The sequence below is a fragment of the Pygocentrus nattereri genome, chromosome 8 (assembly GCF_015220715.1).
Source record: "Pygocentrus nattereri isolate fPygNat1 chromosome 8, fPygNat1.pri, whole genome shotgun sequence".
Taxonomy (NCBI): domain Eukaryota; kingdom Metazoa; phylum Chordata; class Actinopteri; order Characiformes; family Serrasalmidae; genus Pygocentrus; species Pygocentrus nattereri.
This window is the reverse complement of record NC_051218.1, coordinates 36,022,097-36,094,185: the sequence shown is the minus strand read 5'-3', so window position 1 is coordinate 36,094,185 and position 72,089 is coordinate 36,022,097. Positions and strand designations below refer to the sequence as shown.

Here is a 72,089-nt window from a genome sequence, read left to right as displayed (position 1 = left end):
CAGTTTTTTGTGTGTAAATACAGTAACTGGCCTTTTCTTTAAGTTAAAATCTATTTTTCAGTAAATGATGTTTATTTCTCACAGGAACAGAACACTGAGAACCTGCATTACGCTGCCATCCACATCAAAGAGAACAAAGCCAAAGGTGGGAGAGTGAAGAGAGAACAGCCTGAAGACGTTGTTTACTCTCACGTGAGAAGCTCCAATGCTGCTGCTCAGCGCTCACATCGCTAATTTCCTAAGATGATCATGAGTGAACGTTTGGACCTTTTCACACCAAATTAAGAATTCAAATTCAAATTAAGACGTGAGAACTCAGCAGATATGAGCTTCATTCACTGCAGTGTAGTAAAACATTGAGATTGACCAGCAATATATTATTAAATTAAGGCCTAAATATAGTCTTATGAAAAAGTTCTGGCTTTATGGATTTTCAAAGTGAGAATAAGAAGTAGAACATTTTCTATAGAGAATCACACGTCTCTCATTTTAAAGCACAGTTACTGTTCATTTGTTAAAATAAACACATTGAGGAAACAATATGTGATCTGTGCTAATATGAAGGTACATTTTATGTTTTTTTTAATTTATTTGGGGACCTCTCTGGTCTAATTATACACAGTTCGTACCGTTCACTGTGAAATGGTGAGTCTTTGTCTCCTATTCTCTCTGGTGGATTTATTAACTTATTTTCACTTTGGAAATCAACATTCAGGTGGATTGTGGGTAGGTTGAGGATGTGCTCATCCTTCAGAACCTGTAAAGAACTAAGACTTTATATGAATGGCTGATATTTGTGGGGCTGAATTCCAGTAAAGAGAATTGAATTGTGTAATAATGAATGTCTGTGTTTGAAATGAAAAACACTGCATTGAAGAAAAGCTACGTTAGATGAGAGTCAGTCAGGGTGGAAGCCACGTGTGTCCTTTGCAGGAGTAAGAATATTCAGAAGTATAAAAAAAGAGTATAAAAGTTGTAAAATGTCATGTTGCTGTTTCTGGTTTTAATATTATTTTAGTGTGTTTGAAGTATAATTGTATGCATTACTCTGTGTGTTCTGGTCAAATTCTATGTTTTGCTGATTAATTAGTTATGCATCTTCTACAGAGAACACACTTATGCCATTTCAGTACACAATTACTGTTAGTTTAATAATACATACATTGTGGCATCTAATGTATTTTATTTTATTTTTATAATATATTAAACTTTGGCAGCAAAGTCAATGAGATTTATCAATAGAAACATGTTAATTGAATATAAAATATGTGGAAGTCACCTTTAAGGTACAGGGAACTTTTCTTAACTGATATATTAACTTAGAGGATGACCAAAACACGTATTTATTATTAGTGATTTTCACATATCAGATTACAAAACATGCACTAATTTGCATCAAAATAAATAAAAAATAAATTAGTTATATTTACTTGATTTCAATGTCTAAGTAAATTATATATAATATTGGTTTGAATCATGAAATGTCAAAATTATATTCAAAATGTTCATAAAGACATGCACACCCTCCTCGTCTACAAACATATCATATAGTATGTTACATTTTGTTGGCTACCAGAAACTAGAAGTGGAGATCTACATTGGGCATTCCCAAAACAACTGGCTTTGTCTGTGGTGTCTCTGGCCATGGTGCTGAAACAGATGAATGTTGCTGTCCACGGTCCTGAAAACCACTGGCCTAATTTTTCAGAGCTGAATACATTCCCATCCTTTAGACTCCCCTTTAAAACCTTTTACTCTCTTTTAATCTCACTCTGTCTCTCCAGTGAGAGAAATATAAGTTTTGACATTGAGAATGTACTGCACATTTGGCTGACTGCATTGGTGTATAGCCACTAGAAATGTTTGGATGTGCATATGTGCTGAATCAGCAGTACAGGTGGAGTGACCTTAGTCTGGATAGAAAGTGAAAGGGTTAACTCTGCTCTAACTCTGCTCTAAGCAGACTTTGCAGCAAGCATAGCTACTGTCCTTGGCAGTTTGCACAAACAACTTGCTCCTCTTATCGGGACAACATTCTGTCCAGAACATTTGTTCTCTTTTGTAGGTAAGATTATCGTACACAGAGCAGAAGCCCCCCCCTCCCTTGGGCAGTTCCGGTGGTCTGTGAGTGTCAGCCTAGCATTTCATGACTGTTAGACAACTTATTTGGGTCCACCCTGTTTGCTTGTACGCAACAGGGCAGGACGTGTTTGTATAAAAGAAGGAGTGCCCTTCTTTCTTTGTGCAGAAGACTTAATAAACTCTTTGATTGATTAAGAGAGTAGTTCTGTCTTCCTGCACCGAGCACACTCGCTGCGACTGAGACTTTCCACAGGACAGGTGATCCACTCTCTGGTTCCTCTTCATAAACGGACCAAAAACGGCCGGTCCTTTTCAGAAAGTAGAGCACCTGAATCTGCAGGAGCTGCATGAGAAACATAATAGCATGCATCACCAGAGAAATTAACTCAGAAAGTGAAAAAAAAATAATTAAAATGCATGCTATGTACTTAAATGCCAAAGCCAATGCCAATGGGAAACCTATCTCTAATTAACCTCACCCCCTCAGGCCACCCACTAAAACCAAAAACATGCTATTCCATAGAGAGGGCAATAATAAAAGCAGTTATGCCCATCACCACAAGGGGGTGCTTCCCACACTTTGACTATTAAAGCATCAACAGTTAAAGCCTGAGGGTGGGAGGAGGAGCTACAGTCCACATGTTCCTCCTCTTGCTCAAAGTTTCAAGATACCCTTTTTAATGAGTGAGTTCATTTATTTTAAGGTGCACCCACTGCTGACAAAGAAGTGTGCTCATTCAGCCATGTAGTTTAAAGCCTTTCCAGAAGAGCAAAGGCCATTACTGCAGCAAAGGGAGGAGTGTCCCTTTAAAGACCTTATGAACACCCTTGATTTCAGAAGAAATGAGGTCTCTGACACACACACACACACACACACACACACACACACACACACACACATATATATATATATATATATATATATATATATATATACACAGTATTTACTCATCCATCCAAATCTTTGAATTCAGGTGTTTCAATCACTTCCATGGCCACAGGTGTATAAAACCAAGCACCTAGTCCTGCAGACTGCTTCTACAAACATTAGTGAAAGAATGGGTCGCTCTCAGGAGCTCAGTGAATTCCAGCATGGTACCATGATAGGATGCCACCTGTGCAACAATTCCAGACATGAAATTTCCTCACTACTAAATATTCTACAGCCCACTGTCAGTGGTATTATATCAAAGTGGAATGGATTGTGAACAACAGCAATTCAGCCACAAAGTGGTAGGCCAAGCAAAATGACAGTGCAGGGTCAATGAATGTTGAAGCACATAGTGCGCAGAGGTCACCAACTTTCTGCAGAGTCAATCACTACACACCTCCAAACTTCATGTGGCCTTCAGATTAGCTCAAGAATGGCACAGAGAGCTTCATGGAATGAGTTTCCAAGGTTGAGTAGCTGCATCCAAGCCTGACATCACCAAGCACCAAGTGTCGCATGCAGTGGTGTAAAGCACTGCTATTGGACTCTAGGGCAGTGGAGACATGTTCTCTGGAGTGTCAAATCACAGTTCAGGGATGACCCCTTCCTGTTCCAAGGGAACTCTTAATGCTTCAGCAGTCCAAGAGATTTTGGACAATTTCATGCTCCAAACTTTGTTGGAACAGTTTGGGGATATCCCCTTCCTTTTCCAACATGACTGCACACCAGTGCACAAAGCAAGGTCCATAAAGACATGGATGAGTGAGTTTGGTGTGGAAGAACTTGACTGGCCTGTACAGAGTCCTGACCTCAACCTGATAGAACACCTTTGGGATGAATTAGAGCGGAGACTGTGAGCCAGGCCTTCTCATCTAACATCAGTGCCTGACCTCATAAATGTGCTTCTGGAAGAATGGTCAAAAATTCCCATGAACACACTCTTAAACCTTGTGGAAAGCCTTCCCAAAAGAGTTGAAGCTGTTATAGCTGCAAAGGGTGGGCATATTAAACCCTGTGGATTAAGAATAGGATATCACTCAATTTCGTGTGTGAAGGCAGATGAGCGGATATTTTTGGCAATATAGCATATATGTATGTATGTAAAGGTATTAGGTCACACATCAATCATTAAATGTATGTGTTGTATTTGGTCCTATTGCCACAGGTATATAAAATCAAGCCCCTAACCCTGCAGTTTGTTTACAAACATTTGTGAATAAGCGAATCATTCTAAAGAGCTCCCTGAATTCCACCATGGTGCTGTTATAGGATGCCACCATTGCAAAAAGTCAGTTCCTGAAAACGACGAACTGAATGTTATGATTATGGATTTAGAATGGGCTTCATAAAAGCTCCTGTAGCTGCAATGTGTAGGTGTCCCAATATCTTTGTCAATAACATATTTATACGTAGATTTACAGTATACCCACATTTTTCTTATGGTATGAAGAAGTCTTGGGCCATCACATTTATTTAAAAATAGCACTTTTAAAAATTACAATAGTAGAATAAAAAATAAATTTTTCTTGCAGATTGTTTAATATTTTACTTCAGCTCGGAGTAGTTCTAAGATTTCATAAATTTCATTAGTACCACACCAGATCAGCACACTGTGCATTTTATTCCGTTTTATTATCATTTTAATGCAGCAGCTTCTCTCTCACTCGGTACAGAAGTCAGTTTGTCAGACACTCTGGAAAATTCACACAGAATGTGAGCAGTGCAGAAGTACCAATGTGGTTTTTTAATAAGGGCAGAATGTGAGATCTCACACCGTGTCGTCCTCTGCTGACTGTGAGCTTTTAGATTTCACACCTGATTACACACCAGAGACGCTTAAGGTGGAAAGAGAACAGAGCAAAAGAAAGACGTTAATCAACCTGTGTGTGTATGTTTGTGTGCGTGTGTGTGCGTGTGTGCGTGTGTGTGTATGTGTGTGTGTGTGTGTGTGTGTGTGTGTGTGTGTGTGTGCGCATGCGCGTGTGTGTGTCTGTGTGTAGTGTTCTGCTCAGTGACAGCTGGGACAGGCTCAAGCACCCCCTGAAAGGTATTGTAAATAAGAGGCTGAGATAAGGAGTGTGTGTTTGTGTGTTTTTTGAGCAACAAGCATTCTAATATATTCAAGAAACATTGTAAATGCTTCATGCCTTCATGCTTGAGAGTAAAAGGAACATGCAGGAAAAAGGCCCCGTCCTTCAAGAACTAAGGTGGATTGAAGCTTACCAAAAAAAGCATCAGTAAATAGCAAACTGTTTCAGAACAATGTTTCTCAAAATGCATTTACAAGTATTTTATGCCATACAGCCTGCATAATATCATCAAAAAGATTCAGAAATTCTACAGAAGTATGTATGTAAAAAAAAAAAAAAAAAAAAAAGAATGCCCATGACCTTTGACCCCTTGACTGCCTCAAAAACGAATATGGATCTGTGATGGATATCACCACGTGGGCTCAGGTTTACTTGATAAACTTTTGTCAATAAACAATGTTCATCACTGCATCCATAAATGCAAGTTCAGGCTGTCCTATGCACAGTGGCCATGTATGTGGACGATGTTCAGAATCTTTAACAGGCCATGTTTTTGATACACTGTACTGTTCTTGCAATATATGATATCATATTTGATGTTGCAGTGAGGAGAAACAAATATAGACATTTAGTTTTTCTGATTTAGTGTACATATCCACCTCCTTATTCCAGTGAACATATCCATCTTCTTATTTCAGTGAACATAACCACCTTCTTATTTTAGTGAACATATCCATCTTCTTATTTCAGTGAACATAACCACCTTCTTATTTCAGTGAACATATCCATCTTCTTGTTTCAGTGAACATATCCACCTTCTTATTTCAGTGAACATATCCACTTTCTTATTTCAGTGAACATATCCACCTTCTTATTTTAGTGAACATATCCACCTTCTTATTTCAGTGAACATATCCACCTTCTTATTTCAGTGAACATATCCACCTTCTTATTTCAGTGAACATATCCACTTTCCTATTTCAGTTCAGTTTAAGAAGTAAAATGGATCATATTAGTATCACATCAGCATTTTATTGCAACATCACTTTTCACATTATGTTAAAGGAAAATATTTGCATGACTAATATTACTTCTAGTATATGAACTGAGAAAAAGTTATAAAGTACATCGTATAATTTTTACTTTTGCTGAAGTGAAATTTTAATGGTGAAAATCTGCTGGAGCTATGATTTCTCTTCATTTACAATTGTGTACACAGTATTAATAAACTGGAACTTTATGCTGTATGCAGATGTTTAATATTTGCATGTTGTGTCTGAAAATAACCGGCGCATGTCCTGTGACAAACAGCTATAGTTGAGCATCCTGTGGAAAGTTTGACGAGTCGCGGGGGGGGGGGGGGGGGGGGGGGGGGGTTTCTGAGAAACCTTATCAGAAGTGGTCAAAGTGGTCTGCAGAGACAGCAGTGCAGTAGGTGAAGGAGTGAGGCGTAGAGGAGAAGAGCAGAGCTGCAAAAACCACCAACGGCCTAAACAGCATCTACAAGCAGAGGCATCCACTGACACGTCAAAGAGTTCTAAAATATTCACAAACACATGACCAGACATTCTACATGCAGTACATCCAGATCAAAATATATCAGCACATGCTTTACCCTAGAAATTCAGTTCTGAAAATATTAGCATGTGTTTCTGTAATTTAAAAAAATAACTATAATCAAAAGGTCACTCAATATTGTCATCAACAAACACATTGCGCTTATCGTGGATGCTGTGCAGTGTGGATATTTAATGTGTATGTACTTGCATTGAACTCAAATTTAGCACAATATTACAGTTGAATGTTAAACACTAACAAATTCATGTACAACTACACTGTGTGCCAGATTTATTCAAATTTAGCTGCCGAAACTCAGCTACTTGATTCAAAGAGAAAATTTTCCCTATAAGATCTTAGCGTTTAAAGGAGGAGGCTGCTAAAAGATGTGCAGTTTGGAAAATCATGACCAAACATCATGACCATCTTTATATGACCAAAGGCATGTTGTTACTTGATCATAACACCTACATGAGCCTTTTGGACATCTCATTCCAAAACCAAGGACATTAATTTCCAGAAGATTAGAGTCTGTCTGTGGGAATTTGTGCCCATTCTGTCAAAAGTGCATTTGTGAGTTCTGATGTTGGGCGAGAAGGCCTGACTGGTGATTCCGACATTCCTACTCATTCTAAATGTGTTTAGTGGGGTTGAGATCAGGGCTCTAAGCAGGCCACTGGTGTTTCTCCACATCAAAATAATTGAAATCTGTGTTTTTTGCCCGTCCCATACCCTAAAATATAGCCTCCATCAAACTTTACTATTGGCACTACTTTCTGGTAGGTAGTGTTCTCCTGAAATCCACGAGGACAAGATGTATATTTACCTATATTAAAAGTTTAATGAGTCACTAAAACTTTACAGCAGGTTAAGATGTAAAAACTGTTGATAAGGGACTTTTTTAGCTTACACTATTAATGTTTACAAGCTTATATTGCTGACTATTTTCATCAAATACAGAGGAAAATGTTACAATGACTCAAATTCAGAAAATGGGGACAGTACAGTATGACAACCTTATAAAGCCTCAGCAAGCAATATCAAGGCATCAGGTAATTAATACTTTTAATAATTAATCAATAACCAGGGACAATTAAACTTTTCCTAGAGCACATCTAATGATTTTCTAAAGACTTCTCAGTTGTTTTTTTACTGGCTGATAATTACCACTTTGTTAAGCACACAGTAGGGAGAATTTTGCATTTTAATTTGTATATTTTTATCACAGTAATGGAGTTACTTATTGCAGCTACTGGCTTGATAAAGTTTAATAAGGCCGTAACAATGAACACCTAAAATATTTTTATTTCAAATATTAACCACATACTTAATATACAAAATTATAATTCATTATAAATTTAATCAGTTATTTTTGACCAGATTCTGCAAGCATACAGTATGTCATGTGCACCAGAAGACCTCAATGAATGTACATCTGTAAACCTTGCTTTAGGCTGGTGTGTGTGAGGCCCATGGGGCAAGTCAAACCCCTGACACAGTGTATTATTTAAATAAATTGCTTAATCATCCATTATTCAGTGCTGGCAGTGATGCCTGTAGAATGATTTTTTATTCAATTATATTTATTTAAAGCTGAAATATCAGATCTAATAACCAACAGCTTAATAGTTTGTTAATGACTGTAATAGTTATGTAATAATTATGTTACGGATGCATTAATCAATGCACCATTTTAATTTTTAAACAAATATCACTATTAAATGAAAGTGACATTAAAGTTTAGGTATAATTCACACGTCTGATTAGACGGGGGATGATACTGTCATCACTCCAGGGCTTCTTATTTTACTTTTCTCTCCTAAAACTGTAGGTTATGAAAAGCTACCATGATACACTTTCGCCGTCATAAAGTGAATGGAGTGAATGTTTAAAACTCATTTAAGCTGCACAATCGGGCCTTAAGACCACTGTAATACCTTTGAGGGTGCATTTCAACAAACATGTACCTGTACTGTATCTTACAGTGTACTGACACCTAGTGGAGATTTACAGTACTTTTAAATATGCCAACATTTTGGATTTGAAAGTGTCACTGCTGTGCTGAGAATGACCCACCACCCCATGATATCTGGTCCAATGATAAACGAGGAAAATGACTAATGATAAATGAGAACTACTGAACATCTACAATTGAACATCTACAAAGTGGATAAATAAATGAGTTGTGGAAGTTTTTTTTTCTTTTTTTTTGTAATTAAGTGGACCAGTGTCTTTATATTCTACATGGTCAACTGTACATTTAGTTTTATTTACACTGTGTCTCTGGTTTTGGTCTTGAAGCAGAACTGTATTGCTCTCCTTGGTGATGCAAACCATAGACTACTCTGGAGAACAGATTTTTTTATTTATTTCTCTTATTAAATGAAAATGATTCTATTATTAATAAAATTCATAATTAATAAAAGTCTAATTAATAAAATTCTATTAGTCTCTGTTGCTTATTCTTAATCTTTCTTTTACAGATCAACAATCTGTAACATTTAGTGTTACAGTGTACAAACAGTTTGAAAAAACTTTTCAGTGTTTTCAGTGAATAAAATGTAAAAAAGGGTAACATTAGAAATGAAGAAGACAGGGAGAAAGAGCAGGAGCTGTGAAAGCACAGCACTGAGCAGACTGACCTGCCACTAATAAAGAGGAAAAATCTCTTTATTTCAAGAAAACATAGACAAATTAATCTTCATTTATTCTAATCATTTGTTCCAATGGGTGTTTACAGAAGCAGTAAAAACTTTTCTCCTGTTATGATGAACTATGATTTGAACTATTAGGATCTTTCTGTTTATTCTCTGTGCCTCTGTTGAACTCACTCACACGTCATGGGTTGGTTCTGTGTTTTCGAGGCAGCCTCCGGTGCAGCCCCTCATTTGCATGGGAGTTTACTAAGAAAGAAAGCTGAGGGCTCCAGTGAAGCGTTTCAGGCACAGTTACAGCTGACAGTGTGGTTTAACTGCTGGTTGGAGGACTTTAGGCATGGAAAACTTCATGGATTGTTATACATCTGTGTTTAATTTGTTTCCCTAAAACTAGGAGTAGTGTTGGTTGCTAATTAGACAGATAGACAGCTAGCTAACAAACAAACTTTGCTTTGATTCTGATCTTTTATGGTCTGGACAGAGAAATACAATGAAAGCTTTTTTGCTTTTTTAATGACATTTTTCTTGCATAAACTCTCAAACATGCCATCAAGCTCCAAAGTGTTGCTTGGTGACTTTTCACAGCTGTGGTGTTGAGGGAGGTTCCTATTGGTTGGACCATCTCTATTGTGAAGGTGGGGCTGCTACCTCACTTCCAACTGTGGATACTGAATGGCTGGATTGTGGTGACAGTGAATCAGCTGTGACTGGACAGGGCCTTTAGATCTAGATATGACAGCAGGAGCATTTCTTTGAGGACCAGTTCTGATCAGCTGACATCAAGGATGTTTGTGTTGTGGGCTTGGACCTCCTGTTACAATTGGGTTCTACACTTCACTGGGCTGGGTAAAGGAAATACATCTGAACAGCACTTTGATCTGCCTTGGCTTCTCCACAGATGTCAGAGGTTGAGCAATCAACTACAGTCAGAGTGGTTCCTCCTGTTTTGACTACATAGTTGTTCACAGTGGAGGGGAACATACTAGAACTACAGCAAGCCATGCCTGGAGGCCAAGAAGGATTATGTGGTGTTTAGCTGTAATGGATGAATACTCTAGGGAGCCAGTGTGCTGAAGATCCTGAGTGTGGAGGAGGAGCTATGAAGAGCTACACTCACCTTTTATGCTGGTCCCTCATGGATGATGTTCTGGACTGTTCTGAGAGTTTCTGTGTGGATTGCTGGGATGGATCACACTCAGAAGCATGGGAGACTATGTACTGCTGATGTGGAGGATGTAGTTTTAAATGTAAGAACTCATCGAAATTGTTGGAGTTTACTCCAGTAAGCAACTGGAGAATCAGAGAGTCCACCAGTTCAGGGTAGATATTATGTTTTAGTAGTCCAGCTTTAATGAAATTCAGTTTAATTCAGTTCTCAGCTTCTGCGTTCTACTTTATTATTCTAATAGTTTAGATCAGTAACACTCACTAGATGTAGAATGAGTCTGGAAAAAATGCAAAGAAAGCAACATAAATAGCAAAAATAAATGTATAGCATACAAATATTATTACTCATCATGATGGGCAAATGCAGCAAAAACAATTGAGTGTCACATACAAACACATATTTACCATAAATAGTGGGGTCCAGAAAATTGAGCTCATGTTAAACATCTGGATTTTTAAAAATTTTATTTTAAACATAGAAATAAACCAAACATGTAAGTGAGCAAGTAAAATAGACATACTCTACATGACCTGAAGCTAATTTTTGACATTTAACATATAAATATTATGTAGAGATCAAGGTCTTTAATTTATTTATTTATTTATTTATTTATTTATTGCTGCTGTTAAAAAAAATGCAAAGAGATATGAAATGTGACCTTTAACAAAATTGCTGAACGTCCTGCTGACTGCAGAGTGAATAAAAACAGAGAAAACCCCTGATGTTTTGAAGATATTTGTATTGTGTTGTTTGTTCGTCCAGTTTCTGTAGCTGCACTCTGTGTCTAAAGAAAGCTGCTACGTGTCCTGTGACAGATAGAGATGAGCTTCCTGTGGAAACTTTGATGGTGAGAGAGGGGCTATTTTTCTGAGAAACCTGGTCAGGGGTGATCAAAGCGATCTGCAGAGATAAAGCAGTGAAACTTCAGCAGTGCAGTAGGTGGAGGAGTGAGACGTAGAGGACAACAAAAAGCTGTGAAAACCACTAACGACCTAAACAGCACCTACAAGCAGAGGCATCCACTGACACGTCAAAGAGCTTCACAAACAAGCACAAACATTTACTCTATGATTCTGAAGTTTGGAACTACTTTTTACTTCTTATTATATACTATAATACCAGAAACTTATGTAGAATACTAACAAACTAGAAATATAAATTATTATTATGGTATTAAAATTACCCAACGCAGTTCAATAACATGACTTAAAGCAGTTAGGAAAATGATTAAATATTCCATATATTCAAAATATATTAATAAATATATATAATAATTACAAAAAGTTGCACTTTCAGAAATGGGCTGAATGGTCAGAAAGACGCAGGTCATTTGATTCTTATGACACATTATTTGCAGTTTGTGTTTGTTTGAATTCACTATTTCATTGTGTGATTCGGTCACCTTAGAGGCGAGAGAGAGAGAAAGAAGGGAAGTGGGTGGAGAACAAAAGGACTGAGAGGACAATATCATTGGTAATTGTCACACAGTGATGAAGGAGGAGCCTCAGTGAGGAGAAGAGCAAATCCCGCCCACAATGTCCCCAACATTTGTATACATCATGACTGAGATACTCTGTCATCAAAACATTCTTTTAAAGCCTGGACTCATGGTTACTTAGTCACATGTTTGTACAGGTTACAGCTCACAGAACAACCTTTAGCAAGTGAAAGCAAAAAGCAAAAGAACAAAAAAGAGAAATGACAATGTGTTTGAAGAGATAATGGTAAATACTACTGAGTAAAAAACTCACTGGTCCCTCTTTGAAGAAGAAGATTGATTGACTCAGCTGGAATTGTTTGGCTTTGAACTCTGCAGTTAGACACTTCAAAGATCCAGCTTTGAGATTTGCATTTGAATGACTCACTGTCAGCTCTGGTTTCAGTAACCAGTCAGCTCAGTCACAAGTTATACTTTATTAATCCTACAAATGGGGAAATTCCACTTACGCATTTAACCCATCCGTGAAGTGAAACATCACATACACACTAGTGAATAGATACACACACTAGGGGGCAGTGAGCACACTTGCCCGGAGCGGTGGGCAGCCCTATCCATGGCACCCGGGGAGCAATTGTGAGTTAGGTGTCTTGCTCAAGGACACCTCAGTCATGTGCTGTCGGCCCTGGGGATTGAACCAGCAACCTTCCGGTCCCAGGGCCAGTTCCCTAACCTCCAGCCCACAACTGCCCCAAGAACATTAAACCCATCTGATCATATCAAAAGTCTTAGACACCCAGTTCAGTAAACAGAACAGGAATCAGAGTCTGATCTGAATGTATGTCTGACTGGAATAAATCACTTCAGAGCACACATCGTCCTGAGGCCATCTTCTCTTCTTCTTCCCTCTTTTAGTATCTGTCTCAGAGAAGGTGGAGTAATACAGCTCCATAGCATCACGTTCCTGTAATGAAATGAACATTTTATATATTCTTTTTAAGATTCTTTTGACTAAGATTATGCAGCTAAAGTCTGTGGAGCTGGTTTGCTGTAGCCAAGAACATGAAAAAACAAGCCCTACTGGGGCTTGAACACCTGCCCCTTTAGTTTCAGAGTGTAAGAGTGCCCTGTTGGTTCATATGTAGCAGTTCAGGCTCCATGAGCATCATTGCTCATGGGGCCCTCTATGGTGCAGTAAGAGCCCCTTCTAGATTTCACCTGACACCTATAACATCTGTAAGAAAGCAGCACTTTGCATTATGTGGTCATGACCAAACAACTAGCCATAACTGGTTGCTGTTTATTTCGTGTACCAAGTTGTTATTGTAAAATATTTGGGATTTTCACAAGAGTCACTGCAGAAACAGAGCTTACGGCTATCAGAGTGCGTGGATGGTAACATTATAGCTTAGCAAGTTGGAGCTCATTACTCTTAACTCTTATAACATTATTATAATGTTTTTTTCTTGAAAAATCAATTTGCTGTGAAAAAAGTTATTGTTTCATTCATGTTGTCATTTTTTTCCTTGATTCCCTGCCACCCCAAAGGGTCTTTTCATAGGCCTGACCAAAACATTACTAATGACCATCTTCTTCCATTTTCAAATCTGCTCCAGTAGGTGGGCACTCAAGAGGTCCTCCCTGAATCCAACAAACTACAGGCCGCCTTCACTTGTGCTGACATCAGGAACGTCTTGTCCTGACAGCAGGGATGGAAAATACTAAAGTCATGGTGACTGGGTTACTAGACGAAAAGGGAAACAGGCACATTTGGCTATTTGAGTAAATTGGTTTATTAATTTTACATGAAATAGTGCATAAGTTGCAGCAGAGGAGGGGGTCTGGCCATGCTGTGCAGTGCAGTTATAGCCACACCCTCACCAAGCTGAAGCAGTGCAGATGAGCTCGGGGAGCTTCATAGGTTTCAGTTGTATTTTGGATGATTTGTACTTTATTTAAAAAAAATTAAAAAATAAAAATGTTTAATCTTTGCACAATTAGAAAGATAAGAAGAAAAGAAGAAAATAGTAAGAAGAAATAAAAACATGTCTTACTGCTGTGGGGGTTATGATAATGTCACACTATGCAGGCCAAGTTTACCCTTGTGTTTAATTGTGTTTGAGTCGTAGAAACAATTTAAGTGTTTGCTGAACAGCAATCATTCTAGTCAGCCTTGCTAGCCCGATTGACACCAAGTATGATCAACATGTACCCAGCATTAAAGCTAATAACTGCTAAAATAACTGTTAATTATATATGTTAAAGGGCCTGTATCACAGAAAAGCAAAAAACATTTCTTGTTATGAAATATTACTGGCTGTTGTCTTTTGTGTTTAAGATCTTTTAAGTGTCTGTGGTGTTTGTAAGTTGTTACCACTATTAGCTCTCTTTGCAGGTTGCTCTGGGTAAGACCACATTCTAAATAAATAATGAAAATAAATAAATAAATAAATGAATGAATAAATAAATAAATAAATAAATAAATAAATAAATAAATGTAAATTTATTAAACTGACTATTACACTTCCAAAATAGAAATGTTGGTCTTTGTTTCAGAATGTTTAGTCAGTATGCTTTGGTAAACAGTTTTCCTGGCAGCATCTACACGTCTAACGCCAGAGACTAATGCTTTTACTGTGTCTGTGTGTTGGCATCATTCTTTAAAACAGTAAAGTATTCCCTTTATTAGTATTATTATTATTATTATTATTATTATTATTGTTGTTGTTGTTGTTATTATTAGTATTAGTATTAGTATTAGTATTAATTAGTTAATTAATTATTTTTTTCTTGCTTTCAGGAAAACACAACTCCATAAAATCCCTTTCAATTTCTTAGAACAGGTGTTTGGTATGACTTCCTAAAAGAACAATGATGGCATACCTGGTCTTGTAGCTTGCCTGGTCTTGAGAGATCGTGTGTGTCAGGGTGAGATTTACTGCCTTGAAATGCACAGAGAAACAGAAGATCAGAGTCACTGAAAAAAAGAGGGAAAATATGTGGATTCCTCAATTAACTCACCTCGGCAGTGTTTACAGATTTTCCACTTCATACAGAAGCAGCACAGTGTGACGTTCCAGACAGCAAACAAACCCAGAGCCAGTCCCATCACAAGTAGAGCTGAATGGTGAGGCACAGACTGAGCTAGAAAGGAGAGATCAGACCATAAATACATACGGTTTTAGTAGCTTCTCCTGTTGTTTAAGCTTTGTTTCCTGTGAAACTATGAGAAGTGAAGTGGAGGAGAACAAAGACATTTCCTTACTAAAAACTGTGTGGCACATACATCACTGTTAGAGTCCAAGATCATCCATGTGTTTAATATCCAATGAAAATTGACAGTTAATTATCTTCATTTTTATGTAATTTTATAATTATTCAACATCAAAGGGTTAGTGTTCGTAGTCTTGGTTGTTAAGAGTTACATTTTTTTTTTCCGTGGCATTAATTTTTTTGTTGTTGTTTTGTTTTCCCACTTATTTTTCTTTGACTATTTACTAAACCATTATTTTGATTATTAATGAGGGGCAGTGCTGTATTAGTACAGTACACAGTAATGTGTGGTTTAATGCACTCTCTAATAATTTCTGAGTACATAAATGGCACAGCCATCTAGAAGTAAGTAATGCTACGATAAACGTCTCTGCATTGTGTGCACAAATTAAATATGTTAATTCTTTTTAGCACCTGCCTGTTTCCACAGTTGATCCACTGCCCCAAATGATCTTCCCACAAGCAGCCACAGCGCAGTAGTAAGTTCCAGTGTGGTGCTGGTAGAGGATGTCCTTAGAGAACTCATATAGAGAGCAGCTTGTAGAAGAGCTGATCTCACACTGACGGCTGTTGCTGTTCTGATGAGTGTAAATGATTTCAGGAAAGGATTGTCCTGCAGCAGCTCTGAACCAGAGCACTCGGAGATCTGCTGCTCTGAGTGACCGTGCACTGCAGAGTGACCAACTCTCCTGGAGAAACTGACTGCCATACTGGAGTTTGGAGCACTGAGATGTTTGAGTGAGGATGATCTGGTCAGAATAATACAGTTATTAGACAGCGTCCATTGTACATATTGAGGTGCAAAGTTCTACTGGTATAAAGTAGTATAAAAGTTCATAATCAATGGATATTCACAGTCCGTGTTTTTAAAAGATTTTAAATATTTTACATTACGAACCAATCAAACTAAGCCTAAAACATCTAGGAATACAATAATAGACATGACAGATTGAAATGATTTACTTATTTCTTCAGTTTTTGTGCATTATTTGTACATAATTTGGATAGGAATTTAATACAGTTAACAATGTCATGAAATGTCATTTTCATGTTAATAGATACAGTGTGGCTACACTGATTAAACCCTTTAATGGCCAGGACCTGCCAGTAGGCCCTGATTTGTTTTAAACACCTCTATAACTTCAAAATAACAGTGATTTTGTACTGTAGTCCATGTTGTCACTGAATAATAAGGCTCAAAATAATTTTATGGTGGAAAAATTCAGATGAATAATTACCTGTAATAGCTAAGAATGTTCCAGTGGAAAACTTGATCATCTTCATCACAGATATCCCACAGTAGTACATCGCTTCGTCGTCTTTTGTGGGGTGTGGTATAGTCAGACTAACGCTGTTCTCCACTCTCTCCAGTTTGAAGCTTGAGTTTTTGAAATGTGATGAAAATACTGCTTCCATAAATGCCCCCTTGATGCCCACCTCCTGAGGCATTTGTCCCACTGGCTGTTTGTACCAAAACACGTCTTCAGTACTCTGACGGTCAGCCAGTGTGCACTGAAGGGTAACGGCTTCACCAGGCTTAGCAGAGACATACGACTGTTTCTGGTAAATATCCACAGTTTCTGCAGCGTCTATAAAAGAATTATTGACCAGTCAGTTTTAAACAAAACTATTAGTGGCTTATAACAGAAACTGTTAAGGTTATTACATAACATTAAAACTATAGAGCAATAAAACTTACATATTTCACAGACAGACAACATAAGAATCCAGGCTGAAACCGTCCTCATGACTGAAATGACTGACACTTTGAGTAACATGTTTAAAAGGAAGTGATTGACAGACTAGGCTGCTTTTGCCTGATAAGCTTACAACATTCTCACCTCATTGGCTGACACAGGTCATGGGTAACAGCAAGAGTCTTTTATGTGTATTTCTCCTTTTTCCTTTTGTTACATAGTTTGACCACCAGAAGCCCCCCTGGCTTCCTTTCTAATCTTGCTGTCTATCCCTGGTCGAGAGTTCTTGCTGTTAATTGTTCATTTTAACAGTTGAAAACACTTTTCTTGACTTTTTTTTTTAAGTTTAAATTATTTATTTATTTTTTTAATTTCTAAATCTGAGATTATTTTAAAAATAGGTTATGCTGTTTTTTTTTTTAATAGAGTGAAATTAGAATAGTGTGAATTAGCATGTAAAACTGTAAAACTTGAATTGAGTGTTAAACATATCAAATGATGTTAAATATTAAAAAAGGTATTTCCTGTAGTAATGTATATATTATAAGCCATATATATATATATATATATATATATATATATATATATATATATATATATATATATATATATATATTATTTTATAATACCATAATTATCTCGCATTCATTGGTGGTTTATTATAATTTCTTGTTGTTGTGTTTCTTCTCTGGGTTGTAAGATTGAAGACTTACTGTAAACCAAGTCACTTTAATGTTTGTAGATCATGTTGTCATGATTTAAAATGCAATATTGCCATATGAATTTGTGCCATTAAGGAATTTTATTCTACTTTTATTTTTAAGGAATTTTTTTGATAAAAAAATCCTTGAGTTATCATTAATAAAAAGGTTTGCAGCAATTAATAATTTAGAAATGATTAAAATAGAGTATAGAGTCATTTTTTACTGGCCCAGGCAGCCTCAGGTAGGAAAGTTAGGCCTAATGTTTTCAGATGATAGGTGTTCGTGCCAGGCCCTGCTTAGAATGTCTTAGGAGATAAGCTGACATTTACATGTAAGAAATACGGCCTGTTCACTAAAAGCAAGCTAGCTTTTAGTGAGGAGATAGATAAGCAGTGAGCAAAGGCAGGTCGTAACTCTTAAATAATGAAAAAAAAAAACCTTATGGAGAAGTTGTAAAAATGGTCCTTGTCAGACAAAGCATAGAGGTGTCGAAAAGTAAATTTAACATAGTGAACATAATGATAGCCAATGGCAACCCTAGAATGGCCAGAGAGGAGGAGTGAAGAAAATACCCCAGGGAGGAGCAATGACCATATTAAAAAAAAAAAACAATATAAAAATGAATGTATTGTGATGAATCTTTGTATTTTTTGCAATCCGGATGCCAACTTGTCACCTGAAACTTAATAAAAGCCTTTTTCTTCAAAACGGCTAAAATTAGTTTTTTCATCTTCTTCATTCTTGTAAAAAAACTTTTAAACTTTTTTGGCAGTATTAATTTTTATACTTTGCAAGAACATTTTTAATCTTTTGAATTAATAATGTTTTTATATTAGAAAACAGATTAAATTAAAATTAGAATATTAATTAAAAAACAAATTAGGTGTAACATAACACTATGTCTGAGACCCAGGGTGGAGGCTGGACTACTCTGGATCTCGACAATTTGTATGTGCTTTCATATACAAACAATGCAAGGAACCATTTACTTTCAATATAACAGATCATTTTTAATGAGAAAATATCTAGTGCAGTTGACAGTTATTGTCCCTTCAGTGCTGCTCAGATATAAATAACTTCTATAACCCTGAAGTCTGAATGGTGCTGTTCAAACAACATGACTCTAGATGTTCCTAAAACCAACGAATGGTGAAACTTGATAGTCCACTGGATGCTCAGCCTGTCCTTAAATAACATTCAGCCTCTCTGAATTTCCTCCAAAAGTGATGGTCAAAACAATAAACAAACAAAAAAGCCGCTGGCTGGGTGACAAAATGCAATTAGGCCACTGACTTAAAGTAACTTTCATGTCACGCTTATGTCTGTCTTTATAAACCTGTTGTAACGGTGGGGAGCGATGATGAGGTGGACGCATATGCTGAGATAACCAAGCTTTATTACAGGCAGATCCAAAATTAGGGTTGAAACGGTCCAGGGTCAGAGAGCCAACATGGAGAGCAGGAGGGACAGACACAACGAAACAACCACAGAATTCCAAACAATACACACCTCAGTCATCAAACTAATCAACACTATCATACTATCAACTATCAACGCTAGGAGGGTGAAGGCTAGCACAGGCTTCGTCCCAAGACCTGTGAAGCCAGACACAACATCTTTTCGAGCTGCCGCTCACGGAAAGTCAATGAACAGCCGAACAGTCTTGGAGGAAAGTGCGAACCTCCAGATCTGTTATGTCAGCTAACAGACACCTGTGCTGACCATCATCCTGTTGAGTGTTGGGGGTAGAAGGGAGGAGGAGCATCCTATCCACCCAGAGAGAGCGAGGCCAATTGTGCTCTCTTGGACTCCTGGCTACAGATGGCTGTAGCATCACCTGTAGCATCGAACTCGCGATCTCCTGATGATAGGCTTAGATGGTTGTGCCAGTAGGGAGCCTGAAGACCCATTTTAAGTGTTTAAAGTATGTGATGGGCTTTTGTGTTCTTCTGTGTTCGTTATTTCTGAGCTTACAAGAATATTCGTTTTATCATGTTGAGTCTTTAGAGTTTTTTATGCTTCTATGAAAGAAACTTATGACAAAATCCCTTATATTAAGGCATAATAGAACAGATGTGATCTTCACACTATGATTAAGGAACTGAAAATATTTATTATGTCACTTATATAGAAAAGAGAAGACTTGTGGTCTTAGAAGAACATGTCCAGAAACCTGATGCTTTTGTCAGTCACTTCCTCTCAAGAGTACCTCAGTGGAAATCTGTTCCTTTTATGGCTATGGCTCTGACTTGGACTCTCATTTCATTTCTCTGTACAACATGTAAGTTTATGAGCTCTTTACTAAAAAGTTTTTCAGTCGTTAAATTTTCCTAATATTTTGGATTCTTTGGATTCTCTAAATTCTTTTTCTTTTTTTTTAATAAATTCTGTCTCGTAGATCCTGTTCAAGCTGTGGGTATTTCTGAGGCATCATTTGTCTCAGCTGAGCCTGGAGAAAATGTTACTCTACGCTGCAAAATTAAAGAAAAATCTGATCCAAACGTTAAGAGCTGGGTTTGGTACAAACAAAGTGCAGGACAGGAACCTCAGGAAGTGGCAGTGAAGTTAACCGACAAATTACCCAATACTTCATCAGATAAATTTAAAATAAACCAGAGGTTTGATCTGACTATTGAGCATACTAATGAAACCGATGAAGGAATGTATTTCTGTGGAACAGGAGATGGGAACACCATTAAATTTTCTAAAGGCACATTTCTAGCCATGAAAGGTAATAATTTACCATTTTACATTTCATTAACATATACATCCTGTGCCTTTCTCAAAAAGTGCACTGAGATCTTGCAATGTGTTTATTATATTGTCCAGGTCAGCCTCAGTCAAACATATCAGTGCTCCAAACTCCAGTATGGTGGTCAGTTTCTCCAGGAGAGTTGATCACTCTGCAGTGCACGGTCCTCTCTGAGATCAGAGCAGCAGAACCCCGAGTGCTCTGGTTCAGAGCTGCTGCAGGACAATCCTTTCCTGAAATCATTTACACTCATCAGAACAGCAGCAGCCATCAGTGTGAGATCAGCTCTTCTACACACAGCTCTGTGTACAGCTTCTCCAAGAACATCCTCGACCACCACCATACTGGAACTTACTACTGTGCTGTGGAAGCTTGTGGGAGGATCATTTGGGGCAGTGGATCAACTGTGGAAATGGGTGGGTGCTAAAATGGTGATGAACATTTTAAAAATTAATAATTTACAGAATACCTTGTTAACAAACCCAATGAATAACTTTCATGACACATTTCTTAACAGTTGATTAATTTGTAAACAGCAGGCTTTGATATAAAGTGTTACCAAAATATTTATCCGTGATTTTTTATGTATTGTCATGATTGGCCCCTCCCAGTCCTGTCCATGTGCATCTATTTACATGTCCATGTGCTTTCTTTGTTTTGATTCTCAGTCCAGCCCCCTTGTTTTCTGACTCCGCCCCTGATTTTTGCCACCAGTGTTTCAACCTGTATCCTGTTATCCCTAGTTAGCCCTCGTGTATTTAAGCCCTGTGTTTGCCCCTTGTTTTTGTTGGTCTTTGTTTGATTGTGCTGGCTATGTTTTATGTATTGTTTGATGTGTATTTAGAGTTTGAAGTGTTTAGATTTGTGTTCTGTGTTTCTATTTCATCATGTCTGTCCCCCATCCTGCGGCATGCCTGTTCCCATGGCTGCACCCCACCTCTATCGCTGCAGCCCAGCCTCTTATTAAGGAGAACGAGGTCAGACTTCACGAGAGTTACAAATTGGCTTCAGTTGTTGTTCCCTGCAAAGGAGAAAAAAGTTTCATTGCTTTCCTCTCAGCTAGCAGCCGAGGGCGTCACTGCAGGCCCTCCTGCCTCATTCTGTTCATGTTTTGTCTTTTCCTGTGTCTGGTGTTGTGTCTTCTGTTTCCTCTTCTGTGTCTGTGCCTTCAGGTTCCATTCTGTGTTCTCCGTCAGTGTCCTTCGGCTCCTGTTGTCCCGTATTCTGTGCCTGTTTCCGATCCTGTGCCTGCTTCTGTTCCCGTTTCTGCTCCCGCTTCTGTGCCTGTGTCTTCTGGTCCTGTTCCATGTCCTGTGTCTACTCCTGCGCCTTTTCCGTCTTCTCTTCCTCTTGTCCCATGTCCTGTCCCTGCTCTTCTCTGTCCTTGTTTATTTCTATCTCTGTTTTTGGTCTTTTGTGTTTGGTTTTGTATTTAAAATAATGAGACCCTTTGGCTTGAAGTTCTATGCAAATGTAAATATATATGATATGGTATGTAAGTATGTATGTATTTATTTATTTATTTCAGGGGGGCCTGTGGATCCTGTTGTGCTTTGTCTGGGAGCAGCTTTGGGAGTGTGTGGTTGTGATTTTTGCTCAAACCTTTATAATCTTTAAAAGAAGAAACAGTGACCACAGCAGTGGTGAGTGGAGGATTTTACTCTTTTTTTAAATTAGTCTGTGTTTAGTTCAACTGTTTCCCTCACTCAGGGAATATATTGACTATATATATATATATATATATATATATATAGATAGATAGATAGATAGATAGATAGATAGATAGATAGATAGATAGATAGATAGATAGATAGATAGATAGATAGATAGATAGATAGATTTATGTTGCCTGAACTAAACATGATACTATATATTAATTTTCCACCACAGGGAGAAAACAACAAGGTTCATCAGCAGAGAACACAACCAGTCAGGTAACACCTGTGATCTGTACCACTTTCAGAAGATGCTGATACTGTTTAATCCACACAGAACTTACTTAAACTTCTGTGTTCTTCCTCACAGACTGCTGAGAGTCTGAATTACGCTCCCATCCATTTCAAAGAGAACAAACCCAAACCTGGACGAGTGAAGAGAGAACAGCCTGAAGACATTGTTTACTCTCAAGTGAGAAGCTCTAATGCTAAAGCTCATCGGTCTCATCGCTAGATCTCTTTCCTGTAGTGAGCAGTAGTGAAGTTTGGGGATGTTTTTATTTTACTGGGATTTTCAGAGCTGCACATGATCTCCAGGTTAGTTTAGTGATGTTTGTTATTTTTTCTCTTACTGGTGTTTGCAGCTATGTGAGTTTTAACTTCCCATTTTGTGTAAAATGAGAATTTTAGTATGAAGTTTCAGTTCTCTAAAGGAGTGAGTGAGGACATTTTTAGAGTGAGTGTGGTCACTATAAACTTCCACCTGTAACAGACACACGCATGAGTTTTGGCTAATGGCCAAAAAAAAGATTTGGCAACTTTCATAGAGATGTGATGTGTTTTTTGAGGCTGTCTAAAGTTTTGACAATAAAGTTTCAGATGTAAAGAGAATTTCCTCATAATTTGTTCTTATACAGCACCTCTTATTTCTTTTGATTAACACATTGATTTTTCATGTGTGTGTGTGTGTGTGTGTGTGTGTGTGTGTTATATATATATAATAACAGATGTTTCATAAACTCTAGAGCAACAATAGTAAGCTCATAAAACCAAGAGTGTCAGATTTTTTAGATTTTCAAGATTTTTAATGCAGTGTGTTAATGCACCTTTTTTTAATTTTAATATAACATTTAAATATAATCAACACACAATCTAGCACAGCTACACATTTTAGCAAGTGAAAAATGTATAATATGTGTACAGTAAATGTAAGAGTAGAGACTGTGACCATGTGTTCAAACTGTTAAAAACATTTCTTTTGAAATTCAGTTCATTCTCAACAAACTACAGTAGTGTGTAAACACAAAAGCTCTTTTAATCGCTCCTTTAATTTTCTATCAAATGACCAATAAATAAATCCCATTCACTTTTAAATAAAAATGAATTAGAAAAAGTAGGAAAATATAATTCATTGATATAAATATAAATCATTGATTTATATATATATATATATATATATATATATATATATATATATATATATATATATATATATATATATAATGCCTTTATTACAGCTTTTATTTCTGGGATGCTTTCAGTTCCATTTCTTGCTTTCATTTCTGAAAAAAAAAAGATTTTGTAGAATGTTGAAGATTTTTTTGTCACATCTTCAACATTTAGTCTTATGAAATTGTTGCATTTTCTGCTTTAACAAACTTTAACAAAAAAATGTAGATTTATCAGAAATTTCACATCTTACACATGCAGTTTTATTACTCTAGTACAAATTGTCTTTTTGTCTTTTAAATATTTTAGTGTCTCTTACTGTAATCATGTCGAAATTTCATCTTCAAAATAATCAGTACTTTTTCTTCTTTGTGTTTTGGCTCTAAAAAGCTCTGAAGAAGATTCTTTAACACACTTCTAATGTGTTTATCTAGATTAGAACACCGGTTGGCCACTCTAGCACTAATCTTCAGTTTTCTGAAACAGGATGCTGATGCTGAGGAGTTTAATTTCACTGCTTTACATTTTTCTCAGACACGGTGAAGAGAAGTGCACTAAAGCAGAAAGTTTTCACCCGAGTGAGATTCTTCGTAATGCTTTCTGGTTCACACAATGCAAAGTGTTTTGAATATAAACTCCTTTAAAGGAGTTCCCTACTTCTTCCCTACTGATGATTAATGCACAGAGAAGTATTTGATTATGACTGACTCTCCACTTCTAAATCATTCTTACAGATTATCAGTGTACAGGCTATTGTAGTGAGTCTCACTGGAGGTTAGGGAACCAGAAGGTCACCGGTTCGATTCCCTCGGCTGACAGTCCATGATGGAAGTACCCTTGAGCAAGGCACGTAACCCCCAATTGCTCCTTGGGTGCCATGGATAGAGCTGCCCACCACTCCGAACAAGTATAGTCACTGCCCCTAGTGTGTGTTCACTAGTGTGCATGCATGTGGGTGTTTCACTGCACGATGGGTTAAATGCAGAGGTCTAATTCCACAGTGTGCAAAACACAGTGACAAATGGTTCTAAAATGTAAATAAAGTTAAACAAATCTGAATGGTCCAATGGGTGTATGCATAAGCATAAGTTAGACTATGTGCTTTTATTAACAAATTCACAATAAAAAATAAACACCGTTATTAGATTTCATTTGGTTGCGTAAGGAACGTTAGCTACAGCAAATCAGAAGGTCATCACATATTTTAATGTACCTCTTCAAAAACTGAAATAGTTTCTGAGATCAACCCCTTAGATTGACTATCATCAGCTAACTAATCTTTTGTCAGTGCAACTAAAAACAGTTGTCAGAGTTACACAACATTAGATTTTAACAGCGACCCTGGTGCTGAGTCAACCAGCATCACTTACTTAAGGAAAACCCATCATTCAGTGCAGTGTCTTGAGTTTATTCTGATGTGAGCTGGAGGCTCTTGTTAATCTAGAGGTTAATCAAGAGGGGTTCTTGTCACTGGGGTGGTATCCTCAAGGGTACATCTCAGTACCTTTAACCAGGGAACATAATTGTACCGTAATCCATTGAAACTATATTTTCTAAGTTGAATTGACCCCCGCTACCCAGAAGGAAATGTGGCTTAGAAGATGTTTAGTGACAGTTCTTGAAGGTATGAGGACTCTTTGAAAAAACTACTTTTAGGTGCTTTTTTGGTAATGTTTGCATTTGATACTGTATTCATCATAATTTATGAAGGCCTTTATAAGGCATTAAAGAGCATGCATAGTACATGGAGCATGTGGCAGTCGTGGGCTGGAGGTTAGAGATCCAGCCTTGTGACCGGAAGGTCGCTGGTTCGATCCCCAGAGCCAACAGCACATGACTGAGGTGACCTTGAGCAAGACACCTAACCCCCAACTGCTCCCCTGGTGCTGTGGATTGGGCTGCCCACCGCTCCGGGCAAGTGTGCTCACTGCCCCCTAGTGTGTGTGTGCTCACTAGAGTGTATGTGGTGTTTCACTTCACAGATGGGTTAAATGCAGAGGTGAAATTTCCCCATTGTGGGACTAATAAGGGTCTCTTAAATGATCAGGCCTGGCATAAGGCTATTTTAAAAAGCCTACTCATAAGCCTAATTGCTTATAAGTAGTTATAATTGCATGCATAACATTTTATAAAACAATAGAATATGACGTTATCATGTCAGGTGTCATAAAACATTATCATCATTGTAAACATGAATGGTGTAATGTACAATAACAAGGCTATGTTAAATTTTCTGTAAACTCCCCAGATCCATCACAAGTTTTTACATACTTAGCTTTATTAAGTGTTATGTATGTGGCTTACACTCAAGAACATCTATACAAGCTAATGCCAGGTATTATAAGGTGTTATGACTTTCTATGCCTTATGAATGCATTTATAAAGCTTTCCAAATTTCCAAAATTCATTGGAAGTTTTATTGTTTTTCAGCTAAAGCCATTGTGATCTGTAAAAGGTGAACTGTGGTCAGTGTGGTGGTGAGTTGGTGTTGTTAATGCTATAGAACTAAGATTTATTCTTTAAAACAATAACTATTTTCATAGCTTATAACTGTGGTAATGTTCACTGATCCCGTGATGATGTCTTTTATTCTTCTCTACAGAGCCGCTTCAGCAGGGTTCTGTAATAGACAACACCAGCATCCAGGTGCGGTTTACACAGCAGCCCCATCACACTGTTACAGTTGATCTGGTAGCATCTGGCCAAGGTCAACACTCAACTGACAGTAGATCTGCTGCAACTTTCTAAGTTTAGCTTTTGCTTAATCTACTTTCTGTCTCTGATTGAAATATCTAACACATTCCAGAGTAATATATTTGTAAGGGGGTGTCTGGGGTGGTAAGTTGTGCTGATATGACACATTATCTTCACTCCAGAGTTTCATATTTGATTTTTTTTTTTTTTAACTGCAGGATATAAAAGGTACCTTGATGCACTTTCTATAAGAGCATTTAAACAAAAATGGACCTGTACTGTACCTTACGGTGTACTGCCACCTAGTGGAGATTTACATTCATTTCAAACATAGCAACACTCCAGATTTGAAAGTGTCAGCACTGTGCTAAAAATCATCCACCACCTAAATAATATCTGGTCTATTGATAAATGAGGAAACTGATCAGTGATAAATAAGAACTATATTTCATCACAACAGATGAGATATATTCTGTAATTGTACATTGATATAATTCTAAAGTGACCAGTGAGTGGAATTTCTTTTTGTTGTTGTTTGTCAGTGTGTTTATATATATATTTACCTCTGTACATTCAGATTTTTTCACACTGTGTATCTGTCTGTAGTCCTGAAACAAAACAATGTCGCTCTCCACGGTGCTGAAAAACACAGGCTGCTGTGAGAAAAATAAATAAATAAATAAATAAACTTAAAACTGTCTAAACAATTCTCTATTGCTGTTCGTCTCATTGGTCGAGTATCAGAGGGACCACAATGTACAATTTAGCTTTACATTGATTTTTTTCTGAATGCAGTGGTGTTACTTTAGCAAAATGGGGTTATTTTAGGAATGAGACCCCCTGGATGCCCTTTTTTACATTATTGACAGAACTGCCTACACTGCAGAAAATTATATGTTGGCAAGCAAAATAATCTTAAAACAAGTCTATTTTTTCACTTTGCAATTGCTGTGAAAATATAAGATTTAATAAATTTCTATAAATCTTTATATTAAATTATCTCATTACCTTGATGAGTAATTTTGCTTGTTTGAAGAAATGTTTTTAATATAGTAAGATAATTTTGTACAGAGTAGAAGGAAAATAAGGAGTATTACCTTTTCCAGGAGGGTTAGGGTTTGGTAACATTATCCCATCTGAGAGAAGTAATTAGTAATTTGTGACAGATGACTTTTTTTAAGTACTTATCCCAACACTGGAGCTACACTAACATTATACTAACATTAATGTTAGCTGCATGTACTGTTGAGCTTGTGCAGCATTCTGTTCTGAATGGAAAAAATAAAGTTAGCTTTGGGAGTCCAGCCATAAACCTATTCACCACCAAGAAACCATAACAAAGGACCTTGTCTCCATGGTGTAGAATATCATTTAATTACATTTCCAGACTAGTCTGTCTTTATGCAATAGTGTCATTATGTAATAACATAAAATTATCCATTATTTCCATGACAGTTGCATTGAAATGAATTCTGTGTATAAATTACTATATACTGTATGTATATATATATATATATATATATATATATATACTGTATTTGGGAACAAGTTATTTAATATCAACTTATACAGTATATATAATTTGTATTTTCACTGAGCCCTTGGTAGTTGAATGCAAAGTAGTTAAAAGGTAAAAGATCAGTGTTTATGGATTCTGCTCCAAATATAATATTCACCCTCAAGTAAACTCCATTCTTTCAGTCCACCTCCAAAAAATGAGAAAAGTGTTCTAGAAAAGTGCTGTTTTATAGTCCAGAAGGAGGAGAAAAGAACAGCAATTCCATCCTCTAACAGAAGGGGGCACCTAATCTCCATAACCTTCAACCTATCAGCACATGCCTGGAGCAAACTGCTGGTAGGAGGACCCAAAGCTCGAACTACAGGGATCTCTTCAAAATCAGCATCTGTCGTTTTTGTCTGATCAGGTTGACTTTAGAGACTTTAGGCATAGAGGGCTTCATTGATTTTATACAGAGGTATTTAATTTGTTCCTTTCAAGAATTTGGAACCAATGTGGATTGCTCATTAGATAACTAGCTAAGAACCTTTGCTTTGATTCAGATTTATTAGGAGGTATCAGAGAAATACAGTGAAACTTTTCTTTCTTTTTTTTTTCTTTTTTTTTTGATTACGTTTTTCTTGCATAAACTCTCAAACACTCCATCAACTTACATGGGGTTCCTTGGTGACTTTTTCACAGCTATGGCATTAAGGAAGGATTGGACCACCTCTATTGTGAAGGGGGGGGCTAATACCCAGCTTCCAACTGCGGTTGCTGAATGGCTGGATGGTGGTGACAGTGAGTCAGCTGTAACTGGAGACGGCCTACAGATTTGGATATGACAGCAGGAGCATTGCTTTGGGACTAATTCAGAACAGCTGGCATCAAGAATGTGTGCACTGTAGGCTTGGACCTCTTGTTACAATTGTGTTCTACACTTCACTGGACCTGAGAAAGGAGAGAGTTCTTCTCACAGGTGACAGACATGTGTAGCGATGAAGAAGATCTAAATAGAAGTTTGAACTGCCTTGGACATCTACATCTACAGTGTGAGCAATCAACTAGATCCAGAGTGATGCAACCTGTCTTTAATGTGTATTTGTTCACAATGGAGGAAAACAGACAGAACAAGCCATACTTGGACGCCAAGAGGGACTATGTGGTGTTTATCTATGATTTTTGATTACTGTAGGGTCAAGGTGATCAATATACAGACTGTGTGGGAGGAGCTATGAAGAGATAGAACACCAGTTATGCTGGTCCCTCATGGATGGTGTTTTACTCTTCTGGACTGGATTTATGGGATTGCTTTGTGGATCATTGGAATGGATCATACTAAGAAGCTGGAGACTGTAAAGTTGGAGTTTAGTCCATTAAGCAAGTGAGGAATTTAGATTTGGGTGTTGAGGCCTGTTCAATGTAGATTTTATTATATATTATTTAATAATCCAGCATCGATAAAATGCATTTTCCCCCATGCGTTCTCACCTTCTGTGTTCTACTTTTTGATGAGTCTGGAAAATCAACACAGCTGTCACTCTGGATTCTCATAACTTTAAGCTATGAAGAAAACAATGTAAATGACAGCCACAAATGTAAAGCACACAAACATTACTCATCATGATGGACACATATGCCAAAAACCATTGAATGTGACAGACAAACGGAAGACAGAAGACTGAGCTGCAATGTTGCTTGTTATATTCAAGATTTTAAAACAAAGAAATATGAAATGAAGAAGGAATATTCAATATTAGGTCACTGTGTAAACAGAAGCAGATTATGTCATCAACCATATTTAACAGAATGGTTTGATTAGATAAATATCCTGCTGACTGCAGAGCAAATTAAAATACAGAAAACCCCTGTTTTTCTGAAGGCATTTTAATCTGTTATTTTTTTGTTCAGTTTCTGTAGCTGCACTCTGTGTCTAAAGAAAGCTGCTACGAGTCCTGTGACAGATATAGATGAGCTTCCTGTGGAAACTTTGACAGGTGTTGTTTTTCTGAGAAACCTGGTCAGGGGTGGTCAAAGTGATCTGCAGAGATAAAGCAGTGAAACTTCAGCAGTGCAGTAGGTGGAGGAGTGAGACGCAGAGGACAACAAAAAGCTGTGAAAACCACCAACGACCTAAACAGCACCTACAAGCAGAGGCGCCCACTGACACGTCAAAGAGTTTCACAAACACTACATTACCAAACCACTTCTTGTAAAAATTGTTCATATTTTATACTGGAAACTTATCTTTAAGAAATTGGTCTTATATTATTGAAAACCTTTGAACATTAGGTGCTTTTGTATGGCATAAAACACTTGAAGTTTTGGTACTTTTCTTTATTTTCTTTTTTTTTTCCATTGGCCATCCATCCAGTACTTCCAGTTTTATGGTTTTTGGTACTCAAGATTAGAACCAATAGGACCTTATGTCACTCAGTGTTGTTCTCCTCTGTCTTTGGTATCACTTGAAGCTGAAATCAACTCTTCTAGGTAAAGATAATGTCAATAAGCAACATAACGTCCACTAGAATATGAACTAGAATGTAAAGTTGACATAGTGACTGCTATTTTTTTTAAGTTTTTTTTTTTCACTTTGTAAAGAATTCACTAAATTACTCAATAAAGAAAATATAAACTTTTTTCATTCTACAGATGAATCTGTGTAAGTGAGACTGAAAGGAAGTGGGGGAGGTCTAAAGGAGAGAGAGGACCATATCATTGGTAATTGTCACAATGTGACGAAGGAGGAACCTCAGTGAGGACAGGAGCAAACCCCGCCCACAACGTGCCCAACATTTACATGCATCATGTCTGAGTTATTCTGAAATAGAGCCAGTGAGCACTCTTAAAGCTTGGATTAACATGTTTACTTTATTTGCATGTTTGCACAGGTTACAGCTCACAGATCAACACTTGACAAGTAAAGACAAAGTGTAATAGAACAAAAAAGAAAATGAAGAGATAATGGTAAACACTACAGTTTAAAAACTCTTTGATTCCTCTTTTAGGAAGAAGCTTGTTTATGAGGTATGACTCATCTGGCTCTGAGCACTGCAGTTCAAAACTTCACATGATCTGAAATGTTAAGAGGTCAGATTCGCATCTGTAAGAGTCACTTCCTCTCTATTGCTTTAACAGTACTAAGTATTAACTACACTTTATGCTAAAAGTGTTTGCTATCCGGTGTCAACCAGAGGAGGATGGGTTCCCCATGTGCGTCTTGGCTCCTCTCAAGGTTTCTTCCTCCTGCCCTCAGGGGTTTTTTCCTTTTCTCTGCTGCCACTGGCTTGCTCATAGGGGCTTGGACCTGGATTTTCTTTCCAATGCTAAATTTTATGTAAAGCTGCTAAATAACTGGTGTAAAAAGCGCTATATAAATAAACTTTGCTTGCTTACACTTTTATAACTTTGGAATAACTCAGCCACTTTGCATTATAATCCATGTAGTTATAATAATAATAATAATAATAATTCTGTAATCAGCATGAGATTTTAAGAGTTCACATCTGATGTTCAGAGTCATAATGTATGTAAATTTATAACTAACTGAAGCTTCTCACTTCAGAGTAGACACTGTCTTGAGGCCGCCCTCTCTTCTTCTTCTTCTTCTTCTTCCCTTTTTTAGTGTTCCTCTCAGAGAAGTGCAAGGCGGCATAATTCAGCTCCACAGTGCCAGGGCCCTGCAGTGAAATGAACATTTTATACAGACTTTTTATGAGACTTTTATTATGTCTTTTGATCAAGATTGACCAATAAATGTAGAGCTGATTTTTGTAGCCAGGTGCATGCAGAGATAGACCCCAGAGGGAGCTTCAACCCCTGTCCCTTTGGCCTCAGAGAGTAAAAGTGCCCTCTTGACCTGTAATAATAATAATAATAATAATAATAATAATAATAATACGAATAATGAATGGACATCCCTCTGGATCTGTTTCAGTAAGTCTCATCATAGCGTCACCCCAGGAATAGAGTTTGTGGTTTAGCTCAGGCTTCATAAGCTTCATTACTTTTGATCACCCTCTCTGGTGCAGTGCTGATGCCGTCTAGCTTTTACTCCAGTAACTTTGACCCGACACCAATAACCTCTGTAAAAGGTCACTGCATAGTGTGGTTATGTTTAATAACAACCAGTAAAACAGCAGGAAGGGGTTATTAATTTGATAAAGAAGTTTTTGTTATAGGCAAATAATTGGGATTTAAGCCAGAGTCTACGAAGGCCTTCAACAGAACGTTACATCATTAGTCTTCATCATCTTCAACCTGACGACCACCTTTCACAGATAAAATAACGTCTTCCTCCATATCTCACTATCTACAACCTACATCTGGCTATACTAGGACTGGTGGGTAGCACTTCATTAAAACAGACCCCTATAAACAGCATTTTAATCATTATGTAATGCTCTGTGAGATAAAAGTTATGCGTTTCACTTATACATTAATACATTTTAGCTTTTTAATAAGTCTTGTTTTTTGTTTTTGCTCAGAAATGTACAATTAATGTATACACTATTCATTAAACATATTATCCATCCCATCCATCCATCCATCCATCCATTTTCTAAGCCGCTTCTCCGTCATACTTAATTTATTTAGTAATAATAATAAGAAATTCAACATTATGTTTTTAAACACATTATAAAGTAAAGTTGCAACTTAAAAATTAGAATCTAATTATTAATGATATTAATAAAATTAATAATGATCCACCAAATATGAAGTAAATGTCAGGCCTATAAAATGTATCAGGATAGTGAAAGACTGTTTAATGATTTAAAACATGATTATGCAGTTGTTAATTACGTATTCATAATGATCTTACATTTTTTTCAATTAATTAAATTAGTAATAGTATTTAGTTATATAATTTATAATTTTAATTACAAAAAATGTAAATTATTATTACTGGCTGAGCGTGTACAGCTGGAGTAAGTGGGCACATGCTCGCACCACACACTGATCATGCCTAACTAACAAGCTTAACTCATGGGTCACAACCAAAATGTTCCGAAGAACCATATTCTCCTTTCAAAAATCACACCACCTTGGAAGCCTCAACATTTTATATCCATCTTGGCTGCAAGTATATCTCACTATAAGGAGTATATCTCAGTATAAGGAGTATATATCAGTATAAGGAGTACATCTCACTATAAGGAGTATATCTCAGTATAAGGAGTACATCTCACTATAAGGAGTATATCTCACTATAAGGAGTATATCTCACTATAAGGAGTATATCTCAGTATAAGGAGTACATCTCACTATAAGGAGTATATCTCAGTATAAGGAGTACATCTCACTATAAGGAGTATATCTCACTATAAGGAGTATATCTCACTATAAGGAGTATATCTCACTATAAGGAGTATATCTCAGTATAAGGAGTACATCTCACTATAAGGAGTATATCTCAGTATAAGGAAATTTATTTTACCTAAAAATCTAGCTCTGTAGCAGTGGAGCAATTATTCAGGCCTGATTCTCACCCCAAACAGAGTCAGAGTCAATGACGAGGATTTTGAGGCTAAAGTGTTGCTAAAGTTTAATAAAGATTCTGAATGTTGTGTCTGTGCAGACGCTGATCAGACATAACATTATGAGCACCTCCTTGTTTCTACACTTAGTGTCCATTTTATTGCCTCCTCTTACTATATAGATGCACTTAGTAGTTCTACAATTTCAGACTGCAGTCCATCTGTTTCTCTAATACTTTGTTAGCCCCTTTTACCCTGTTCTTCACTGGTCAGGACCCCCATGGACCCTCACAGAGCAGGTACTATTTGAGTGGTGGATCATTCTCAGCACTGCAGTAACCCTGAAGTGGTGGTGTGTTAGTGTGTGCTGTACTGGTAGAAGTGGATCAGACACAACAGTGCTGCTGTAGTTTTTAAATACTGTGTCCACTCACTGTCCACTCTATTAGACACTCGTACATTGTCAGCCCACCTTGTAGATGTAAAGTCAGAGATGATTTCTGCACAGTTTGTGTTGGTCATCCTCTGGTCCTTCTTCAGTGGTCACAGGACGCTGCCTACAGGACGCTGTTGGCTGGATATTTTTTGTTGGTGGACTATTCTCAGTGCACTGAGGCATTTAAAAACTCCAGCAGCACTGCTGTGTCTGATCTACTCTTACCAGCACAACATACACTAACACAGCACCACCACATCAGTGTTACTGCAGTGGTGAGAATGATCCACCACCCAGATAATACCTGCTCCTGACTGCTCCAGATAATACCTGAGGGTCCATGGAGTCCTGACTACTGAAGAACAGGTTAAAAGGGGGCTCCCAAAGTATCAGAGAAACAGATGGACTACAGTCTGTAATTGTAGAACTACAATGCACACCTATATAGTAGGTGGAGCTGATAAAATGGACAGTGAGTGTAGAAACAAGGATCATAATGTTATGCCTGATTGGTGTATCTTGCTGAAATGTTTAAATTGGAGCAGTTTTATTTCAACAGTTGACAATGTTTTGCACAAACTGCTTTGGCTTGTATTCAGTTATTTTTTGCTGATTTTTGTTAGGAAGAACCCGTAATGATTGACTTTGCATTTAATCTTACTTTTTGTTGGATATCATGCCTTTAGGTGTGTAAGTTTGATTGTTGGTTACATTTTTTGGTGATCTGCTTGTACATTTGCAGCTTTTCAATTGTGTGTTTCTTTCTGGCACAGGATTAAATGCAGTGTCTTGTCAGTTAGGCTTGTTTGGTGTGTCAGGTGGAGATTCACAAACATTCTGACCATCGCGCTTGGAAAGTAGCTTAAATGTAGCCACTACTTTTCAAAAAGTAGCTAAAAAGTAGCCACTACTTTTCAAAAAGTAGCTAAAACGTAGCGACTACTCTTTCTGGAAAGAGTAGCTACAATTTTTGGGAAAGTAGCTACAAAATAGCTAAATACAAATTTTTCAGTAGCTATCCCAACCCTGAATAAAAGCATGTCCCAGCTAAATAAATATGAAGGTTAATTTATAAAACAGACTGTTTTATATTTTATATTTTTATATCTGAATGTTTTTGCAGAATGTTTGGTCAGTTACTCTTTCATTTTCACAGAATACATGTTCGGTATAATTTCCCAAGAAATAATGATGGTGTACCTGGCACTGTAGATCATCTGTCCCTGAAAGATCGTGTGTGACAGGGTGGGGTTTGTTGCCTTAACATGCACAGAGAAACAGAACATTAGAATCACTGAAAAATGGGCAAAAATCTAAAATATTTTGGTTTTTCAACTAACTCACATCGGAAGTGTTCACAAATGTTCCATTTCAGACAGAAGCAGCACAGTATGACGTTCCAGACAGCAAATAAACCCAGAGCCAGACCCATTACACCAAGAGCTGAATGATGAGACCTGGAATGATCTAGAAAATAGAGATCAGACCTTAGTCACATGCAGTTTTAGTAGCTTCAGCTGTTGTTTCAGCTTTATTTATGTTAAATAATGAGAATGGATGCAGTGGAGAAATACAAAGACACCAGCTTTACATACATTATTGATTACTGTGCAGTCAGAGACCACATATATATTTTTTTTAAGTATCATTAAGTGAATTTCATTCATCAGGGGAAAAGAGCAAAGAAAAACAATATTCAATAGAAAATAATACAGTCTCTTCATTATGCAAGTGGTAATTTAAACCCTAATATTTTTATACATATCTAATGAAAAATGAATATGTACCTGTATGACTGGAAATCAAGTGAAGGGTGCTCTTTGATATTTGCACTGCACTGTATAATTGCAATGCAGTACATTTGAATTCAATAAGTTACTACATTGTGTAAGAATCCACTAATTTCTAAAAAATGAAAAATAACACAGGCGTAATCACAGTTAACTATGTTTGTTCCTCCTAGCACCTACCTATTTCAACAGTGGACCCTTTCCCAAACATGATCTTCCCACAAGCTGCCACAGTGCAGTAGTAAGTTCCAGTATGGTGCTGGTCGAGGATGTTCTTGGAGAAGTTGTACACAGAGCTGTGTGTAGAAGAGCTGATCTCACACTGACGGCTGCTGCTGTTCTGATGAGTGTAAATGATTTCAGGAAAGGATTGTCCTGCAGCAGCTCTGAACCAGAGCACTCGGACATCTGCTGCTCTGATCTCAGAGAGGACCGTGCACTGCAGAGTGACCGACTCTCCTGGAGAAACCGAACCTCGTACTGGAGTCTGGAGCACTGAGATGTTTAACTGAGGGTGATCTGGTCAGAATAATGCAGAAGTTTTTTAGACCACATCCACTATGCATATGAAGTCACAAAGGTCTGTCAGCCTAATATAATATAACCAATGGATATTCACAAAGGTCAGAATTTGTTAGCAGGTCCAAACTCATATTAAACACTTATATAATGAAAACATTGTATAAAATAATACATATTGTAGTATAATATACTATATTTATGTACTATATATACTATATATATACATATATATATATATATATATATATATACATATATTTATGTAATGTATATATATAGTATATACAATATATAGTATATATATATATGTGTGTATGTATGTGTGTATATATATATATATATATATATATATATAAAACAATGTGAATAAAAATGGCATAAAATTACCTGTAATAGCTAAGAATGTTCCAGTGGAAAACTTGATCATCTTCATCACAGATATCCCACAGTAGTACATCGCTTCGTCGTCTTTTGTGGGGTGTGATATAGTCAGACTAACGCTGTTCTCCACTCTCTCCAGTTTGAAGCTTGAGTTTTTGAAATGTGATGAAAATACTGCTTCCATAAATGCCCCCTTGATGCCCACCTCCTGAGGCATTTGTCCCACTGGCTGTTTGTACCAAAACACATCTTCAGTACTCTGATGGTCAGCCAGTGTGCACTGAAGGGTAACGGCTTCACCAGGCTTAGCAGAGACATACGACTGTTTCTGGTAAATATCCACAGTTTCTGCAGCGTCTATAAAATAATTATTGACCAGTCAGTTTTAAACAAAACTGTTAGTGGCTTATAACAGAAACTGTTAAGGTTATTACATAACATTAAAACTTTAGAGCAATAAAACTTACATATTTCACAGACAGACAACATAAGAATCCAGGCTGAAACCGTCCTCATGACTGAAATGACTGACACTTTGAGTAACATGTTTGAAAGGAAGTGATTGACAGACTAGGCTGCTTTTGCCTGATGAGTTTACAACATTCTCACCTCATTGGCTGACACAGGTCATGGGTAACAGCAAGAGTAATTTTCCTTCACTTCTTTTGTTATGTAGTTTAACCACCAAAAGCCCCCCTGGCTTCCTTTTTAATCTTGCTGTCTATCACTGGTGGAGAAAGTGCAGAGAATTATTCAAGTTAAAGTTGGCAAAAAGTGTCATTAATTTAAAAAAACAACTTCCCATCACATTGAGGTGAGCAAAAGCAGGAATGATTTTCATTTTAACCAGTGAAGATGCTTTCTTGTGTTTTCCATTTCCATTTTTTTAAATCATAAATTTTGGATTAGTTTGAATTGTACTTCATAAAGCTCTAACAGGAACCACGACTCCTCAAAATTCAGTTTATATTAGATGCACTGGGCTGTGTGTGACTCTTGACCATTGAGGAAAAATAAGACCTTCCTTATTTTAATATTGGGGTCGTTAGTGAACTGACTAAGACCAAAGTGTAATTTACAGTTTGGTCCTGTAAGACATGCAATAATGCAAATATATAGTAAACAAAAACAAAGTACTACTTCAATTAGTATTCAAAACAAGTTTAAAATAAACAGGTAGAAAACACAAATGAAACAAACAAAAACAATAGAAAAGAAATCACACAAAAAGACAAATTTGACATAATTCAGAGAAACACACAGTGAACTCTCATGTATATTAAAAGTATTTTAAATGGACTGAACAGTGAAGGATGTTGTATTTTAATTCTCAACTGCATGAAAATGCTTTCCTCCCAAATTCTCTGAATGGTCATTTAGATCATCTCAGTCATTCTCTCTAATGCATTTTCTATTTATTCTGATTAAAGAACGATGAAATGTATATTAATAACCTTTTCAAAAGAGCTTTTTACAACCCAATTTCTAAATACAATACAATACAACAATACAATACAACCCAATTTCTAAAAAAGTTGGGACGCTGAGCAAAATGTAAATGAAATCAAACGGCAATGATGTGCAAATCTTTAAACTCTATATTTATTTGAAAACATTACAAAGACAACATATCAAACTGATCAAGTTTCATATTGAAACAGAATTTTTTTATTATTTTTTGAAAATGATATGCCCATTTTAAATTTGATGTCAGTAACATGTTTCAAAAAAGCTGGCACAGAGCATCAAAAGAGTGGTAAAGTTGTTTAATGCTACAAAAACACCTCAAGGTTAATTTGCAACAGGTCAGCATCATCACTGGGTAGAAAATAGAATCTTTCAGAAGTTTAAATAAAGAGGGTTTTTTTTTCAAAAACAATACATTTTCTCAGTTTTAGCATTTATATATGTTTAGATATGTTGTCTTTCCATTTTTTTCAAACAAATATAGGGTTTAAATGATCTGGACACCATTGCATTTTGTTTTCATTTACATTTTGCACAGCGTCCCAACTTTTTTGGAAATACGTTTGTATAAACCTGTAAGTGGAATTTCCTGCTTAAGTACAAATATGATAAACCAACTTTGCAGGAGAGCTCACAATGATGTTTTTAAGTCTGTCCTCAGATATACAATAAAGTGCACTGTGTTAGATCATGTCTAATGGCTTCAGCAATGAGGGAGCTGCAGTGATATAGATATCGCCATAACCCAATACCATAAAAATGATTGCTTGAACATCTTTCTACTTTCAGAAGAAAAAAAAAATTACTCTATTTCTAACAAATCCTGGCCTAACTTGATTTACTGATCAGTGTGTCCTAAAAGATCCTATACAAATTCCCAAATCACTGTGATTTGAAACAGTCAACAACTGTACCATTCAAACACTATAAATTCCAAGAGATCAAGAGAACATTAATGATAAAAGTAGTTTATTTTAGTTTCAAAATAAAACATCAAACAAACAGACAGATAAACAAACAAGAAAGCAAACAAATAAGTACAAATATTGGAATTGGGATTTGATGTGTGAGTGTTTTTGGCCTAACAGTGGAACTGAGGTTCCGTTGAATATAACATTTTTCTTTCCACCTAATTTTGAGATCATGAAAGACCATAGAAATATATTTGTCATTTTCATTTGCCTCAAAAAAAAAAAAAATAGAAGGCAGAGTTGAATTAAGATTAGTATCTCAGTCAGTACCACTTTTATTTTTAATAATAATCAGTCTGAATGTATTATTATTATTGTTGTTGTTGTTGTTGTTGTTGTTGTTGATGATAAACTACATGTGAATTGCTGTCTATTTTCTTTTTCATTATACTCTTGGTCCTGGCTTTGTCTGTTTTTTCCTCCCCCTGTGAGTGAAATATAGGTGGGCCTTCCTGTTTCTGTAAGTTACCAGTCCATGCCACCAACAGCCAGCAGAAGGTGGAGGCAGCTTTCTGAGAGGATTAGAGCCAGTGACCATGGGAACTCCATTTCCCAGACTTCCCTGGGTTCATCAGGCCAACTAAGCTCATGTGCTGAGGGCTGTATTAAAGACAGCACAAATCGAACTCAGCGGCACACCTTTGTAGAGAGGTGACTGGTAGAAAAGCAAAGAAAAGAAAAAAGAAAAGACAAAGTAGCTAAAAAAGAAAAAAAGAGAGAAATATTTTTGAGGTCCTTTGTTCCTTTTGTGTGAAACTATCTTCTTTTCTTGAGCTCGATGCTCTCGCGCTCTTTTGGTTAGAATTTTCCCATGTTTTTTTCCCACAATTCTTCCTGTAAGCTGCTCTCCAGCCCTCAGACTGGGCCCCTGCAGATTTGAACTGGGGATATACTGATGTGCACATTACCACTGCAGACCAGTGGTAATTTGCACATCAGTATATCCCCAGTTCAAATCTTACCCAGGGTTGATCGTGAAAACCAGTCACACCAATATTCACACATAAATATTGCTTACTGTTCAAAAGTCTCTGCCTTTGTGTCTAGCACCCCCCCACCACCCCACCCCCCATCCAAGCTATGCCATGACAGTTTCATTTGGATATGGAAATGTCTTGTTTAACTGGGGTATAAATATGAGGTGAAACGGCTGTTAATTGCCAAAGATGTTGAGGACGATGTTTAGCACGGCAAAAAATCTCTCCAGGGTTCGTGTTTTCACCTTTGCAGAAGATGGTACTATTTTGGGGTCACTAAGGCCCAATCGCTTTTCTTCTTTTTATCCCTATCCGTTGTTCTCAAGGGTCACAACTAACCACTTGGAACTAAGATACAAGGTTGAAATATTGTCCTATGAAATGAAACAACCCTCACCGTGCTTCATTAACGGGCTACTAGCAGTGCTCTGTACGTGACCGGGCCCGTCTTCAGTAATGGCAGAGAAGAGAAAAGTGCAGCAAACTTGCTGCTGGGCTTCAGTTACATTTAAGGCATCATGTGCTTTCAAGAAAGAATGTGCAAAACAGAAGTGGTAGGGGCAAGGGGTGAAATAGCATTGGGCCCATGTCTCCAAAACTACAAGAGGTGATCTCCATGTCAGCAAAGTATTTGGAAGATGTTTCAGGAGAAATCTTTTTATTTATCATCAAACCACAAACATAAGCACCTAGAGTTCCGTAGACTCTACTGAAACGTTTCCTGAATTCGGGTTTTATGGTCAGATAAGAGAAAAAAGTCAAGCTTTTGCCAACATATACATAAAGTGGGATTAGAGCAAAAAAAGGAGATGAAACCTACAAAAGAGCCTCATCCTCACTGTTGAGGATGGTGGAGGATCTGTGATGTTTTGTTTTTCTTCCAAAGGAGGAAGTTGTTAGTATGCACACTGTTCAGAGGATTTTAAATATAAATCTGGCTGCATCTGCAAAAACGTTGGTCATTGTTAGATCTTCCAGCAGGAAACATATGCAATATATATCAGAGAGCAAGCAGATGTGGACACTTCTGGAAAACATATGGTACTGCTGGGACAGCACAACACCGGCACTGGTTAATAAGTTCATTTGTGTGTTGGATGATCATATTTATCATTGGTCCAGAAATGAGCCACCTCCTGTCTGCTTTCTGATGTGGACAAAGCCACATAAAAATGTTTCAGTGACCACAGAATCAAACTTGTGACATGACCATGTTTGTTCTCTGACCTAAAACCCTTAATGAAAACCTGTTTGGTTAAGAATAGTCACCAAACCAGGAATTGTTGTCATGTTGGCAAAGGGAAGCTGCTCAAATTACAAAATGCTTGGCTGCCAATAATAAAAATAATGATTGTGGTTTGATTTTTGTTCACTTTGATGAAGCTAATTACTCACAAAAATACCTTTTCAAGAACCTTTTACACATTTTAACCAAGGGTGCTAATAATTATGGAGTGCACTGTTTCTTACAATGAGACTTGAATCATTGTGAACAAGGAAGCCAGAAGCACATCTGGTGGGTGGGAGGGTTGGTTGACATGTGACATTCACCGGCGAATGAGATTCATCTCTTGAGCTCACTATGCTAGTGCAGTTTGATGATTTGGTCAGAAGGTTCCTTTCCAAGTTACTTCAAATAAGCAAAGCATCTTATGATGATGACGATGATGATGATGATGATGATGATGATGGCTCCACTGTGGATTCTCAGTGTATCTCTCTACATAATATGTAAGTTATGAGCTCTTTATAAAATTGTGAGATGTTAAATTGTGATTAGATTCTTTTGTAAATTCTGTTACTAAAATGTCATCCACTGTTTTTCTTATTGCTCATAATTGATTTCATGTCATTTCGTAGGTTTTGTTGAAGCTGTGCAGCTTAATGAGCAGTTTATCTCAGTTAAGACTGGAGAAAATGTTACTCTGTCTTGCAAAGTTGAAACGTCTGATACTCACGTTAAGTTTTGGTACAAACAACAACTGTGGCAGAAACCTAAAGAAGTGGTATCAAAGTTAGACCAGAAACCTCCAGTCATTAAAAATGGTTCAAAATTCAGTGTAAATGAAGATTTTTCTCTGACTATTAAAGAAACTTCTGAAGATGATGAAGGAATGTACTTCTGTGGGAAAACTGATGGAAAAACATTCACATTTTCTAATATCATAGTCGTGGCTGTGACAGGTAATCATATTACTGCTTTTATTATATAAACACTTACTTATTTTCACAACTTATTTTTACAATATTAGAATCACATTAGATTGTATTTAGAATATGTTTGTGCCTAGAATAATAAAAACTTTGATTTAAGTCTCACACTGGGAATGATGAACACAATGCCATGTTTAATCAGTATAAAGTGCAGCTTTAAACACTTTTATTACATTCACCAGGGCGTCCTCAATCAAACATATCAGTGCTCCAAACTCCAGTACGGGGGTCAGTTTCTCCAGGAGAGTTGGTCACTCTGCAGTGCACGGTCCTCTCTGAGATCAGAGCAGCAGAACTCCAAGTGCTCTGGTTCAGAGCTGCTGCAGGACAATCCTTTCCTGAAATCATTTACACTCATCAGAACAGCAGCAGCCGTCAGTGTGAGATCAGCTCTTCTACAAGCTGCTCTCTGTATGAGTTCTCTAAGAACATCCTTGACCAGCACCATACTGGAACTTACTACTGTGCTGTGGCGGCTTGTGGGAAGATCATTTTTGGGAATGGAGCATCAGTAGAGCTGAGTAAGCAATATTTAAGATGTTTAAAGTTATTGGTCATTGATCATTTGTGTGACATAAAATATCTGACAGTTTTCTGCAGCTATAATGACTGAATAAATTAAATTGTGTTTGGCATAATTTAACAATTTTTAGTGACCCTGAGAAATTTGTGTTTAAAGCAATAACAATTGGCAACACTTTAGGGTCTACTACTTATTGAAAAATGAACTATTGAGAAGTATTTAAAAATGCTTTAGTGCCTTAGCACTGTTGTTTAAATGCATCCATAGCACACAAGGTGGTCTGTGAAGTAATTATCGGTAATACTTTATTTTGAGTGCTCCTCTTTAGATGAAGCAAACACTCAACAGTCACTTGGTAACACATCAACAAAATATCAGTGATGAATACATTCTGCAGATTATCAACAGATTTAATTAACCGTGAGAATAAAATCTGTTGATAATCTGCTGAATTCAGTTTTCCCTTTATTTGGAGAGTCCAAATTCATATCTGTAGATGTTTAACCTGACAGATCCAATGCAGACCATCTCAACATCCTCCACAAGCTGTTATAGACTTAATTGGAGCTTAACTGGACTGACTGGACTGGTTTTGGTGAAGGTTAAAGTTCGGATTAGGCCCAGAGTGAGGGTTAGGATTAGGTTTTGGGTTGAGGTTAGGATAAGGGTTAGGATTAAGGATTAAGGATTAATTTTCTACACACTTTCTTTTTCTTTCCTCCTATCTTTTTTTTCTTATAGCATATAAAACTGAGCTGAAAACATCACAAATAACTTTCAAATGTTAAATAAAGATGTATTTCTTGTTGAATCCTTTATATCATCAGTTAATTTTGCATAACTATCTGGAATTCAGTGATGTTTATGTAAATGTACGGCCATGATCGTAAATGTCACAGTTGGCTCCTCCCACTACTCCATGTGCTCCATGTAAATATAAAACTGTTAGTGGAAAACATCACATTAAAGAAATTCTTCTTCTGACATTACTGTGGTGATTTTTTAAACATATGCATTTACAATGATTGTATTAATGAAAAAATGGAAGGAACCATTTATTTCCAAGATAACAGAAATATGCAAAATGTTTGATAGCATTTGGAATTCCTTCAGTGCTGCTCCACAGAGGAGACGACTTTTGGGTAATTCCTTAAAAACACACAACAAACAGACGAGCTAACAGATGGACATGATGTCTCTAAACCTCAACATCTGTAGACCATATACAGATGACCATCAAAATACAGTGTGACCCCAGTGCAGGTGAGGCCCCATTGACCCTGATCATTAATAAATAGGAAGTAGAAATTGTGAACAACTTCAAGATTCTCTAAAATTGGAGGAGAATGTAATTCTTACCCTTTTTTTTCTTGCACTGCTTTAAAATAAAAGAGTCGTGATGCAGGCAATGTTACAAATCTATGACAGAAAATGTGCTTTTACCATTTATTATCTAATAGTCATGATACACATTAACGAGAAAACTTTGAGCATTTCGAGATTTTATTTGAAACCTTGCACTACCTTGAGGAATTCCATCCAAGACCTAATCTCTTCCTTGTATTCATACCATTAATCAGAAAATACTTTTTTCTAACTGTTATTTAATTAGGAAGCTATTTGCTGCTAACTGAAATGAAGTTCAGTCTTTTTATTAATAATGTTGCAATCATTGTCCTAAAGAAGTTCATGAGCAGTGTGATGAATTGAATTGAAGGCCTTTGTCTTCAGGATATGTGTCCTTCTAACTTTGTGCCTTGGGTAGTTTCTGTGCTGTGATGTATCAGTGATATTGAGGGATATGCTGTGATCTTCACTTCCTGCCTCAGTAAAGGATCTGGCAGTAGTCTGGAGAAGGTTCTTTCACCTCAGCAGCTAAAGCCTTTCTGAGAACCACTGACAGTGGGGGCATTTGTGTGGGCAAGTCAATTCTTCTAGGATCAGCTCACAAGTGATGTCATATGTTGGTTTATTTATTAATATACCAACATGTATTTGTTGTATTGGAACAGGGCACAGCTTTATTTTTGGTCTGTGTGAACAGGGCACAGCTTTATTTTTGGTCTGTGTCAACAGGGCACAGCTTTATTTTTGGTGTGTGTGAACAGGGCACAGCTTTATTTTTGGTGTGTGTGAACAGGGCACAGCTTTATTTTTGGTGTGTGTGAACAGGTTAAAGCTTTATTGTAAATGGGTTTATATATGTAATTAGTGTAGAACTACTCAAGACTGGTTGTCTTCACCAACCTTGGAATCACTGGCTGCGGAAATCCTCTCTGGAGGTGTGGACTTATCAGGTAACAGGAAGAGGGTCCACATTCTCTCCATGCAGGCTCTCCACTGGTGTCCTGGGCTGGGTCTTACTCTCCTTTCACTTCACACTCATTTTCTTGGTGACACAATATCCTCTCACGGTTTCTCTTACCACTGCTATGTTGATGACACCCAACTAATGCTTTCCTTCCCACCTACCTATCAACATGGGCTTTAGTTTCTAGCAGTATCTGAGCTCAGGACCGGATCTCTCTCTAGCATATTTGTAACTAGCAAAGATATTTTCTCTATCTATTTCTACTTGGTTACAGATAAGTTGATGATTGCATCAGATCTAGCAGAGCAACTGTGTGAAAGATTCCTTCAGTCTTTTTTGTTGTTTACTGGGCCTACAAGCACATTCTTTCTTATTATTGAATGTCTATTACTGGGTCTTTAGAGTTTTATAGAAGAAACTTTTGACAGAAACTGCTATATTAAGGTATAATAGAACAGATGGGTTTATTTCATGTTTATGGAATCATAACAATTAATCATGAGACGTAAAAAGACATGAAAGAAGAGCAAAAGATCAAAAGACTTCTGAAGGACAAATGTGAATTCATGAAGCAGTCAGAAAAAAAAAGAAAAAAAAAAGGTGTGACTCTTTCCAGCCAATGAGGTTACACTCACTTACCCAGCATGCTAACCTGGTGCTTTTGTCAGTTGCACCCTCTCAAATTTACTTCAATGAAGACCGGATTCTTTTATGGTGATGGCTCAGATATGGATTCTAATCTTATGTCTCTACATAACAGGTACGTTCATGAGCTTCTTATAAGATTTTCTGTCATCAATAACTCTTAATACTTAGATTTTGCTTTTAACTGTGCTTGTTAAAATGTTATTAGCTATTGTTTTTATCAGTTTAGCTCTGATCTGATTGTATATATTGTATCTTGTAGGTTCTGCTCAAACTGTGGATCTTTCTGAGGCATCATTTGTCTCAGCTGAGCCTGGTGAACCTGTTACTCTACACTGCAAATTTGTGGAAAAGTTTCCTCAAAAAAATTGGGTTTGGTACAAACAAAGATCAGGACAGGAACCAAAGGAAGTGGCAGTGAAGTTAGGCTCTAGAGACCCCACTGAGAGTTCATCAGACTTAAAAATCAGATTCAAAATAAACAAGAATTTTTCTCTGACTATTCAACAAACTACTAAAGATGATGAAGGAATGTACTTCTGTGGACACGGAAAGGAAACCATTACATTTTCTAATGGCACATTTTTAGCCGTGGCAGGTGATGATATTATGATTTTACTCTTCATTATCATATAAAACATATGCCTGTGTCAAAAATATTAATATACACTAAGATTTTGCAATGTTTTTATTTTCTTGACCAGCTGAACCTCAGTTAAATGTATCAGTTGTCCAAACTCCAGCATGGAGGTCAGTTTCTCCAGGAGAGTCGGTCACTCAGCAGTGCATGGTCCACTCTAAAACCAGAGCAGCTGAACTCCGAGTGCTCTGGTTCAGAGCTGCTGCAGGACAATCCTTTCCTGAAATCATTTACGCTCATCAGAACAGCAGCAGCCGTCAGTGTGAGATCAGCTCTTCTACACACAGCTCTGTGTACAGCTTCTCCAAGAACAACTTCAGCCACTCTGACGCTGGAACTTACTACTGCGCTGTGGCGGCTTGTGGGAAAATCATTGTTAGCAATCAAGCATCAGTTCAACTGAGTAAGTAATATTTAAGAATTTTAAAGTTATTGGTCATTGGTGACTTGTGTGATGGATGTAGATATTAGAAGTGATGTTCTTTCACTTTATTGATTGAGGTAATTATATTGCATGCCATCTTTATAAGTATTTAACCCTGCTGTCATTCCAAGGGAGAACTTTTTTGCATTCAGTATTTGCAAAGGTTTTAAGAATAAATATGTTTAAATCAAGTTATGTAAGGCGTGTTTATTTGCCCAAAAAAGTTGTAATAGTAGAATAAACACAAATAATAATTTAATCTGTAATTGAAATCAATTCAGCACTTCTTTAAATTAAGTCAGCAACAGCAAATTTGCACAAATTCATACATTACCCTATATTTTTTAACTAGCTGACAAGACACCAAATATTATGTTGAAAACTTGAAATACTTAGTTTGTACTGTATCCATATTCATTTACATTTATTCTAATGTAGTATTGAGCTTTTGCTTAGCAACAACACATTTACTGTTGAGAAAAACAATTTGCTTCATTACCTTTATATACGTGTGTTTTCTGAGCTTCACGCATACATTCGCTAATGTAGTTCTCAGGAGGGGAACAAGAACAGAGAAACTACTGATATGAAAGTATGAGTACTTTAATAAAATCTTACTCAGTTAAATTTGAAGTACAGAGCTAAAATTATTGTGAGTGGGAGTCATAATGTAACAATATCTAAATAATCTTCATGTATATAAGAGTAAAAAGCAGCTGTTTTATCAAATGAATGAAACATTTTTGTTCAGAGTGTGTAAGGTAGCTTACTTTTCTTTGAAATTTAAGCAAAAAATTATGTAAAATAAAATTTAAATGGCGTTTTAATAATATTTAAATAAAATACAACTTCTCCAAAACAATACCTTAGCAGAGTGAAGTAAAAGTTTTTAGTAGTATTTTTCACCATTGATAGACAAATTCACTGGTAACATGAAATCTGTCATGGTTTGTTACATATTTTTGAATGGCTTAAGCTTTTCTATTCAAATCTTTATGTATTTATGTAAATATGTATTTGTTGATTTGTTTATGTATTTATTTCAGAGGGGCCTGTGGATCCTGTTGTAATCTTTCTGGGAGCAGCTTTGGGACTGTGTGTGGTTGTGATCTCTGCTGAAACCATTATAATCTTTAACAGGAGAAACAGTGACCATGGCAGTGGTGAGCGGTTTAGTTTATAGTTGTTTATTTACATTAATCAAAGTGTTCAGTTCAGCTGTTTCAGTTAATGAGAGCAGATGGCACTAATAAGAACAAATCCTTAAATAATAAAAAAAAACTTGATGAATACATCAAGACAAGACAGATCAACAAAATCTTACAGAATTTATCACCACATTGTAGAATTTCTAACACATTTCCCTCTCAATGCATTTAAAGGATCTCAGGCTGCCATCCACAATTTAGCAGAGGTGCTACAAGAGCAGGTATGTTACCCAAAAAAAAAAAAAAGTGTGTGTGTGTGTGTGTGTGTGTGTGTGTGTGTGTGTGTGTGTGTGTGTGTGTGTGTGTACTTAAGTGCTGTTCAAAATGCATTACATTCTGGAATGTGAAAGTAAAGGAACAAAAAAAAATGTGGCAGGATCTCAACGCACTGGTGTAACACTTACCTGATAGGATTGAAGCTTTTATTAAGAAAACTGGATGCTAAGCCATGTATTAGAAAATAAATTATGAAAGTATTTGTGCAACTAATGAAGCTCATATTTATGTATAATAACACTTGAAAGTCCAAGAACCCCTTAGAATTGTTTCATATTTCTGCATAAATCTTACCTAAATTTTCATTAGATGTTCACAGAAGTCCTAAAAGTAGATAAAGAGAACCAAATTAAACAAATGAGACACAAATATTAGACTTGGTCATTTATTTATTGAGGAGAATGATACAATAGTAGCATATTCCATATCTGTGAGTTGCAAAGGTATGTGAACCTTTAGGATTGGCAGATAATTTGAAGGTGAAATTAGAGTCAGGTGTTTTTAATCAATGTCTTGGATCTGTCACCGTCTGATCTTCACAACACATGACTATTGAAGTGTATTGTGACACAAACAAAGGTGATTTCTGAGGACCCCAGAAGAAGACCTGCTGATGCTCATCAAGCTGGAAAAGGTTACAAAACCATCTCTAAAGTGTTTGGATCCACCAATCCACAGTCAAATGGAGGAAATTCAAGACTATTGTTATGCTCCCCAGGAGTGATCAACCAACAAAGATCACACCAAGAGCAAGACATGTAATAGACTGCAAGGTAACAAAGGAACCCAGTATAAATCCTAAGCAACTAAAGGCCCGTTCTAACAGTGGACAATGTTAATGTTTACCATCAGGAGAACACTGAACATCAATGTTGTGCATGGGGCAGGGTGTGCAAGGAGAAAGCCGCTGCTCTCCAAAAAGAACATTGCTGTCCATCTGCAGTTTGCTAAAGATCACATGGACAAGCCAGAATTATATTGGAACAATGTTTTGTGGATTAATGAGACCAAAATAGATCTGTTTGGTTTAAATGAGAAGTGTAATGTGCATTCCAGTATAAAAACCTCATGTAGTATCATGGTTTGGGCCTGTTTTGCTGCATCTGGACCAGGACAGCTTGCCATGATTGATGGAGCAATGACCTTTAAATTTCACCAGCAATTTCTGAAGGAAAATATCAGGATATCTGTCTGGGAGCTGAAACTCAAGAGAGTTTGGGTCATTCAGCAAGACAACAGTCCTAAGCATACAAATCCTTCTACCAAAGAACGGTTAAAGAAGAATGAAGTTAATGTTTTGGAATGGCCGAAGTCAAAGTCCTGACCTTAATTCTATAGAAATCTTGTGGACGGACCTAAAGCAGCAGTTCATGGGAGGAAACCCACGAACAGAACAGAGCTGAAGCTGTTTTATATGCCTAAATTCCGCCGAGCTCATGTGCAGGACTACGCAACAGTTATCAGAGTCGCTTAGTTGCAGTTATTGCTGCACAAGGGGGTCACATCAAATACTGCATACAAAGGTTCACATACTTTTGACCCTCACAGATGTTTAATATTAGATCATGTTCCTGAATAAATAAATGACCACATCTAATATGTCTGTCTCATTTGTTTAATTTGGTTCTCATTATCCGCTTTTAGGACTTGAAAATCTGACAGTTTTAGGTCAAATTTATGCAGAAATCTAGAAAATTCTACAGGGTTTACAAACATTTAAGCACCACTGTAGGCCTGTCTTAAGGTCAACCCACACTGAAAACTCCAACAGTACTGCTGTGTCTGATCCACTCATAACAGCACAACACACACTAACACACACTAACCTTCTCTGTGAGGGTCCATGGGGGTCCTGGCTGAACATGGTATAAGGGGGCTAACAAAGTATCAGAGAAACAGATGGACTACAGTCTGTAATTGTAGAACTACAAAGTGCACCTATATAGTAAGTGGAGTTGATAAAATGGACAGTGAGCGTAGAAACAAGGAGGTGGTCATAAAGTTATGCCTGACGTATGTTTAATGTTTAATGTTAATCAAATGTATTCTGATGCATGTTTAATGTTTTCTTTATAATCAGTAACAACAAAAAGAAGCAACATTAACCTGGACTCAGGTTAATTTAAACACTTCTTTACTACTTTGTACTATAATCATTTTTTTAATTATGCCATAAAAGCCATTAAAAATTGTTTCCTTCTATTAATCATACTAATAATTACAATTATTATTAATGACATGCATCACAACAGGAAACAAAACTGAAATTAAATACTGAACATTTATATCATTATTCCTTTTTGTATTTATATTCTATAAAGCATGGGCCCAGCATGATAGGATTAATTGTAGTTTACACAGTTTTAAATTTAAATTGCTATATGTTTAGCACAGCCATCACACACACACACACACACACACACACACACACACTCCTCAGAATAAATTTGAACCCTGGACTGCATGCACCACCACATAGTAAACAGAAGATAAAGAGATAAAGAGGCTGAAATGTTCACACCTCCAGCAGACGGTTTGGTTTTATCGCCAGTTCAGATCAGTGCAGCTATTCAGGCCCAGCTGTCAAGTACTACATTTGAACATGTGATGCATCAGTTGACAGTCATATGTACTATATTTACAAAAATCTTTTCTTGCTCATCTAACATTTCTACTGAGGTCAGAGACACTAAAATGCATTGCATCAAACTAGATGTTGGAACATTTCTTTAACTATTTGATTGTATTCAGCCACAAAATCATTTGTGATGTCAGGTAGTGATGGAGCTCCATTATTACACAGTTCAATGCCGGGGGGTTTTATACCCAATACTACAACACTTGGCACTGGGCATGGTGACCTTGGGCTCATGTGAGGCTGCTTTAGAGCGTCTTGTTCTTCTGTGATTAATCAAGCTGTGTGTAAACAATTTATCTTAGATTAATGCATAATACTTAATCTTAATGGTTTCAGTTTAAACAATTTCACCTCCAATTTTTCACTTACCTTGTCAGTTGTAATCTGGAACTGTGAGGCAAACTCTGCTAACAGACACTAGAAGTCAATAGTCACCCAAATTGTTTCTCTAATTACATCCCAAAATTCTCTAAACAGACTCAAATTACACCCAGATCATCTTTAAGATCACACAGACCTGATGTGGGTTAGGCCACAGTATGATTTATTAGGGACTATTAGAATGAACAAAACATACAGCTGAATACTGGAAACAGTTATATTAGACAAATCTATATTGTTCCTTCACCAGACTCTGATTGCATGCATTTCACACAGACATATTGATGCAAACAATTAGTTTCTTTTCCTCAGTCTTGAGTTTTTGAACTGAAGAAAGATGCATACATTTGAACACCCCAAGTCAAATTGTTATTGATTTTATTGATTATTCATATTTTATTGATTTTCTAAGTGATTGTATGTACATCCTCTACAGGCAATACATTTACATATTTTTGTACAAATTGTAGTACATAATTTCTTTGTCTTTACTTGAAAAGTAAAAATAAAATGAAGAAAATAAATGTGAATCAAATGATTGATACTTGACACTTAATGGAGTTGTATATTTCAGCACTGATCCCATTCATTAACTTATTTTAATATTTATTTTGAAATAGGACTCCGATGCAGAAGAGTTCGGTTTTGCACCTTTAAATTTCTCTGACAAGAACCGACTGCTGAAGGAGAACACTTTCACCCGAGTGAGATTCTTCCCTGTTTCTGACTTCAGAACAATTCAGAAACACAATATTGCTGAAAAAAGAAGAAAATAAGTCAAATTGAATGACTGTCAACCATTAAATAAACATGTATGTTTGTTGAACCCTTTATATCATAAGCTCATTCAGTGATGTTTATGCAAATTTACTGCCATGAATATACATTTAAAACTGTCAATAAAATTAAAAACTGAAAACATTTTTCAGAGGTCTTCTGATATTGTTGCAGTCTTTTTTAAAATATATTTTTAATGTATTTACAATGGCTTTATAAATTAAACAATGGGAGTAACCTTTTATTTCCAAGAATAGAATTATGCAAATCATTTGAAAGCATTTGGAATTTCTTCAGTGCTGCCCTGCTGAGGAGACAACTTTTGGGTAATTAACACACAACAAATAGATAAGCAACTGTCCTATAGTTCCAACAATATGACTGTAGATGTCTCTATACCTTAACATCTGTAGATCATCTGTAGAACTGAATGCAATAATGAGGAGATGGCAAATGTCAATATTTTCTTCGTAATAGAACATAGATGAAAGATCAAAAGTTTAATCTGATTAAATGTAACATTTTAAAGGAAAAATATGTTGAATCAAAATTTCACAGTGTCAACAAATCCCAAAAAAGTTGGGACAAGTAGCAATAAGTGGCTGGAAAAAGGAAATTGAGCATATAACGAACAGCTGGAAGACCAATCAACACTAATTAGCTCAATTGCCAAAATGATTGGGTATAAAAAGAGCTTCTCAGAGTGTCAGTGTCTCTCAGAAGCCAAGATGGTAAGAGGATCACCAATTCCACAATTGTTGCACAGAAAGATAGTGCAGCAATACCAGAATGGTGTTACCCAGCGTAAAATAGCAAATACTTTCAAATTATCATCATCAACCGTGCATAACATCATCAAAAGATTCAGAGAATCTGGAACAATCGCTGTGCGTAAGGGTCAAGGCCATAAAACTCTACTTGATGCTCGTGATCTCCGGGCCTTTAAACGTCACTGCACCTCAAACAGGAATGCCACTGTCAAGGAAATAACAGAATGGGCTCAGGAATACTTCCAGAAAGCATTGTCAGTGAACACAATCCACCGTGCCATCTGCCATTGCCAGCTGAAACTCTACAGTGCAAAGAGGAAGCCATTTCTAAGCAAGCTCCACAAGCTCAGACGTTTGCACTGGGCCAGGGGTCATTTAAAATGGAGTGTGGCAAAACGGAAGACTGTTCTGTGGTCAGATGAGTCACGATTTGAAGTTCTTTATGGAACACTGGGACGCCATGTCATCCGGCCCAGAGAGGACAAGGATAACCCAAGTTGTTATCAACGCTCCGTTCAGAATCCTGCATCACTGATGGTATGGGGTTGCATGAGTGCTTGTGGCATGGGCAGCTTGCATGTCTGGAGAGGCACCATTAATGCAGAGAACTATGTTCAGGTTCTAGAACAACATATGCTCCCATCTAGACGTCATCTCTTTCAGGGAAGACCCTGCATTTTTCAACAAGATAATGCCAGACCACATTCTGCAGCAATCACAACATCATGGCTACGTAGGAGAAGGATCCAGGTACTTAAATGGCCAGGCAGTCCAGATCTTTCACCTATAGAGAACATTTGGCGCATCATAAAGAGGAAGGTGCGACAAAGAAGGCCCAAGACGATTGAACAGTTAGAGGCCTGTATTAGACTTGAATGGGAGAGCATTCCTATTTCTAAACTTGAGAAACTGGTCTCCTCTGACGTCTGTTGAGTGTTGTAAAAAGAAGGGGGGATGCCACACAGTGGTGAAAATGGCCTTGTCCCAAATTTTTTGGGATTTGTTGACGCCATGAAATTTTGAAACAACATATTTTTCCCTTAAATTGAACTATTTACAATTTAATTAATTTACAATTGAAATTAAACTTTTGATCTGTGTGTTTTATTCTGAATAAAATATTGACATTTGCCATCTCCACATCATTGCATTCAGTTTTTATTCACAATTTGTTTAGTGTCCCAACTTTTTTGGAATCCGGTTTGTATATAGAGGACCCTCAAAATACAGTGTGACTCCAATCATTTTTGTTTGTCTTACACAAAGCAGATGAGGCTCCAGTGACCCTGGTCATTAATAATTAGGCAGAGGAAATTATGAACAGCTTAATGTTTCTTTAAAATTGCAGGAGAATGTAATTCTAGCCTTTTTTCTAGCTAATGTTACAAAGCTATGATAGAAAATGTGTTCACTTTTCTTCCAGTAAGTTCTTCCAGGATCAGCTCACAAGTGATGTCATATGCTGGTTTATTTATGAACATACCATCAACTCTTAACATCATTCTGGTTTTGTATTTCCACAAAACAAGTAATGTAATTATTCTGACCTGAGCAACTAAAGGACGGCAGTAGATCCAGAGCAGATCATCATCATCATCATCGTCGTTGACTGCTTAATCCAGTTAGGGTCGCAGTTCCAGAGCAGATGATTGCTTTCATTTTAGTGTTTTTGAACAGGGCACAGCTTTACTTTTGGTGTGTGTGAACATGTACAGCATTACTATAAATGGGTGTATACGTGTAATTACTTTACAACTACTCAAAACTGGAATGTCCTCACCAACCTTGGAATCACTGGCTCCATGTAGAAGTGGTCATCAAACATCACAAATAACTTTCAAATGTTAAATAAACATGTATTTCTTGTTGAATCCTTTATATCATAAGCTAATTTTGTGTAACTATCTGGAATTCAGTGATGTTTATGTAAATGTACTGTCATGATCGTAAATGTCACGGTTGGCTCCTCCCCCTCCTCCCAATACTCCATGTGCCCCATGTAAATATAAAACTGTGAAGGGAAAATGTCACATTAAAGAAATGTAATTTTTTCATTAATCTTTTTTTTTATATTACTGTGGAGATTTTTTAAATATATGTATTTACAAAGATTTTATTAAGGAAACAATGGAAGGAACCATTTATTTCCAAGATAAATGAAATATGCAAAATGTTTGATAGCATTTGGAATTCCTTCAGTGCTGCTCCAAAGAGGAGACGACTTTTGGGTAATTCCTTAAAAACACACAAAAACAGACGAGCTAACAGATGAACTCCTGCAGTTTCAACAATATGACTGTTGATGTCTTTAAACCTCAACATCTGTAGATCATATACAGATGACTATCAAAATATAATGTGACCCAAATCATTTCTGTTTGTCTTCCACAAAGCAGGTGAGGCTCCAGTGACCCTGATCATTAATAGATTCTCTAAAATTGGAGGAGAATGTCGTGGAGAGTCGTGATGCAGGCAATATTACAAATCTATGACAGAAAATGTGCTTTTACCATTTACTAATAGTCATGATGAGATTTTATTTGAAACCTTGCACTACCTTGAGGAATTCCATCCAAGACCTAATCTCTTCCTCTCCCATTCCCCCAAAATGTGGCACACTGTGTGGAATTAATCAGAAAATACTTTTTTCTAACTGTAATTTAATTAGGAAGCTATTTGCTGCTAACTGAAATGAAGTTCAGTCTCTTTGCCAATAATGTTGCAATCATTGTCCTAAAGAAGTTCATGAGCAGTGTGATGAACTGAATTGAAGGCCTTTGTCTTCAGGATATGTGTCCTTCTAACTTTGTGCCTTGGGTAGTTTCTGTGCTGTGATGTATCAGTGATATTGAGGGATATGCTGTGATCTTCACTTCCTGCCTCAGTAAAGGATCTGGCAGTAGTCTGGAGAAGGTTCTTTCTCCTCAGCAGCTAAAGCCTGTCTGAGAACCACTGACAGTGGGGGGCATTTGTGTAGGCAAGTCAGTTCTTCCAAGATCAGCTCAAAAGTGATGTCATATGTTGGTTTATTTATTAATATACCAACATGTATTTGGTCTGTGTGATCAGGGCACAGCTTTATTTTTGGTGTGTGTGAACAGGGCACAGCTTTATTTTTGGTGTGTGTGAACAGGGCACAGGTTTATTTTTGGTGTGTGTGAACAGGGCACAGCTTTATTTTTGGTCTGTGTGAACAGGGCACAGCTTTATTTTTGGTGTGTGTGAACAGGGCACAGCTTTATTTTTGGTGTGTGTGAACAGGGCACAGCTTTATTTTTGGTGTGTGTGAACAGGGCACAGCTTTATTTTTGGTGTGTGTGAACAGGGCACAGCTTTATTTTGGTGTGTGTGAACAGGGCAGAGCTTTATTTGTGGTGTGTGTGATCAGGGCACAGCTTTATTTTGGTGTGTGTGATCAGGGCACAGCTTTATTTTGGTGTGTGTGATCAGGGTACAGCTTTATTTTGGTGTGTGTGATCAGGGCACAGCTTTATTTTTGGTGTGTGTGAACAGGGCACAGCTTTATTTTTGGTGTGTGTGAACAGGGCACAGCTTTATTTTTGGTGTGTGTGAACAGGGCACAGCTTTATCTTTGGTGTGTGTGAACAGGGCAGAGCTTTATTTGTGGTGTGTGTGATCAGGGCACAGCTTTATTTTGTTGTGTGTGATCAGGGTACAGCTTTATTTTGGTGTGTGTGATCAGGGCACAGCTTTATTTTGGTGTGTGTGAACAGGGCACATCTTTATTTTTGGTGTGTGTGAACAGGGCACAGCTTTATTTTTGGTGTGTGTGAACAGGGCACAGCTTTATTTTTGGTCTGTGTGAACAGGGCACAGCTTTATTTTGGTGTGTGTGAACAGGGCACAACTTTATTTTTGGTGTGTGTGAACAGGGCACAGCTTTATTTTTGGTGTGTGTGAACAGGGCACAGCTTTATTTTTGGTGTGTGTGAACAGGGTACAGCTTTATTTTGGTGTGTGTGAACAGATTAAAGCTTTATTGTAAATGGGTTTATATATGTAATTAGTGTAGAACTACTTAAGACTGGTTGTCTTCACCGACCTTGGACTCACTGGCTCCATGCGGAAGTCTGGAGGCGTGGACTTATCAGGTAACAGGAAGAGGGTCCACATTCTCTCCATGCAGGCTCTCCACTGGTGTCCTGGGCTGGGTCTTACTCTCCTTTCACTTCACACTCGTTTTCTTGGTGACACAATATCCTCTCATGGTTTCTCTTACCACTGCTATGTTGATGACACCCAACTAATGCTTTCCTTCCCACCTATCTATCAACTTGGGCTTTAGTTTCTAGCAGTATCTGAGCTCAGGACCGGATCTCTCTCTAGCATATTTGTAACTAGCAAAGATACTTTCTCTTAACAGACAAGAAAGCACTTTTATAAGGTGTTCTAGATAAAAGCATCTGCTTAATGCTGGAAATCTGAATATAAATGTAGAAGTACTCAGTTGATGGTGTATTTACGTGTTTTCAAATCAAGACAATTAATCATAAGATTTAAAAATACATGAAAGAAGACCAAGAGATCAAAAGACTTCTGAAGGCCAAATGTGAATTCATCAAGCAGTCAGAAAAAAAAAGCAAAAAAAAAAAAGCTGTGACTCTTTCCAGCCAATGAGGTTACACTCACTTACCCAGCATGCTAACCTGGTGCTTTTGTCAGTTGCAACCTCTCAAATTTACTTCAATGAAGACTGGATTCTTTTATGGTGATGGCTCAGATACGGATTTTACTCTTATGTCTCTACATAACAAGTACGTTCATGAGCTTCTTATAAGATCTTCTGTCATTAATAACTCTTAATTCTTAAATTTTGCTTTTAACTGTGCTTGTTAAAATGTTATTAGCTATTGTTTTTATCAGTTTAGCTCTGATCTGATTGTATATATTGTATCTTGTAGGTTCTGCTCAAACTGTGGATCTTTCTGAGGCATCATTTGTCCCAGCTGAGCCTGGTGAACCTGTTACTCTACACTGCAAATTTGTAGAAAAGTTTCCTAATAATAATTGGGTTTGGTACAAACAAAGATCAGGACAGGAACCTCAGGAAGTGGCAGTGAAGTTACCCACTAAAGAACCAACTCTTTCATCAGACTCAAAAATCAGATTCAAAATAAACAAGAATTTTTCTCTGACTATTCAACAAACTACTAAAGATGATGAAGGAATGTACTTCTGTGGAAAAGGAGATGAAAGAACCATTACATTTTCTAATGGCACATTTTTAGCCGTGGCAGGTGATGATATTAGGATTTTACTCTTCATTATCATATAAAACATATGCCTGTGTCAAAAATATTAATATACACTAAGATTTTGCAATGCTTTTATTTTCTTGACCAGCTCAACCTCAGTTAAATGTATCAGTTGTCCAAACTCCAGCATGGAGGTCAGTTTCTCCAGGAGAGTCGGTCACTCAGCAGTGCACGGTCCACTCTAAGACCGGAGCAGTTGAACTCCGAGTGCTCTGGTTCAGAGCTGCTGCAGGACAATCCTTTCCTGAAATCATTTACACTCATCAGAACAGCAGCAGCCGTCAGTGTGAGATCAGCTCTTCTTCACACAGCTCTGTGTACAGCTTCTCCAAGAACAACTTCAGCCACTCTGATGCTGGAACATACTACTGCGCTGTGGCCGCTTGTGGGAAAATCATTGTTAGCAATCAAGCATCAGTTCAACTGAGTAAGTAATATTTAAGAATTTTAAAGTTATTGGTCATTGGTGACTTGTGTGATGGATGTAGATATTAGAAGTGATGTTCTTTCACTTTATTGACTGAGGTAATTATATTGCATGCCATCTTTATAAGTATTTAACCCTGCTGTCATTCCAAGGGAGAACTTTTTTACATTCAGTATTTGCAAAAGTTTTAAGAATAAATATGTTTAAATCAAGTTATGTAAGATGTGTTTATTTGCCCAAAAAAGTTGTAATAGTAAAATAAACACAAATAATAATTTAATCTGTAATTGAAATAAATTCAGCACTTCTTTAAATTTAGTCAGAAACAGCGAATCTGCACAAATTGATACATTACCCTATATTTTTTAACTACCTCACAAGACACCAAATATTATGTTGAAATCTTGAAATACTTACTTTGTACTGTATCCATATTTATTTACATTTATTCTAATGTAGTATTTATCTTTTGCTTAGCAACAACACATTTACTGTTGAGAAAAACAATTTGCTTCATTACCTTTTTATACGTGTTTTCTGAGCTTCACTCATACATTCACTAATATAGTTCTCAGGAGGGGAACAAGAACAGAGAAACATATGAAAGTATGAGTACTTAAATAAAATCTTACTCAGTTAAATTTGAAGTACAGAGCTAAAAATATTGTGAGTGGGAGTCATAATGTAACAATATCTAAATAATCTTCATGTATATAAGAGTAAAAAGCAGCTGTTTTATCAAATGAATGAAACATTTTTGTTCAGGGTGTGTAAGGTAGCTTATGTTCTTTAAAATGTAAGCAAAAAATTATGTAAACTTACATTTAAATTCAGTTTAAATAAATGTAAACTTTTCTAAGCAAATTTTAATGCATTTATGTAAATATGTATTTGTTGATTTGTTTATTTATTTATTTCAGAGGGGCCTGTGGATCCTGTTGTAATCTTTCTGGGAGCAGCTTTGGGAGTGTGTGTGGTTCTGATCTCTGCTGAAACCATTATAATCTTTAAGAGGAGAAACAGTGACCACGGCAGTGGTGAGTGGAGAATTTGACAGTTGCTGATTTTATGTATATATATATATATATATAATAAAACAGCACAATTACAAACATTACGAAAATGAGTGCACCTTGGACCAAACATATAATAACTAAAAAACACCTAATATTACCATAGATTACATTATATTATCCTGATAGAAAATATGAAAAAGAGTTTATGCGTTACATACAAAATTGATTGACCACCAAATGATGAGTTGTAAGAGGTTTTAGGTGTTTCCCATGAAGTTTCTTCAGCTGAACAAAGTAGTCTGGAATATAACACTTTAACAGACTGTAGTAACATTTAGATATGTAATGTGAATGTATTCAATATGCTTGTGCAAACTAACTATGAATGTAAATGTAGTGAAAGTACTGCAAATGTCAACTTGGTGAATAAAAAATGTTGCCTGAACTAAACATGATGCTGTATATTCTTTTTTCCACCACAGGGAAAAATCTACAAGGTTCATCAGCAGAGAACACAACCAATCAGGTAACACCTGTGATCTGTACCACTTTCAGAAGATGCTTATACTGTTTAACCCACACAGAACTTACTTAACCTTCTGTGTTCTTCCTCACAGACTGCTGAGAGTCTGAATTACGCTCCCATCCATTTCAAAGAGAACAAACCCAAACCTGGACGAGTGAAGAGAGAACAGCCTGAAGACATTGTTTACTCTCAAGTGAGAAGCTCTAATGCTAAAGCTCATCGGTCTCATCGCTAGATCTCTTTCCTGTAGTGAGCAGTAGTGAAGTTTGGGGATGTTTTTATTTTACTGGTATATTCAGAGCTGCACATGATCTTTAGTGATGTTTGTTATGGTTTCTCTTGGTTTTGGACTGTGAGGGTGTTTGTTGTTTTTGTTAATATTTCCCAGGATCTTCAGCGAAGTGCTGCACTTTGTTTAGGTCCCTACTTTGCTTAGAACAGGGTGAAAAATGTACAATTCAGTATGAAGTTTCAGTTCTCTAAAGGAGTGTGTGAGGACGTTTTTTGAGTGAGGGTGGTCACTATAATCTTTCAGTTTATGCTGATGGTGTCTGACAATAGGAGTGAGTTGTATTTTTGAGACCGTCTAAAGGTTTGACAGGAAAGTTGTTTCCGATTTTAATCAGAATTTTCCCATAAATTGTTTTTATCCATCACTGATCAGTTATTAAACACAACAATTTCACTGAAAATTGAAATGAAATAAAATTGTAGTTTTAATGTAAACAGAGTTGCATGCATAGTACACTGAGCGTTATCAATCTTCAAATACAATAAGTGGTTGTCTGTATTGTGTGAGATTTTTTTTTTTGTCTGATTATGTCTGCACATTTTCTGACTTAACAAGCTTACATATAATTATAATAGATCATTTACTGTTAATTCTCATGAACACAGATGTTTCACAAACTGTGGAGCCAAATGATTAAACACAGGAAACCAAGAATATCTGAACCTCTATGGCAGTTTCAACCTGTTCATTTCTTTAATGCAGTGTTTTATTGTTGTTGCACCTGTTTTAGTAAAATCAACATGATCTTAACAGCTGCATTTTTTAGCAAGTGTAATGTGGAGCAAGGTAGCGGACGCAAGTGTGGAGGTAAGCGACTTTTATTGAGGGCAAATCCAGAATCAGGGTCATAACGGTCCAGGGTCAAATAGCCAACACGAACAGATTGAGTTTCTGACATGACAGACAGGTGGATACGGCAAACACCAACACGACGAAAACACAACGACCAACGAAAACAAAGGACAAACACAGGAACACATGGACAGGACTGGGAGGGGCCAGCAGGCCGATAAATATATGAGAATATGTTTCATTACTCAGGTCACAACATTGTTTGCTGTATTACAAATACGTCTCACCTCATTTTAATAGTTCATTATAGCCCCCTGAATATATTCTGTCACTGTCCAAAGAAAACTTTATAGTAGCAGGTTAATGTAAAAAGATTTTATTCCATGTTATTTTTGAGCATTTCTATTGGTTTATTCACAATGAAATCTTAACAGAATATAAGTGACAGCTGTTGTATTTAAATGATGTATGAAACTAAAAAACACAGATGTATGATTTTTCACAAATCTGGTGAAACTACAGTTTTAGGGTTGGGTTTGGGGCCACATGCAGAGTGAATAAAAAAAAATCGATATTCTAGTTCTAAAGTATATTATCTGAATAAAGTGTTATCTGAAATTAATCTGTGATGAGAGGAGAATTGCTGAATTAAGAAGCTCCTTTAAACCTTTATTCAGTTTTTTTTTTTTATAAATATATTTTATTGTGTGGATGTTTGATTGTGAGAGAGCTGGGTATTTATAATCTTTCACACTTGCTAAACAGATGCAGACGTTCACACTGATGGTGTCTGATAAGGTGAAGTGAAGTCTTCATGGAACTGTGTTGTTATTTTAAAAACCAAAGAAGTTTAAAGGTCTGACAGGAACAGTGAATGAGCTTTTTTCAGATGTTCGAGGTCAGACTGATGGTGCCTGCTATGGTGCATCATTCATGGAAATGTATTTGTTAACCTTTTACTTTATTTATTTATTTTTAGTTTTTTTTTAAATGAAAGTTTCACCCTTCAGCCACCTGGTGAACTAAAACTTGTTTTAAAAGCTGTGAGATATCGAGTTGAAACGGAAGACGAAAAGATAAACTAATCATAAACACACAGTGAGTCTATTGCCTTTTAAAGTTACACAGAAAATGTATCATTACTTTTTCACACACTGTAAAGCTTTAGAATGTTCACTTTCTATTAGACTGAGGCAAAATATGAACTGTGTCTGCTTCTCAGCTTCTTTAATAAGGTTTCTTTATTAATGTTTTTTTTTAATTGTTATTTTTATTTTATCATTGTAATGCTTTATTAATCTTGTTGTGAAAAGTGTTCAAAGGTTTTGTAACTCAAAAAACATCTATATTCACATGAATTGTGGACTAAGTTTAATGACCAGTCATCATATTCATTCTACTAAAATTACATTTCAAATATAAAATATATTTAAAAATTACAGCCATTTTGAAGTACATATGATTCTTATTTAAAAATGAAGTATTTTAATATAATTAATGTAATAAAAAATCACAAAGTGGCTACAATAATAATAATAATAATAATATAAAAATATACAATAAAATAATATGTAAAAACTCTGTAATTTCACCATTTCAGGATGAAAACTGCAATAAAGCGTAAGCCCACACATGAATACTGCACACACGTTTGACTACAAAAGCTAAATAAAAAGAAAAGATAATAAACGAACAGATCACTAAGGTTTGAATTCAGCAGGCGTTCCAACTTTTGCAGGAGGCTGCCCTCCATGTTTAAATCAATCATATAACATATATATATATATATGTGTGTGTGTGTGTAAGAATTCCATAATTAAACACATAAAGTCAATAGTCTTTTTACTGTCTAATACAGTGATATACACTGAAAGGCAGACATTGCCTGAGGAAGGGATTTGACGCCCAAAACTACTGATCATAATCATAATCAAATAGAGAGATTGGTTCTAAAAGAGGTCAGGTGACTCCTGGTGTCCAGTCAAAGTTATTAATGGCACTGACAGAGAACCATGTGACTTCTTCCAGCCAATGATGTTTATCTAATGAAACTAGACAGCGAATACAGTTCAGTGCTTCAGTCAGTTATTTCCTTTGCAATTTCACATTTTTGTAGATGATGTCTCTACACAGAATTGGACTTATCATTTTATATTTCTACATGATTTGTAACAACTTGAAATGCTTGATGCTTGAAAAATCATTAAAATGTTTAATATTCATCTAGAATGAACATTTTACAGATTCTACTCAAGCAGTGAGAAACTCAGAGCCATTGGTCATCTCAGCTGAGCCCGGTGAAGCGGTCAATCTCACCTGCACATTTGTAGACGACTCAAATAAAGATGTTAGGATGTGGTACAAACAAAGACTGGAGCATGCGCCACTGGAAGTGGGATCAAAGTTAGAAAACAAACCGGCTGTGATTTCAGATCAACTCGACAAATCAAGATTTAAACTCAACAGAATAGCGAGTGGCATTTCTCTCAGTATTGAACTAAAGAAGATGAAGGAATGTACTTCTGTGGAGAGACTGGAAAGAAAACGCTGGACTTCTCTACTGCTACATTCTTAGCGGTCACAGGTAAGAAAACTGATTTGTTTTCTGCTTCATTGATCTGCCTTCAGCAGAATATACTGAACATTGAGATGCCCTTGTGTTTGAAATATGCCATATAAATAAATATTTCAATGTTTTTAAGATGTAAATTTCTTTTCTCTATCAATGTTTCATAAATACTTAACATCTTTTATCTGAGGAGAGCCTAAAATGTAGTGTTACTATTAAAACTAATTTAAATATTTTATAAATATTTAGGGACAGCTGGGATAGACTCCAGTATCCCCCGGTGACCCTGAGAGAGAAGTGGCTTAGAAAATGGATGGATGGATAAATATTTAAGACTTCCCTCTTCATGCAGTTATTTCATTGTTATGCTGTTATTACATGTTAATATATTGTTAATGAGCATTTCTATTGAATGCAATTTCTTACACTGTCTTTATTGTGTTTTCTAGGATAGTCAGACATATCAGTGCTCCAAACTCCAATACGGGGGCCAGTTTCTCCAGGAGAGTCGGTCACTCTGCAGTGCAGTGAAATAAAAACGTCAAAAATGGAGATGTTTTACATTGCTGGTTGTAAATATGTTTATGTCTAACATGTTTTTTACATGAAGTTTTAGTAGAGCTTAAACTTTTACAGACTAAAATGATACATTTATTTATTTATTTATTTAATATTTATTTATTTATTTATTTATTTGTTTGTTTGTTTGTTTATTCAGAATAATAATTTATTAGTTTAAAGTTTATTCCTGTTGTGATTGCACCTACATAAGATTGTCATTCCAACTGACATAACCCTACGTAACTGTTTATAAATGCTTGTTCAAATAAGCATCATTCACTATAACAGTTGCATTTACCAATTTTGATCAAAGTCAGCTAAAGTAGCCTTTATGATGGATGATGCTTGTTGTAATAAGCATTTATAACGAATTATGTAGGTTTATGTCAGTTGTAATGACAACCTTATGTCGGTGTCATGTAGCCTTATTGTCAGCACTCTACAGTAAAGTTTTACCATTTGCACTTCTAATGTCTTAAAATTCTGAATAGTTTGCATCATTTTGCTCTTGAGTCTACAATTCTGTTCATACTGAGGAACAAATAACAAACATGTAAATAGTAGTGAGTCTTTGTAAAAGCCTTATTGAGGTGACCAGAATGGCATCAATTTACTAACTTCAACAGTTTTGGACCTTCCAGTTACTGACTCAGCTCTACGACCACTAGACTACCAACCAACCCTTGTCAAATAGCTTGAAAGAGGTTGTGTTTACTTCAGTTATAATTCTGAATAACAAACACTGAGTGGGAATAATCTGTCTTGTAGATTTTAACATGTTTTTAATGAATTATAAGAAACACCCACACCTTCCCCTGTCTAAATTTACACCCTGGACTGCATCCACAACCACACACTAAACATAAGATAAAGAGATAAAGAGGCTGAAACGTTCACACCTCCAGAAGACGGCATGGTTTTATCACCAGTTCAGATCAGTGCAGCTATTCAGGCCCTGCTGTCAAGTTCCATGTTTGAGCATATGATACACATCCTCAGTTGACCCCCATGTGTACTATATTTACATATTTAGTTTCTACTGAGGTCAGACACACTAAAATGCCTGAAAGGCCTCACATGAGCATTAGTGAGGTCAGGTACTGATGCTGCATGATCAGTTCTGGATTAGTACAACTAAAAGTGTTAGATGGAGTTCCATTACTATAGAGTTCAATGCTGGGGGGCTTTAGACCCCTATATTAGATACTTGGCTCTGGGCATGGTGAGCTTAGGCTCATGTGAAGCTGCTTCAGAGCATCCTGTTCTACTGGCTTTGCTTTTCTATTAGATTACAGAAGCTGGAGATTATTAAAGCTCTGTGTAAACAATGTAACTTGTGTCTGTGATGAATGTGTCTTAATGGTTTCATGAAAATCAAATGTAAACAATTTTTCAACAATTTTTTTTTCCCTTCATCAGTTGTAATCTGGAGCTTTGAGGCAAACATTCTAACTTGTGTGTATATTTATTTGTTTATTTTTTTTAAATAGGACTCCGATGCAGAAGAGTTCAGTTTTGCACCTTTAAATTTCTCTGACAAGAGCCGACTGCTGAAGGAGAACACTTTCACCCGAGTGAGATTTTTCCCTGTTTCTGACTTCAAACCAATCCAGAAACACAATATTGCTTCATTTCAAAGTATTCATAAACATGGGCAATGTTGTCTAGACACTTTCTTTTTCTTTCCATCTATCTTTTTTTCTTATAGCATATAACACTGAGCTGAAAACATCACAAATAACTTTCAAATGTTAAATAAACATGTATTTCTTGTTGCTATACCTTTATATCATAAGCTAATTTTGTGTAACTATCTGGAATTCAGTGATGTTTATGTAAATGTACTGTCATGATCTTAAATGTCACGGTTGGCTCCTCCCACTCCTCCCACTACTCCATGTGCCCCATGTAAATATAAAACTGTCAATGGAAAATGTCACATTAAAGAAATTAAATTTTTTCATAAATCTTCTTTTGATATTACTGTGGTGATTTTTTAGATATATGTGTTTACAATGATTTTATTAATGAAAAAATGGAAGGAACCATTTATTTCCAAGATAACAGAAATATACTAAATGTTTGATAGCATTAGGATTTCCTTCAGTGCTGCTCCACAGAGGAGACGACTTTTGGGTAATTCCTTAAAAACACACAAAAAACAGACGAGCTAACAGATGGACATGATGTCTCTAAACCTCATATAACATATCAATCATATAACATATATATATGTAAGAATTCCATAATTAAGCACGTAAAGTCAATAGTCTTTTTACTGCCTAATACAGTGATATACACTGAAAGGCAGACATTGCCTGAGGAAGGGATTTGACGCCCAAAACTACCGATCATAATCATAATCAAATAGAGAGATTGGTTCTAAAAGAGGTCAGGTGACTCCTGGTGTCCAGTCAAAGTTATTAATGGCACTGACAGAGAACCATGTGACTTCTTCCAGCCAATGATGTTTATCTAATGAAACTAGACAGCGAATACAGTTCAGTGCTTCAGTCAGTTATTTCCTTTGTGATTTCACATGTTTGTAGATGATGTCTCTACACAGGATTGGACTTATCATTTTATATTTCTACAAGATTTGTAAGTTCATCAAATTTCCTAAAAACAACAATATTTGTAGGCATTTTTAATGATGCTTGAAAAATCATTAAAATGTTTAATATTCATCTAGAATGAATGTTTTACAGATTCTACTCAAGCAGTGAGAAACTCAGAGCCATCGGTCATCTCAGCTGAGCCTGGTGGAGCGGTAATTCTCACCTGCACATTTGTAGATGACTCAAATAAAGATGTTAGGATGTGGTACAAACAAAGACTGGAGCATGCGCCACTGGAAGTGGGATCACAGTTAGAGGGAAAGTCGGCTGTGATTTCAGGTCAATTTGACAGATCGAGATTTAAACTCAACAGAATATCGAGTGGCATTTCTCTCAGTATTGAACATGTCACTAAAGAACATGAAGGAATGTACTTCTGTGGAGCGTCTGGAAAGAAAACGCTGGACTTCTCTACTGCTACATTCTTAGCGGTCACAGGTAAGAAAACTGATTTGTTTTCTGCTTCATTGATCTGCCTTCAGCAGAATATACTGAACATTGAGATGCCCTTGTGTTTGAAATATGCCATATAAATAAATATTTCAGTGTTTTTACATTTCTTTTCTCTATCAAGGTTTTGTAAATACTTAACATCTTTTATTTGAGAGTCTAAAATATATTGTTACTAATAAAACTAATTTAAATGTTTCATAAATATTTATGACTTCTTTCTTCATGCAGTTATTTCAATGTTATGCTGTTATTACATGGTTAATACAATTTCTTACACTGTCTTTATTATGTTTTTCAGGGCAGTCACACATATCAGTGCTACAAACTCCAGTAGGGGGGTCAATTTCTCCAGGAGAGTCGGTCACTCTGCAGTGACCTCAGTCCTCACTGAGATCAGAGCAGCAGATCTCCGAGTGCTCTGGTTCAGAGCTGCTGCAGGACAATCCTTTCCTGAAATCATTTACACTCATCAGAACAGCAGCAGCCGTCAGTGTGAGATCAGCTCTTCTACAAGCTGCTCTCTGTATGAGTTCTCCAAGAACATCCTCGACCAGCACCACACTGGAACTTACTACTGCGCTGTGGCGGCTTGTGGGAAGATCATTTTTGGAAATGGAACATCAGTAGAACTGAGTAAGCAATATTTAAGCTAGAGTTATTGTATGTGATTGATGTGGACCATATAACTGAATTTCTTTCATAGTTCTGTTCAGTATTTTTAAGTCTCTGAGAAAATAATATTACTTTTTATCTGGACAGTAAGTGTTTTGTGTGTGTGTGTGTGTGTGTGTGTGTGTGTGTGTGTGTGTGTGTGTGTGTGTGTGTGTGTGTAAAACATCCAGTATATCTCCATTTTTGCCATTGTGGAGATATATTGGATGTTTTCTATTACTGCTGGTAAATAATATTTAATTCGGTACATGAAATCTACAAGTTTTTTTTACATCAAATTTAATTAGATAGACTAGACTAGAATCATAGAATCATATATGTATACATGTATTTACTGCTTAGTTTGTTTGTTTGTTTGTTTATTCAGAAGACCCCATAGATCCTGTTTTGATGTTTCTGGGAGCAGCTTTAGGAGTGTGTGTGGTTGTGATCTTTGCTCAAGCCTTTATAATCTGTAAGAGGAGAAACAGTGACCACTGCAGTGGTGAGTGGAGGATTTTACACTCTTTTAAGTAGATTAATCACAGTGTTCAGTTCATCTGTTTCGCTGTAATAAACTGTAATAATAATAATAACAATAGTAATAACTATAATAATCATCATCATAGTCATCATCATCAGCATCATCATGGGCTGTATTCACTAATGTCATTTTAGGTTTTCAGTACCAATTACTACTACTACTGTAGGGTGGTGTTCATAAGGCTTCATAACCCTACATAACTGTTCATAAATGCTTGTTCCTATAAGAGTCACTTGCTATAAAGTTTGCATTTGCCAATTTGGATCAAAGTCAGCTAAAGTAGCCTTTATGACAGATGACGTATGTTGTAATAAGCATTTATAAAGCATTATGTAGCGTTATGTCAGTTGTAATGACAACTTTATGTAGGTGTCATGTAGCCTTATGAACAGCACCCTACAGTAAAATGTTACCATTTGCTCTTCTGATGTCTTAAAATTCTAAATATTTTGCACCTTTTTGCTCTTGAGTCTGCAACTGTGTTCATACCGAGGAAAAAATCCCAAACATTAAATATTAGTGAATGACAGAGTCTTTGTAAAAACCTTATTGAGGTGACCAGAATGCTACAGAATTGATCACCACATTGCTGAATTTCTAACACATTTCCCTCTTAATTCATTTAAGGCAAAACATGTCAGTCTATCATCCACAGTTTCCCAGAGATACTGCAAGACCAGGTACGTGAAAATAAATAAATAAGTAAATAAATACATCGCTGGAAGCGCTGTAATGTAGGAATGAAGCCCAAAGTTAGTGGTGCAGGAGCTTCACACACTGGTGTATCTGACAGAAGGGGACTGTCATTAAGAAAACTGAATGCTTGATGATAAAAATGATACATGTAACAAACTTTTGGGGCTCCACTAAATACTGGACGTGTCACAGTTACAGATACAGAAGATACAGGCACAGCGCTGCTGCACTACATTGAAAGCATTTTGTGCAATACAGAAAAAAATACTATATATATATATATGTAAAACAATGACACCCCCCCCACACACACACACACTCCCCTAACTAAATATACACCCTGGACTGCATCCACAACCACACGCTACACAGAAGATGAAGAGATAAAGAGGCTGAAATATTCACACCTCTAGAAGACGGTGAGGTTTTATCACCAGTTCAGATCAGTGCAGCTATTCAGGCCCAGCTGTCAAGTCCCATGTTTGAGCATATGACACACATCATCAGTCGACCCACATATGTACTATATTTACAAAAATCTCTAGACGCTCGCTCATCTAATGTTTCTGGTGAGGTCAGAGACAATGAAATTCCTGAAAGACCTCATAGAAGCATTTGTTGGGTTGCGTACTGATGCTGGGTGATCAGTTCTGGATCACTACAACTACAAGGTTTTGGGTGGAGCTCCTTTACTACACAGTTCAATGCTGGAAGGCTTTAGACCTCTCTATTCAGTACTTGGCTCTGGGTATGCTGGGTATGTGAAGCTGCTTCAGAGCATCCTGTTCTACTGGCTTTGCTTTTCTATTAGATTACAGAAGCTGGAGATTATTAAAGCTCTGTGTGAACAATGTAACTTGTGTCTGTAATGAATGCATCTTAATGGTAAATGTAAACAATTTTTCACCTGGAATTTTTCCCTTCATCAGTTGTAATCTGGAGCTGTGAGGCAAACATTCTAACTTGCTAATAAACTTACTTTCACTTATAAGAAAATAAAATATATTAACTAGAGAGAGAGAGAGAGAGAGAGAGAGAGAAGATTGATACTTGCCTTGTTATGGAACTGTACTGATCTTATTTATTAACTTATTTGTATATTTATTTGTTTATTTATTTTGAAATAGGACTCCGATGCAGAAGAGTTCAGTTTTGCACCTTTAAATTTCTCTGACAAGAGCCGACTGCTGAAGGAGAACATTTTCACTCGCGTGAGATTCTTCCCTGTTTCTGACTTCAAACCAATCCAGAAACACAATATTGCTGAAAAAAGAAGAGAATAAGTCAAATTCATTTCAAATTATTCATAAAAATCTTCAGTTTTTCCATTTTTTTTCCAAGTTTTCAATTTTCTAGACACTTTCTTTTTCTTTCCTTCTATCTTTTTTTCTTAGAGTATATAAAACCAAGCTGAAAACATCACAAATAACTTTCAAATGTTAAATAAAGATGTATTTCTTGTTGAATCCTTTATATCATCAGTTAATTTTGCATAACTATCTGAAATTCAGTGATGTTTATGTAAATGTACGGTCATGATCGTAAATGTCACAGTTGGCTCCTCCCACTACTCCATGTGCTCCATGTAAATATAAAACTGTCAGTGGAAAACATCACATTAAAGAAATTCTTCTTTTGATATTACTGTGGTGATTTTTTTAAATATATGTATTTACAATGATTGTATTAATGAAAAAATGGAAGGAACCATTTATTTCCAAGATAACAGAAATATGCAAAATGTTTGATAGCATTAGGAATTCCTTCAGTGCTGCTCCACAGAGGAGACGACTTTTGGGTAATTCCTTAAAAACACACAACAAACAGACGAGCTAACAGATGGACATGATGTCTCTAAACCTCATCATCTGTAGACCATATACAGATAACCATCAAAATACAGTGTGACCCCAGTGCAGGTGAGGGCCCAGTGACCCTGATCATTAATAAATAGGAAGTAGAAATTGTGAACAACTTCAAGATTCTCTAAAATTGGAGGAGAATGTAATTCTTACCCTTTTTTTCTTGCACTGTTTTAAAATAAAAGAGTCGTGATGCAGGCAATGTTACAAATCTATGACAGAAAATGTGCTTTTACCATTTACTAATAGTCATGATACACATTAACGAGAAAACTTTGAGCATTTTGAGATTTTATTTGAAACCTTGCACTACCTTGAGGAATTCCAGCCAAGACCTAATCTCTTCCTTTTATTCATACCATTAATCAGAAAATACTTTTTTCTAACCATAATTTAATTAGGAAGCTATTTGCTGCTAACTGAAATGAAGTTCAGTCTCTTTGCCAATAATGTTGCAATCATTGTCCTAAAGAAGTTCTTGAGCAGTGTGATGAATTGAATTGAAGGCCTTTGTCTTCAGGATATGTGTCCTTCTAACATTGTGCCTTGGGTAGTTTCTGTGCTGTGATGTATCAGTGATATTGAGGGATATGTGATAATGATCTTCACTTCCTGCCTCAGACTTCCTGTAAAGAATCTGGCATTAGTCTGGAGAAGGTTCTTTCACCTCTGCAGCTAAAGCCTTTCTGAGAACCACTGACAGTGGGGGCATTTGTGTGGGCAAGTCAATTCTTCTAGGATCAGCTCACAAATGATGTCATATGTTGGTTTATTTATTAAAATACCAACATGTATCTGTTGTGTTGGAACAGGGCACAGCTCTATTTGTGGTGTGTGTGAACAGGGCACAGCTTTATTTTTGGTCTGTGTGAACAGGGCACAGCTTTATTTTTGGTGTGTGTGATCAGGGCACAGCTTTATTTTTGGTCTGTGTGAACAGGGCACAGCTTTATTTTTGGTCTGTGTGAACAGGGCACAGCTTTATTTTTGGTATGTGTGAACAGGGCACAGCTTTATTTTTGGTGTGTGTGAACAGGGCACATCTTTATTTTTGGTGTGTCTGAACAGGGCACAGCTTTATTTTTGGTATGTGTGAACAGGGCACAGCTTTATTTTTGGTATGTGTGAACAGGGCACAGCTTTATTTTTGGTGTGTGTGAACAGGGCACAGCTTTATTTTTGGTGTGTGTGATCAGGGCACAGCTTTATTTTTGGTGTGTGTGAACAGGGCACAGCTTTATTTTTGGTGTGTGTGAACAGGGCACAGCTTTATTTTTGGTGTGTGTGAACAGGGCACAGCTCTAATGTAAATGGGTTTATATATGTAATTAGTGTAGAACTACTCAAGACTTGTTGTCTTCACCAACCTTGGAATCACTGGCTGCGGAAGTCC

The 72,089-nt window shown here is 36.6% G+C and overlaps 3 protein-coding genes across 3 annotated transcripts in view; 2 read left to right on the top strand and 1 right to left on the bottom strand.

The window, feature by feature from the left end:
* LOC119263832 overlaps nucleotides 1–902 on the top strand; it is a gene marked incomplete at its 5' end in the record, with an annotated part of 19,511 nt that extends 18,609 nt beyond the window's left edge. Inside the window, one exon of the mRNA XM_037540369.1 lies at nucleotides 85–902. Within this exon, the coding sequence (XP_037396266.1) occupies nucleotides 85–234 (150 nt within the window). The remainder of the gene's footprint in view (nucleotides 1–84) is intronic.
* Nucleotides 903–30,437: 29,535 nt separating this feature from the next.
* Nucleotides 30,438–36,732, bottom strand: LOC108415731. The gene is made up of 6 exons (XM_017688776.2): nucleotides 36,659–36,732; nucleotides 36,198–36,548; nucleotides 35,469–35,807; nucleotides 34,843–34,965; nucleotides 34,699–34,757; nucleotides 30,438–31,265 (listed from the first exon to the last, which is right to left on the bottom strand). The coding sequence occupies exons 1-6, from the start codon at nucleotides 36,705–36,707 to the stop codon at nucleotides 31,128–31,130; spliced, it is 1,059 nt and encodes a 352-aa protein (XP_017544265.1). The 5' UTR covers nucleotides 36,708–36,732; the 3' UTR covers nucleotides 30,438–31,127.
* An 8,599-nt stretch (nucleotides 36,733–45,331) lies between these two features.
* Nucleotides 45,332–59,893, top strand: LOC108415788. Its single transcript, XM_037540368.1, has 7 exons — nucleotides 45,332–45,414; nucleotides 45,562–45,897; nucleotides 46,004–46,342; nucleotides 47,410–47,526; nucleotides 47,746–47,792; nucleotides 51,487–51,570; nucleotides 59,750–59,893. Exons 1-7 carry the CDS (start codon nucleotides 45,366–45,368, stop codon nucleotides 59,891–59,893), a joined length of 1,116 nt encoding a protein of 371 aa, XP_037396265.1. The 5' UTR covers nucleotides 45,332–45,365.
* The last annotated feature ends 12,196 nt before the right edge of the window (nucleotides 59,894–72,089 follow it).

What these genes read in the sequence shown, in the direction of transcription:
- LOC108415788 (XM_037540368.1), top strand. Translation starts at nt 45,366, where the DNA reads ATGGTGATGGCTCAGATATGGATTCTAATCTTATGTCTCTACATAACA. An exon ending in CACATTTTTAGCCGTGGCAG is followed by an intron (nt 45,898 to 46,003) that starts GTGATGATATTA and finishes TTTCTTGACCAG; the next exon opens with CTGAACCTCAGTTAAATGTA. An exon ending in TCAAGCATCAGTTCAACTGA is followed by an intron (nt 46,343 to 47,409) that starts GTAAGTAATATT and finishes TATTTATTTCAG; the next exon opens with AGGGGCCTGTGGATCCTGTT.
- LOC108415731 (XM_017688776.2), bottom strand. Translation starts at nt 36,707, where the DNA reads ATGAGGACGGTTTCAGCCTGGATTCTTATGTTGTCTGTCTGTGAAATA. An exon ending in AGGGTCCACTGTTGAAATAG is followed by an intron (nt 34,966 to 35,468) that starts GTAGGTGCTAGG and finishes TCTATTTTCTAG; the next exon opens with ATCATTCCAGGTCTCATCAT. An exon ending in CAGATGATCTACAGTGCCAG is followed by an intron (nt 31,266 to 34,698) that starts GTACACCATCAT and finishes ATTTCACTGCAG; the next exon opens with GGCCCTGGCACTGTGGAGCT.